This window comes from Ruditapes philippinarum, unplaced genomic scaffold, assembly GCF_026571515.1.
Source record: "Ruditapes philippinarum isolate M1 unplaced genomic scaffold, ASM2657151v2 ctg3002_1_1_1_1, whole genome shotgun sequence".
Lineage (NCBI taxonomy): Eukaryota > Metazoa > Mollusca > Bivalvia > Venerida > Veneridae > Ruditapes > Ruditapes philippinarum.
In genome coordinates, this window is record NW_026854098.1 from 438,194 (window position 1) to 490,587 (window position 52,394).

General features: G+C 32.8%; 4 protein-coding genes across 4 annotated transcripts; 3 read left to right on the forward strand and 1 right to left on the reverse strand.

Moving 5' to 3' along the window:
• The first annotated feature begins 285 nt into the window (after positions 1 to 285).
• On the forward strand, positions 286 to 18,503 carry LOC132738942 (HAUS augmin-like complex subunit 7). The gene is made up of 11 exons (XM_060726567.1): positions 286 to 418; positions 2,738 to 2,844; positions 3,261 to 3,337; positions 4,293 to 4,354; positions 5,136 to 5,254; positions 6,134 to 6,304; positions 9,238 to 9,337; positions 10,135 to 10,344; positions 13,821 to 13,929; positions 17,120 to 17,318; positions 17,705 to 18,503. Exons 1-11 carry the CDS (start codon positions 365 to 367, stop codon positions 17,712 to 17,714), a joined length of 1,218 nt encoding a protein of 405 aa, XP_060582550.1. The 5' UTR covers positions 286 to 364; the 3' UTR covers positions 17,715 to 18,503.
• On the reverse strand, positions 17,054 to 21,631 carry LOC132738948 (protein HEXIM1-like). The gene is made up of 3 exons (XM_060726574.1): positions 20,893 to 21,631; positions 19,464 to 19,618; positions 17,054 to 17,310 (listed from the first exon to the last, which is right to left on the reverse strand). Exons 1-2 carry the CDS (start codon positions 21,629 to 21,631, stop codon positions 19,575 to 19,577), a joined length of 783 nt encoding a protein of 260 aa, XP_060582557.1. The 3' UTR covers positions 17,054 to 17,310; positions 19,464 to 19,574.
• A 2,888-nt stretch (positions 21,632 to 24,519) lies between these two features.
• On the forward strand, positions 24,520 to 37,133 carry LOC132738943 (interferon-related developmental regulator 2-like). The gene is made up of 12 exons (XM_060726569.1): positions 24,520 to 24,712; positions 26,516 to 26,632; positions 26,908 to 26,998; positions 27,440 to 27,520; positions 28,300 to 28,495; positions 28,925 to 28,975; positions 30,001 to 30,179; positions 30,860 to 30,968; positions 31,366 to 31,500; positions 32,484 to 32,612; positions 33,739 to 33,828; positions 34,812 to 37,133. The coding sequence occupies exons 1-12, from the start codon at positions 24,691 to 24,693 to the stop codon at positions 34,902 to 34,904; spliced, it is 1,293 nt and encodes a 430-aa protein (XP_060582552.1). The 5' UTR covers positions 24,520 to 24,690; the 3' UTR covers positions 34,905 to 37,133.
• A 6,265-nt stretch (positions 37,134 to 43,398) lies between these two features.
• Positions 43,399 to 49,630, forward strand: LOC132738944 (mitochondrial carnitine/acylcarnitine carrier protein-like; the record flags this gene model as incomplete). The annotated part of the gene is given in 4 exon segments (XM_060726570.1): positions 43,399 to 43,562; positions 45,172 to 45,264; positions 45,686 to 45,813; positions 49,540 to 49,630. Coding segments are annotated over 4 exon segments (408 nt in total), but the record flags the coding sequence as incomplete, so codon positions are not given.
• Positions 49,631 to 52,394: the final 2,764 nt, after the last annotated feature.

The following is a 52,394-nucleotide window of genomic DNA, read 5'->3' on the forward strand; positions in this document are numbered from 1 at the left end:
GTGGGATAACGCGATGACGACAGTACGATAATGCGACAATGCGAAAGTGCGATGGCGACAATACGATAGTACTATCGCGTTGTCGCCATCGCGGTTTCGTACAGTGGCCATCGCGTTTTCGCATTGTAGTCATCGCGTTATCGCAAAGTCGCATTGTCGTCCTAGCACTGTTGTATTGTCGTCATCGCAATATCGCACTGTCGCATTGTCGCCTTCTGGATTATTAAGTATAACCACGATAGAACTAACGGTATTCCCTACGATGGCCCTAAAGATTTTCCGTATTTTTCGGACTGTACTGTATGTTCCGTCAAGGACAGACTTTATTGATGTCAAACGTCTCGTCGATCCTGATGAAAAGAAAATGGCGGCTGCTTTAAATAGTGCAAAATCAAAGAAATTTAAGAAAAAACTCGACGTGAGTAACTAAAATCCAATGCATGACATGCAGTCTCAGTGAAATTAAAGCATTTTACTCTTGTAAATTTGGACAGTGTTAAAAATTATACATATTTTATAGACAGTCTTCATACAAATTTCTAGCAAGTTTCAACTTGCAAAAAAAAAAGATTTTAAGAATCTGTCATATTTTAAAATCCTTACCATAAAGGGTATCCCATAAACCTCTTATCCTTATCCAAAAGAAACCTCTTATCCTTATCCAAAAGTATTTAACATATACATGTAGTGTGGTATTATGTATAGAGGGGATAAATGCAGGTATTTTGTTCCTCAAACAGAAAAGAATAAATTGGTGGTGTTCAACCTATCACAGGAGTGCTTCGACTATTTCAGAAAATCTCGTCCACCATTTTTGTGTCCCCTTGAAAAAGGCGACATATAGGGGTTAGGTTACTTTTGTCGGCGGTGTCGTTGTCGGCTTGCCCGGAGCATATTAGTCAGTCATTATAAGTCGGATTGACTTCAAACTTGGTATGCATGCTTCTTATAATGACCTGAAGTCAGGGCTCACACTGGCTCAAATAAAATAATAGCCAATAATTTCAGCTTAAAAAAATAATAGCCAAAAGTTCAGCGTACTATTCACGAATAAGCGATTAACAACATAAGCAGTTGATTAAATAAACATTACATATAAAACTTTCAGTTTTATAAGGATTCTCAAATAAAATGATACATTTGTGTATATTGATAACTACCTTTTTTTAAATAGAACCACAACTTAAATTGTTATTATAGTCTAGAACAGAATAAAAACGTTACTGTATAATTAGTATAATTACTGTATAACAATAATATTAAAGGTTGACATTATAACTTTACATAATGCTGTTATCAGACAACTTTTTTTGTTTGTTCTAATCAAATTTTGTCAGCTATAACCACTGTCAATTTCCACATTTCATACAGAACTGGAGTAGATCAGGTCATATTAGCCTATAGTAATAACACAAGTTTGCAAACTCATTCACAGAATGCAGCCTTTTTTCTGAATAATTTACTGAAAATTTCATCATCACCAATGTTATACAAATTTTCTGCCATAGTAGTAAAGATTTTTAAACAGAACATAGCTTATTTCACCTTTAAATAAATATCAAAATTATCGGTGTCGCGAAAATATGTGACAATCGGATTTTTCCTGTTTTCTGAAGAAATATTCACAATTTTAGTTGTTGTGCAAATAGTTGTTTGGAAGTTAATACTTTTTAAATATTTTACCATTGTTTTCCACTGGCGATTTAGTCAAGTAGCTTAAAACAAAAAAAAAATCAAAATTTGCAATTACTGCAATTCACGGTAAATTTTGGTTAAGTCAATATCCAGTTTATCAATTTTAAAACGATTTTTGTGGCTAATTGACGGATATTTGATGGCTATTATAAATGCTGGACAATATCTTTAAAGTACTTATACAATTATACATCTCGCATGTATTTTATCACCTCGGGCAATATAGTTATCAGCACATGACCGGTAAAAAGTTGACACTCAATTTAATGCACCCCACTGGTGTTAATTGGGTCTACTGCATTCATTATCGATTTTTACACCTTATATAAACACTGTTGGAAGTAAAAAATAATCACCAGATTTTGTAGCCAAAATGCAAAAATAATCGCCAATCTTATAAAATAACCGCAAATGGCGACTATGGCGACCGACAGCGTGAGCCCTGTGAAGTGCAGTGCACAAGAACCGGTACTCTGCACTTCTTAATTTTTTAGTTATACTTTATTTTTGTCCAGGCCATTTCTCATAAATTATAAAAGCTATGGTATTGAAACTTCATAGGATGATAGATCTTATTGATAAGAAGTGCAGTGCACAGAAACTGCTGCTCTGCACTTCTTATTTTTTGAGTTATTTCCCTTTGTTAATTTTCATATTTTATTTTTGTCCTGGCCATTTCTCTTAAACTATATTGTTCACAAGGCCACACATCCCACTCACAGAGTTCTAGTTGTGGTATACTAATCGGCGATTTCCAGTTTCCACCAGTCCTTGATCTGCAAAAAACCGTGGATTTGAGGAGACCATTGATCAGTAGGTTATTACACTAAGCAATGATCTCATGGTAAAACATAATTGATATGAATGAAAAAGACTATTGTTTTTTAGTGTCAATATCTTGAATGATGAAAGGGACATTATTGAATAGCAAGGACAAATGTTTATTACTTAAAGTTGAAACATTTCCATTTAACAAAGTTATTATAGTCTGTATCCATAGTTTATTTTCTAGTTCTGTATTATATATATATATATTTTTCAGGATCTAGGATGCCCCTACACAGAAGGAGTGGAGGACTCATGGATTGCAGAGCTACTGTTCAAACCAGGAGAGTCAAGAATCAGACTTTTACAATGGCTTTTCTCCAAGTAAGTTTGCCATTCTTATAGTTTTTGTGTGTCAATTTTGAGGTAAACTGAAAATCTTAAGCATCAATTTTTCATACCTAGTAATTGTCATTGAGAAATCTTCTGTAACTTAACATAAGCGATGGACTTATTTCATATAGAATTTTATTACAATACATAGTTTATTTTATGAAATTGTGAATAAAAATGATATCAAAAGCATACAACACACTGAATCACTGTTGATCATGATCAGATGTATATTTTTGTACACAAAAGTTAAACTTCATTTACTCCAACTTCGATCACTCACACACAGGTATCCCTTACTGGCCTTAGCTCTAACTCATGGGTCTGCCTGGCACAATCAATCAAATGAGCACTTTCAGTTTTATGATAAAAAAGAAAAGCAACTTGTTACAATTTTTTTTTTCCAGGTTTGATTCAAAACTGAATGAGATACTGGATCCACAATATGCTTCTGTAGAATCAAAAATGGATTCTCGTATTCAAAGTGAGTCTGTCAGAAATATCAGCGTTATTTGGAAACTATGTTTTTATTCTTTAACTTTAGTTGTTACATACAATGTACTATCTAGCATATACATGTATAATATACAGTGCAGACTGACCTGGCTCTAGCCTATACTGGGAGCTATTGTATGCAATGTGATATTGAAATTCTATAAGACTAACAGGAATGTCACATCATGTAGCTTCTTATATGCCATGTAGGCCACAGGCACGAGTATCGGACCTGGGAAGAAAAAATATGACCAGATTGATAAAAAAAAACCTGTGTTCATTTTAAAAGTGTAAAAAAAAAAATGTAAATAATGACCCCCCTTTATAAATATACTATAAGTTAACTTATAGTATATTTATAAAGGGGGTCATTATTTACATTTTTTGTGTGTTTTTTGACACTTTTAAGATGAACACAGGTTTTTTTATCAATCGGGTCATATTTTTTCTTCCCAGGTCCGATACTTGTGCCTGTGATGTAGGCCATGCCTTACACTTAAAGACTTTTTCCAGTTAAATGACAATATCCCTTGAATGTAGGGCTGTCATTGAGTACAACACGTATTCACGACATATGAATGTCAGATGACAAATTTCAACTTTGTAACAATGCTACAACAAGTGTAATATATCTAAATTAATTGAATTTAATTCGCTCCTATACATCGTTTCACGATTTCAGTAAAATACATGTTCTGTGTGCAAAAAAAAATATTGTTTGTATTGTTTATACTTTATAGATATCCTCTTCATGCTTTTTTGGGGGTTTTTTCTGACCATATTTTATCATTGCAATGAAGTATACATGTACTTATGAATTAAGAAATGAAGTTGTCTATTCAGTAATAACAATCCAACAAAGAATGCAACATTTCTGAACTTTCTTTTAGTATTATATATATTGTGCTGGTCTGTTAAATTTGGGAATTTTGTTTTGTTCACAGGACTGTTGTTTGTTGCTTCAAATCTTGGCTTGTGTAGATATGATGATGTGGATTTAATCAGGGTAAGAAATTCTATATGAGCCTTGCCATGACAAAACCAACATAATGTGTTTGCGACCAGCATGGATCCAGACCAGCCTGCGCATCCGCACAGTCTGATCAGGATCCATGCTGTTCGCTATCAGTTTCTCTACATGTTATAGGGTTTGAAAGCAAACAGCATCGATCCTGATCAGACTGCGCGGATGCGCAGGCTGGTCTTGATCCATGCTGGTTGCAAACCCATTATGTTGGTTTTGTCATGACGTGGCTCAATTATTACTTTTTTTTTAAACTTTCTTTTTATTTTTTTGTTTATTAGATTTTAAACTTAATTAGAAAAATACGTGTAACATAAATGCTTAAAAGAAAATAGATCATTTCTTTTATAGTTTTGTCTTCCTTACCGCGTCCAGTATTTAGTTAGTCGAGCTTCGCTGTCTCCTGTGACAGCTCTTGTTGTCCATCTCCTTATTCTATTCTTACACTACATATAGATATGTGATATTGAATTTGTTTGTGTAGGCAGTTCTGTTAATGAGACCTAGAAGCTTGTAAAATGATTTGTAACTGTAGAGTTTATTGTATGTTACTTTTGTGATATTGTAACAAATGAAAATGCTTTTATTTCACCAAAGGTATCGGTAATTGTATGTCATAAATGATGCAAACAAAGTTATGCACAGAAGAGCATGTGCATTATTTTTAGTCATCTGGATACTTCCTATTTGAGATTTATAAAAAGAGTTTATATCACTTAAAACCAAATTTTATAAATGCATTAAATAAACAAATAACTTTCAGGGAGTGGTTCCAGCCAGCAAACAGTCTGCCTTCATGGAACACTTGATTGATGTCGTAGACATAGCAGACAAAGCAGAAGATCCCAAAAATAAACTTTTCAGGGAGGCCGGAGTTGTAAGGTGAGCAGATTTGGAATTCATTTGCTGATAATTTTGTATGATATTTGTTTGCTTGCAACATTTAATTTTCTTTTATCCTGCGACTGTCTATATTATCAGCTGGATAAAACCTTGCCGGACAAACTTATCTATCTCCAGTCATTACATCATATGATGACATCACATGATTAGCAACAAAACAAAACTACATATAGACGCAGTTTCATTGTGAAAACGTAAAAATGAAACCATTTAAATAATCTAAAATCATGATCAAAGAAGACAAAAGCAGGATAAATCAAATACATGGATGATGTCAGGATTGGAGAAGGTTTATCTGGTTTGCTTGGAAAGTGAATCCTGGCTCTCTTAAGCTTGTCAAGATACACTTTCTCGCTCACCTGATAAATCTTCTCCATCCTGTCATTAACCATGTATTCTCTATATAACTACTGATTGTATTAATTTAAAATTTGATTCATGCTTTTTGAATTTCAATTCAAGGGTAACTGTCACACTTATAACTCTGGCTTTGGTATGCTGATAAATTGCCGATCTTCAAAGAACAATCACTATTAATATCAGATATATTTATGGAAACTAAATAAATTATGGTTGGTATTGAGTTATTTTATAGGAACCAGAAATAGGTCAGTTTGTAGAAACCACACATGAATTGTCTTTAATAATTCATTTTATGGGAGCCAATCATATATAAATGTATGGTTTGTAATGGGTCTATTAACGGGAACCAGTCAGGAATGGTTGGTGAACCAGCCATATATTGTTGGTGATTGATCTATACATGTATATCTATGTATGGTTGGTGATATTTCTGATTATGTCATTATGAAACAACCGTATATGGTAAAAATATCTGAAATGATTGTTTCATTTCAGTGAAGCCATGTCTCTAGAGGAGCAACTATCTCATGATTGTGCCTACTTGAATGCCTTGTGTAGTCATGGCAACATAGACTCTATATTTAGCACAAAGGTGACCTTGTTGCCACCAGATCTTCAGAAGAAAGTAGAATCAAGATGGAGTCAAGGCGGGAAAAGTACTGATAAGTAAGAAATTACTTCATAAGAAATAAACTTAAAGACTAAGGAAGATTGAGTGTTGAAAAGATAACATTCTGCTTTGTTTTGTTTCATTTAGTTCAATCTTAACAGTATTTCAGTTATACATGTATATTAGTCAATATTTACCCAAAAGACATCAGCAATCTGTACCAAAACTTTTTTATGTCCCAACAATAAAATGTCTGGGGCATATAGTGTTACCCCGTTCCATCATTCCCTCTTGAACGTTGGAAAAAAATTGAAATTTTCACTTTCTGCACTCTTACTTTTGTGGAAATGTATGTATGAGCATGAAATCGCATGTGCAGGTATTTTACCAGAAAATACAAATCAAGTTCGAATTTGGTTTTGGTCTGATTTTTTTAGGGATGGCAACAAATACCTAAATCAATACTCGAGTACTTGGTCATTTTTCCGATCGAGTACTCGGTCTCAGATGATTTCCAGTGATCTTCAAAGTTTATCACACAATATCAACACTGTCCTCAAGCTACTTTCGTTTCTTTTTAAATTCATAGCATTCACAACTATAAATAGGACTGCACGGGAGGCAAATTAATTAAAATTAAATCAACAACATTATATTTTACAATGTTTTAATTAATGCAGTATCAAGTTTAAAACATGTATAACAGGTCATATATCTTATTTCTTCTTGAAGTAATATAGACTGATCGGAGGAAACAAAAGTTTAACCGTGTCTAAATGCTAGTTATCTTTATTCTTACATTCATAATAGCAATCGGCCATTTGTTGTTTTCAAAGCTGTTACTTCAGCTACAAACTGTTACACAATTAAAGGTAATTAAATATCATATGAGGCTGGATGACGTAAGCGACACAGGTGCGCGTGTCAAACTGTTGATCGCCTTGTTAAATTTATGATATCATTTTCGCACCTCTGCAAGAATGTTAATGATTGCATTTAACAGGTATTTATGAAGATACATGCACATCTCCAAATTTCTGAACTAATTGGATACACCAATCTTTCTAAATTGCAAATTTTTTTTTAGAAATTATGTATTTTTCCGAGTACTCAAATATCAATTTTGTTAACCGGTATTTGGACATTCAAATCGAGAACTCGGTTAACCAGTTACTCATTGCCATCCCTAGATTTTTTTGACAGTTATCTCTCTTGATCATGGAAAACATTTAACAAAAATATCTAATCATTATATCGGCTAAAAATATGCAATATGCAAAGGTTAATCTTGAACTTTGTATAAAAATGGTTTGTGTTAACATTTAATAGTATAAGGGGCTTGAAAAATGGTTTATGCAAACAAATTTTGAGCTAAATATTATTATAACATTTGACATTTTGGCTACATGCGGGGCATCTGTGGCATGACAACACATTTCTAGTTTTTCACAAGAAGTGGCTGTCTTTTCAGATAACAAGCAAATTCATTGAATTTATATCCCCCGCCGAGTACTGGTTATTATTAACACAACAACTGAAGACATAAGGCTTTATTTATATTTTAATCATGGCATAAACAGTAATATTCTTTGAACTTGATAAATATTCAGGGCAATAACAGAGCCATAACTTTGTGTTAAATAGTAATATCTGGAAATGCCAATGAGATGTATGCATACTACATAACTAAGCAAGGGCCATAAATCTGAGTTATAAGTATCTGACCGGAACAAGGCGACTTTATGCACATCTCCTCTTAGTATCCAATAAAGTTTCGTTGAATTCCAGCCAGTAGTTGCAGAGAAGTAGCGAGGAAACGAATATTTTTCTATATGGATACTGCATAACTAATCAAGGGCCATAACTCTGAGTTTAAGTGTCAGACCCCAACAAGGCAATGATATGCGCATCTTCTCTTGGTATTGAAGGTTCCCATAAAGTTTCATTGAATTCCAGCCAGTAGTTGCAGAGAAGTAGCACGGTAACGATTTTTGCTCTATATGCATACTGCATAACTAAGCAAGGGCCATAACTCTGAGTTTAAGTGTCTGACCTGAACAAGCCGACGATATGGGCATCTCCACTTGGTATTGAAGGTTCCCATAAAGTTTCGTTGAATTCAAGCCAGTAGTTGCAGAGAAGTAGCGAGGAAACGATTTTTACTCCATATGCATACTGCATAACTAATCAAGGGCCATAACTCTGAGTTAAAGTGTCTGACCAGAACAAGCCGACGATATGCACATCTCCTCTTGGTATTGAAGGTTCCCATAAAGTTTCGTTGAATTCCAGCCAGTAGTTGCAGAGCAGTAGCGCGGAAACGATTTTTACTCTATATGCATACTACATAACTAAGCAAGGGCCATAACTCTGAGTTTAAGTGTCTGACCTGAACAAGCCGACGATATGGGCATCTCCACTTGGTATTGAAGGTTCCCATAAAGTTTCGTTGAATTCAAGCCAGTAGTTGCAGAGAAGTAGCGAGGAAACGATTTTTACTCCATATGCATACTGCATAACTAATCAAGGGCCATAACTCTGAGTTAAAGGGTCTGACCGGAACAAGCTGACGATATGCGCATCTCCTCTTGATATTGATGATTCCCATAAAGTGTCGTTGAATTCCAGCCAGTAGTTGCATAGAACCAATCCGGAAACGAAATTCGGACGGACGGATGGACAACGGCAAAACTATATCCCCCTCCGGATTCCATCGGCGGGGGATAATTAAACACTAGTGAAAGCCAATAAACAAAAGAAATTTTATCTTAAGCCAATATGGAACTATCTGGCCTCCAGGACTCCAAACTCTTGATTAGAACTACCATTCTACTGATGAAGTACTCTTATTCATTCATTATTGTGCCTCCAGTACTCTGAACACATACAGGCGTAATAAGGCTGTTTGGCGATTGAAAAGAAGCTGTTCTTGCTTTGAGCAATGCACTTCTTACTTTGAGCAGTGCACTTTTTTTCTTTTCTTGTTCAGAGCACCAAAGCCAGATTTACAGAGCATTGAGGCAGAGGCGATACAGCTTGGTGATGATATGGCTAGACAAGTTGAACTTCTGCAAGATTTAAAGAAACACGTAAGAATTTAAAAGTTCCCTCTACAAACTCTTGTCTCGCATAATTATCCTCATGAATTACGTTAACTTCTCTCTTACGAAGAAGTTGTTCAGCTAAGTAAAGGATATGCACTTGTGTCTATCTACTTTAAGGTAGTCTTACTGTAATGCTTTCCCACCAATAAAATTCTAACATCAGCAAATGTCTTAATAAAATGGTCTTTTCCGGAACGTTATTTTTCACAATTTTTGTTATTCAATAAATCTTAACCATTTATAACCTGAATTTAGTACATATCGATGAGGAATGAGTGATTGTAAATAATCTAATACCAAAGATTTTGAAAAAAATAATGATCCTGAAATAGCCGATTTGCTATGATATTGAGCAATGTATTTAGCGGGAAAGCATTACAGTATGACTACCTTAATAAAGCGAGTCAAACCTGTTGTCTTCATCCTACTCCATCAGTAAGAAATCTTAAGATGAAATACGACCATAACAATCTATGTGCCTCTACATCTTTTAATTTCAATCCCTGTCAGTGACAAAATTTTTCATTGAAGGGAGCTAGCTGGTTACCTTATTGAACGTTGATGATTCTAGCCTTTGTGATGGGCACCATTGGTCTTTCTGCACCAGTAAAGCTTGCAGGTCACCATATGACCGTCACAATTTTGGTATGACTTAAGAACAAACTTAAGAAAAAATATAAATATTTTATGTTAAAGTTCATAGTTTTCACTAATTCAACTTTAATTACAATCAAACTGATTTATATCTTATTTGTCATAACTTTTTATCACATATTTCCTAGTACGATTACCAGCCAACAGATGATTCTAAGCTGGAAACCATCTGCAAAACAATTAGTCTGGTAGTATCTGAATTATCACAGCTGGTTACCGGCTTCACATACTGTTACGAGAATGAAATGAAACACTGGTGTAACAAATCTCCGCCAAATCTTACACAGCTGGGTCCGGCCTTTAAACGAGTTCATAGATTACTACAACAGTTTGTTCAGGTATGTAAATTAATTAGAACTGTCATCAATAGAAACAATATTGATGTATCGTTGATATTTTTCTGTCGATCAATAATCAATACACATTTCAAAAAATTGATAATTTTGACTTATTCAGTAAATGTCTAGATATTAGGAAAATTCACCCAAAACATATACAGAAGCAAATGCCCATGTCTTAACATTATCTGTTGTTACACAGTGAAAATATTTCACAGCATTGATGAGAAAAATGGTCTGGATAAAAATTATGCAATGGGTTTTTATAAAAAAAGACACTGAACAGAACATGTTTTCAACTGAAATCATTAAACAGGTATAAAAGTGAATGAAAGACAAATAATTTTATTTATTGATATTTGTCATCTGATATCAATAATTCTTTGATATGCCTTGCCTTGAATCAATAACAGCTCTAAAATTAATAGACTCAATAACAATTCACAGGGTACTGTGTACAAAAAGAAAACAAGACCTAGGTTTTAAGTTTAACCTTGAGTCTGCAGGTAACAACTGAAAATACCCAGTACAGGCACTGATTGCTATTCAGCCAGTACATTTATTTAAATTTCCCTAAAAATGATGAATGGTTTTGTCCAAAATGAAAGACAGACAATTGAATTCCATTTAAGATATTTAGTATGCTATGGTTAATTATAAACTAAGTCTTGTGAAGATCACATACTTAGTATCTGGAAAATATATATAATTGATATGAGCAGATAATAAAGTGCCCTTGGGTATACAGATGACCTGCCAGGAGTAATTTTGCTGATAAAATCGAACTGACACCAAGCCAACTGCTGACACATGCTTAGTGTTATTGTGCATTGATGAGTTATGGCTCTTTATTTATACCCCCGCACAACAAAGTTGTAAGGGGGGTATACTGGAATCAGGATGTCCGTCCGTCCGGCCGGCCGTCCGTCGGTTTTTTCTTGTCCGCCCAATAACTTAAGATTCCTTTGACCCTTAGTCTTCATATTTGGCATGGAGGTTAGTCATGATTAGTAGGAGACCCCTATTGATTTTGAGGTCACCAGGTCAAAGGTCAAGGTCACAGGGGCCTTGACTTCAAAAAGCTTGTCCGCCCAATAACTTAAGATTCCTTTGACCTACAGTCTTCATATTTGGCATGGAGGTTAGTCATGATTAGTAGATGACCCCTATTGATTTTGAGGTCACCAGGTCAAAGGTCAAGGTCACAGGGGCCGTGACTTCAAAAAGCTTGTCCGCTCAATAACTAAAGATTCCTTTGACCCACAGTCTTCATATTTGGCATGGAGGTTAGTCATGATTAGAAGATGACCCCTATTGACTTTGAGGTCACCAGGTCAAAGTCACAGGGGCCGTGACTTCAAAAAGCTTGTCCGCTCAATAACTTAAGATTCCTTTGACCCACAGTCTTCATATTTGGCATGGAGGTTAGTCATGATTAGTAGATGACCCCTATTGATTTTGAGGTCACCAGGTCAAAGTCACAGGAGCTTTGACTAAAAAAAGCTTGTCCGCCCATTAACTTAAGATTGCTTTGACCCACAGTCTTCATATTTGGCAGTGAGGTTAGTCATGATTAGTAGATGACCCCTATTGACTTTGAGGTCACCAGGTCAAAGGTCAAGGTCACAGGGGCCTTTACCATAAAAAGCTTGTCTGTCCAATAACTTTAGATTCCTTTGACCCACAGTCTTCATATTTTGAATGGAGGTTAGTCATGATTAGTAGATGACCCCTTTTGATTTTGAGGTCACTGGATCAAAGGTCAAGGTCACAGGGACTGACTTCAAAAAGTTTGTCCACCCATTAACTTAAGATTTCTTTGACCCACAGTCTTCATATTTGGCATGGATGTTGATCATGACCATAAGATGACCCCTATTGATTTTGAGGTCACTGGGTCAAAGGTCAAGGTCACAGGGACCTTGACAAAAAAAAGCTTTTCTTCTCAATTGCTAAAGAATGCCTGTCCGCAGTGTATTGATTTTGACATTTTCACATTTGAAGCATGTAGAATACATAACTTAGCAATGCACTGGCTTAGTAACCTCAGATTTGGCAAGGAGGTTGTCCTTGAGCTCTAAATGGCCACTGTTGATTCTGAGAAAGTGGTATGCGGGGGTACAGACTTCCCGAAAGTTGAAAAAAACTTTCAGACATTCGGTCTGACAAACCACGAAAATCTGTCGGACCGAAACAAAATCTGTCGGACCAAATAAAATTGATCAAAATCAAAGAAAAACTTGTGTTTGTATTTCTAAGACACTTTTTGTTTTTTTTATTTTTTCGCCGTAAAAATTGGCACAATCCGTACAGCGCATTTTCCTCATCTCCCTGTCATACACCAATGATTCATGATTCTGCTTCTATTTTTCATTAAATTTTGTCTCAGGTCTATTCTTTTCATCCTTTTATTGCTGTTCTGCGCACTCTTCTGACGTAGATTTTCGGTTTTTCCCAGGTTTGGCACCTTTAGCGACGCCATTTTGTATACATGCGGCTTGGATAAAAGCCGGACAGTCGGACCGATCCGGAATAAAAAATTGTCGGACCTGATCAAAATTTATCGGACATGTCCGTCGGACCGACGTATTTCGGGAAGTCTGGGGGTATTCACGCCATGATAGTGGCAGTTCTAGTTTATTTAGTATTTGCTTTTATTCTTTTAATAAAAAAAAACACCCTTCAGACCCAACTTTAAATGTCCATAACATTTTAATAAATCTCTCAAATATATATACTTAAATATTCATATTGATTAATTTTGAAATGATGCACATTTAAAGTTTGAGTTATCAGTAATTAAAGATGGCATTTTTCTTATTTAAAAGATTGCCAAAGCAGTACTTTCTATATAAATATTAGCATAAGGTGCAAGTCAAATTATAAAGTATACTCCTCTGGTAAAAGTGTAATTAATTATTTGTCATAACATTTGAAATGTGAACACGTACCCTCAATTAAACGGAGGCTGCAACAATCAATTTTGTTGTTTTGGATGTTCTTTAGGGATTTTTTTTTCTTTCTTTTTTCTTTGTCAGTAACAAAGTATAGATTTATGCAATTTTTGCCACTTGCATTTTTGTTTCGACCTGTATGATGAATGATTGTTCGCAATACAGACACATTCATGCTGAGCTATGTTTGTCAACATAAATTGGTACCATCAAAACCTTACAAAAAAAGTTAAAGGAACTGGTGAACAGACTATCTGAGGCCTTACAATTTATGTTGTGATTTACATGACAAAAAATTTACATAAACAAGCAGGGTTTTTATATTAAGGAAGCAGCATATTTTATTCATAGAAAAAAAAGAAGTGAGCAAATTATCTGATGTTTTGCAGGTGAGTTATTTGTCCATACCTACATCAAATGGAACATAAATCTTGAAATAAATGTTCCAGTCCTGTCATGTTAAACAAAAAAAACCACTGGAGTCCCTAATTTAATGACCAATTTTTATGTGGAATATTTCAGTTATTACAGAATTTGCGAGCAATAAGAGCATCATATACTGCATTAAACAGAGACACAGCTGAAATAGGTCAGCAGATGCCTGGACAACACGATACTTCCCTCACATTAGGTAAATCTTATCTACAATATAATAAAACAAGAACCGGTTGAACCGGGTGATGCTCCCCGAGAAGGTTCTGGACACAGGAAAGTATAAAAAAAATAAACAAAGAGCAAAAACTCCAAAATTAGGCAAGGCGGATTTATGTTTTTTTGCACTGCACTTCTATTAAATGAGATCTTTCTATCTATCTATAAAGTTTCCTGATGATATCTCTTATAGTTTTAGAGTTATGTCCTGGGTAAAATTCAAAGTGTAAAAATGAACAAAGGGCAATAACTCCAAAATTAGACCAGGCTTTGTTTAGGTTCTTTAAGCATTGCATGTCTATGTTGTTTCATACTGTTTTGGTGACACTTTTGCTTGTGTCCCTTGTTGTTTTCTCCTCTATGGTAAGTATCTTCCCAATTACCTCTAGTTTTTATTTCTTTGATTAACCCCCCTCCCCCTTCCCCCGGTCTCCTGTCCCCTTCCCCTTTGTGGGCCTATTATTTAATCATTTATTTGTTTTCTTTGAATTCCTAAGTTTAAGCATTGCAGTTCTATTCAATGATATCTAGCTACCGACAAAGTTTCATGTTGATATCTCTAATAGTTTTAAAGTTATGTCCCGGACAAAAGTCAAAAAGTAAAAATGAACAAAGGGCAATAGCTTCAAAATAAGGCAAGGCAGAGTAATGATTCTTAAGCACTGCACTTCTACCCAATAAGACCTATCTATCTACAAAGTTTCATGTTGATATCTCTTATAATTTTAGAGTAATGTCCCGGTCAAAGTTCAAAGTGTAAAATAAAAAAAGGGGAATAACTACAAAAGTTGGCAAGACAGTGTTACAGTTCTTGTGCACTGCAAACCTACTTAATGAGATCTATCTACCTACAAAGTTTCATGTTGATACCTCTTATAGTTTTAAAGTTATGTCCTGGACAAAGTTCAAAGTGTGAAAATAAACAAAGGGGAATAATTACAAAAATAGGCAAGGCAGAGTTACGGTTCTTGTGCACTGCACACCTACTCAATGAGATCTATCTACCTACAAAGTTTCATGTTGATATCTCTTATAGTTTAAGAGTTATGTCCTGAACAAAGTTCAAAGTGTAAAAATAAACAAAGGGGAATAATTCAAAAATTAGGCAAGGCAAAGTTATGGTTCTTGTGCAATGCACACCTACTCAATGAGATCTATCTACCTACAAAGTTTCATGTTGTTACCTCTTATACATTTAGAGTTATGTCCCGGACAAAGTTCAAAGATTAAAAATAAACATAGGGGGATAATTCAAAAATTAGGCAAGGCAGAGTTACGGTTCTTGTACACTGCACACCTACCAAATGAGATCTATCTACCTACAAGTTGCATGTTGATACCTCTTATACTTTTAGAGTTATGTCCCGGACAAAGTTCAAAGTGTAAAATAAACAAAGGGGGATAATTCAAAAATACGGCAAGGCAGAGTTACGGTTCTTGTACACTGCACACCTACTCAATGAGATCTATCTCCCTACAAAGTTTGATGTTGATACCTCTTATACTTTTAGAGTTATGTCCCGGACAAAGTTCAAAGTGTAAAATAAACAAAGGGGGATAATTCAAAAATTAGGCAAGGCAGAGTTACGGTTCTTGTGCACTGCACACCTACTCAATGAGATCTATCTACCTACAAAGTTTCATGTTGATACCTCTTATACTTTTAGAGTTATGTCCCGGACAAAGTTCAAAATGTAAAATAAACAAAGGGGGGTAATTCAAAAATAAGGCAAGGCAAAGTTATGGTTCTTGTGCACTGCACACCTACTCAAAGAGATCTATCTATCTACAAAGTTACATGTTGATATCTCTTATAGTTTTAGAGTTATTTCCCTGACAAACTTCAAAGAGTAAAAATAAACACAGGGCAATAATGAAAAAATAGGTAAGGTAGAGTTACGATTCTTAAGCTCTGCATATTTACTCAATGAGATCTATCTACCTACAAAGTTGCATGTTGATACCTCTTATACTTTTAGAGTTATGTCCCGGACAAAGTTTAAAGTGTAAAATAAACAAAGGGGGATAATTCAAAAATACGGCAAGGCAGAGTTACGGTTCTTGTGCACTGCACACCTACTCAATGAGATCTATCTACCTACAAAGTTTGATGTTGATACCTCTTATACTTTTAGAGTTATGTCCCGGACAAAATTCAAAGTGTAAAATAAACAAAGGGGGATAATTCAAAAATACGGCAAGGCAGAGTTATGGTTCTTGTGCACTGCACACCTACTCAATGAGATCTATCTACCTACAAAGTTTCATGTTGATACCTCTTGTTGTCTCAAAGTTATGTCCCGGACAAGAAAAGCGGACGGACGGACAAGACGGCGACTATACGCTCCCCCGAAAATTTTTGGGGAGCATAAAAATACACCTCAGGTGTGTTCAAAAAGAACCCTGGAAGTCCTGATTACAAATACACTTAGATTTGTTACACAATTCAAAGATTTTTTTATCAGAGCTTTAATTACTCCTTGAGGGGCGTTCGTGGCTGAGGGGTTAAGGTCATTGACTTCAAACCACTTGCCTGTCACTGCTATAGGTTTGAGCTATGCCAGTGTCTTGGTATTCTTTATGTGAGAAAGCTATTCAGCTAGCTTAAGGAAGGTCGGTGGTTCTACTTGGGTGCCTGTTTGTGTCTGAAATAATATACAGAGGGGAACCAGACTTCTTCCTCCACCAATAAAGCTGGAAAGGCATCATATGGTCTGTACTGTGTTGGTGCGGCTTTTTATCGTTACCCAACCAAAAATTAAAGTTATAACTCTTATAAAATTTAATGAACAATTTTTCTATTACCTTATCAACAAGAAGACAAAAAGTTGACCAAAGGATAAATTTATATCAGATACATATAATAACAGCGTGTAGGGTTTATTCATTGTTACATAGTATATTTCTTATTTCATAGACACAAAGCAATTAATAATACAACATTTCATTTAAAAGTTAAAACACTTCCTTCAGACTTTTTTTTCCTGGTTGAAAAAGTTTTCATTTCCGTTTAAGTTTTCAAGTCATATATTTTGACAGGAAAATGTTGGTTTTTTTCAACACATATAACAGAATCCTAAGAGCATATTTTTATCACATTTATGTAACAGTTTTATGTAAGTAAATGTTTATAGAATGTATCTTAAGTGATTTTCTGTTGTTTGATGTAGTTGGAGTTGGAGAGGAAGCCTTGAACAGTTTACAGGATGTTGTAGACGTTTTGGAAGAGTCTATCCAAAATTCTGAGGTAGTCTCAAGTGCACAAACTACCCCGAGAAGTGTTCGGTCAAGAACGTCACAAATACCCAGTGTTCAGGTGTCGCCGAGGAGTATTCGATCCGAGTCCTCTAGAGCTTCCACACTGAAATTGTAAGCTTAAACAATAACTTTTGATCATCGTCAGCTATAGTAATGAAATCACTTTGTCACAATTTGTTAATAGGTACTTTATCCAAAATATTCTTAATTCCTGAATAAGTCTTTTGACCTAATCTTTCACACATTAGTTTTTAACTATCATTAATATGAATGAATTCGGGCATTATGGTAATAGTTACACTTGTATATTTTGTTTTTGCACATTTTCTCCTACTGATCATTTTATTACAAAATATTTGTCTGAGGTCACAGTCTGAATTGATTAACATGATTAAAACATATTCTAATCTGAAAAAGATTTAAAATTACATCAGGAAATAACTTTGTGTACTTTTTTCCATATTTTTTTTACATTTGTATGAATTTTCATTTTTCAGGGAAAGTTGATATCGCTATTTTGAAGATACTTTAAACTAACTGGAACTATTCTGTGATAATATTTTAAGGGAGTTATGTACCTGACCAGATGAACTTTTGATGGATTAATTCTACATGTTCCACTTAAATAGATGGTAATTACACTATTTCGAAAAAAAAGTATTGAGCAGACAGAATTAGATGCAAATTCAAAGGGAGACAAATCTGCATAAATTGTATTAACTAAGAAGTTACCTACCTGTTCAACTTTAAAATTAATACAAGGACATGTAATTGTGTGTCTTCAAGGATGTTAAATGCATTTATGTGACACACAGGAAATAGGAGGAAGTGAAACTAAAAACCACAGAACATTCCTAAGGAAGTGGTTTTCAAATGTAGTTCTGTTTGCACCAATAGGAACTAGTCGACTTAACTACGTGTCAAGGATTTTGAAAACGCTTATGACATGTCAGATGGAAATTTTACGATTAAAATTTTTAGTTTTTAGAAAAATTACTGAATATGCATTGACATTACCCTATTATGAATATTTCAGATACATGTACAGTACATTGCAACATTTCTAAAAATTCATAAATAAAAAAAAACATTAAAAAGAAAAAGGAAAAAAAAGTTGAATTTTGCAGCAGTTTTAATTTGATCATCTAAAATGGAGTTTACACAGTTCTACAGTGTTTGGTGCTTTTGTAAATAAAAAATAAATATGTGAAATTGACACAATTGTAATTTTTAAAACAAAATATAATTTGATATTATTGTGTTTAAGACTATTGAAATAAAATATTTCAAAAGAAACATTTTTTTTTGTTGCAATTAACAGAAAATTTGGAGGGATGAATATTGATTTAGAATTGCTGATCAAAGATAATTTCTTTAATATTTGACTGTAGGCATAATGTTTTTTGCACCATGATTATTTGACCCTAAAATATTAAAAGTTAAATTTATAATATTAAGATATGTGGCCCAGTCAGACATATAATAATAAGTATTGCAAAGTTATCAAAGATATTTTACTATGAGGAAATGGCAGAAACTGAGAATTTCAAACAAGATAGAAAATCTATGTCCAATGATAGAAAATATTTTGTTTTAGCATCGGTCAATATTTCAATCATAGAAAACATTTTTGTTTTAGCATCAGTCAATATGTCTGTGTTCAAATACAGCTTAAAGATTAGTTATTAATTTCCTGTTGTGTTCCCAATTTATTTATACTGTTTTAATATAGTGTTGACCACATTGGCTCAAACTGAGCAGTTTTTAGGAAATTAATACCCTTGAATAGCACCTACTTGTAAGTTGTAACTTTGTTTATCATACTTCCTTGTCTTCAAAATTATATTGTCATGATAATAAACAAGTGATTATGAAGTTAGAAAATATGAAGTTAGAAAATATACATATTTTTTTTATAATTTGACATCTTATTATGCTTGAATGATAAACATCTCTAAAATTGATAACACAATTTAATTCAGACATAAGAGACATGTAAATATTCAAAATCTGTCCGACTTATTGCCGTATTTCTAACCATTTACAGAAGGTTTAAGTTTTTTTGTGTGCATAATTTCATACATTATAGGTACCGTAAGTTATGTGCATTGTTAATCATCAATGGTTAAGTTAATGCCTTGATATTTTTACCATTTTAAAAAAAGTTTTCAAATTTAACATTAAATTAGCATGTAGTAAGGTAAAGATAGTAGATGATATGGTAGTGTATAAATATACTTGGGAAAATTTTTTTACCTCATCTTTCGGGACAATCCTTTTGGATGCTCCATTTAGATGGCTGACAATTGCTGTCATTCATCTGGCTCAACTGCTGGAAGTTAGACCTCCATTACTGGGATGAGAAGCTCAACTCCCGTTGGAGGGTGGGAAGACTTGAGCCAAGATTAAGACTGAAATGTAAAGCCACTTGTATAGAGACTTTTCAAACAATAAAAGCATTACCATGGACAAGTGTATTATACAACAGCTTGACATAAATAGACTTAAATTGTTAAGAATCAAAGAAACAGATTCAAACATAAAAAGCATTATTTGTAAATCATAATCTGTGGGATTATTATAAGACCACAAATATGGCTATTTTATACAAAAGAACACATTTTAAGACTACAGTCTTACTGTCTATAATCCTTTATACAATAAATATAATTTACTTCAAAGTGAATTTGATGCAGACATACCCAAATTGCAGAATTCTTGAGTAAAATCAAAATTTCTGTTATTTACATCAAGCTGTTGGTTTAATTAAATCAGTGATGCAATGATTTCATTTTCTTACACCAGAATTCCAAAAGGAAGCAATATTTGGTTTAACACATTCGAAGAGTTAACATGTAAAAACATAGAAATAAAGCTGAGATAAGAATATAGCCCCAGAGTTCACTTGAAATCACTGCATAACCTGAAGTTAAAGTTATATATAGCAGATAGCGTGTGACAGTTAAGTGCAAGAATAAAAAACATAATTTTCAGCAATTAACCAAAAATTTTGTTAAACATTTAGGTGATAAATCTTTACTATACCAAGTAATGAAAAGCTTGACAAAAAGAAGCGGTGATACATTTTCAAATTTGACATTTTCGGTCATCTGTAGACAATTTATTCTTGCACTTCATCACCCAAAGTGAGATGTACATACAAAATAAATGAACAATAACATTTAATTAAATAGCTTTAAAATAATGGTTTATTTAAAGTATATATACAACACATTTCACATTTTCCGACTTCTTCCCTGCTCGAAACAAATTCAATTCTAGATAACTTTGTTAAAAAAATGTATTTCTTCAGATGAAAAGAAATAATTCGATGAAAATATTTTGCTGTCTGTTTTACATTTTTTAAAATCGGTTATTTATGTAAAAGAAATATTTTACAATTTTTCAGCCTTTATATATTTACATAACAAATGACATCTAATGGTACATTTCTTTATATGTTATTGTTATATGCTGTTCAAATGTTGTATATGGGCCAGAGGCCTTAGTACAAAATAAACTTTGAAACCTTTCTTCTCTTCTTTTTTTTTTTTCAAACTTTTGTCTTTGACTTTACAATAAAAGAAATGATGTATTATATATATGTCAAACAATGTTGTGAATCTTTCTACATGTTATAATACTGATAATTATGATAAATAGGTTCTTAAAAGCTTATTTTCACTTTTTAATGCTGAGTTCTCCTCCTGTAATTGATGTATTCTCATCTTCAAGCTATCAGGGCTGTTTTCTTCTGCATCTTTCTCAAGTCTTTTTAACTTTTCTTCCAGTTCAAACATTTTTTTAATAATTGTGTATTTTGGTAACTTTGCAAGTCCTCTCTTTACTTCATTATAAGAGTTTGTAGAGAAATTGTTAGTATCAACATAGTTTATGGAGTTATAATGTGAATTAAAATCTTTTTCAAATTCTTGGCCTATAAAATCAGCAGTATCTTCAAAGTCAATAGGCATGTACTCTATCTCTCCATCACGGTTCTTTAGTTTCCGGTCGTTTTCTGAGTCATAAAATGATAAGCTATCAAAGTCCTCAATTTTTGGTGACAGTCCTTGGAAAGCTGGCGAGTTGGAACTACAATCTAAATGTCCATTGCCTCTATCTTCTATTAAGAATTGGGTCGAGTTCATCGGCGCTTTCGGGCTCGTTGGTCGTATAAATTTTCTATTGCGATGTCCCCGCTTAACATTAAAATTATGAGTTTCTAGATCTAACGTACTAAAAACGTTTGAGGATTTACCTGGTGACTTCCGCATACGATTTTTCTTTCCCCGGCGTGTTTTCTTCTTCTTTAATATTTCTGCCATGTTCATATCCATTATTTCTATATTTCTTAATCCTGTAACTATTTTGACAGTATCCAAAACAAACATTTCACTTTCAATAAAACTGCCTTCCTCTAACATTGAGTACGTGTCTAGTTATGTCGCAACAACCACGTTTTTTTTTGTTTATATACAACCGCGTCACGTGACTGAAACGTCATACATACGTTTGGCAAACGAAACTAAACGAAATAGACTGGTTCTGTGTGTGTGTAAATGTACGTTCTACGTACGACATACGTTGTGAACTCGTACGTACAGCTTGTTTGTTCAATAGAAAAGGTCTACCTATTATGATTAATGCGACATCGTACAAAAGTATCACATTTCTCAATAACTGGGTAGATCTATTAAAACGTATCAACACGAAAGTTGAAACGCTGTTTATTATGACGGGCTCAGCTGAAAGGGCTGATGGCAGAAATTCAACGTTACAATCTTTTTAATAACTTCCAACAAATATTTGAAGTTGTCTATCGGACAGTATTTCCGTTATCAACCCCGATTTTTAGGGTAATCGCTCAACATGCAAAGGATAATTATATAAGAAAAGTAGAAAAAAAGATATATTGATACTTTATTTTCTTTCAATGCACAAGAAGACCTTGTTAAAGTTTTGGTTTACATAGTTTTCATTTTCAAAGTATTTTGTAATAGTATCAGTGATCGAGCTTTATATTACATAATATCATTATTAAACATCTATAATAAAAGTCTCTGGTAATATTCAAGACTTTATATATGTACGAATTTACGTGCAAAATTACGTGCCTGTTAGAATGACCTGGAGCATGCCGAAGCACGTGCGCTATTTAAATTGCAACAGTAATGTTGTGCCGTTGGTAATATCCATCGACCAATTCTTGTTTTTTTCGTTTTCGGACAAGACTGGTTTTCTTTATGGACAAACTTTAAATCAAACAGCACATATGATTGCAATATTGTAATATTCACTGTATTATTTTGTATAATATCTCTTGTTTTTAAGCTAATTTATTGCGTTAAGAAATTATTGTACATGTTGTATTTTTGTATGTTCTGCTCTTCATAATTGGAGGAAATAAAATAATCTACTCTAAACTGTTATAAAAGTTGTTTTTTTCTTTCAATGTGGTTAAAGCTATACAATAATTATCTATAATCCAAATCGATATTTTTTTCTAACATCCCGTTGCTCGTGCAGAAGGTTATATTCATACTTATCCGATCCAGAATCGGTCTGTCAACTGTCTTAGATGATGATTTCATTTAATTCATGTACAGAAAGTCACTAAGCCAGAACAGGTAACATGTGATTAAGATGTTATTTTTATTTGATAAACGATATGTCTTTCATTGTATATCAGAAATGTGACGACTTTAAAACAAACAAAAAATCATCTGACTTCATGTGATAATAAAATGAATAATGTAGTACAGATTTAAAAAAAAAAGTTTAATTTGCACAGGTTCGTTTATTCAGATACATGTATGAGGTAAAAGTGGTACCTTCAAATATACTGGACAAACCTTCTCCAACAGTAATTTTACAGCGCATTGAATTAAAATAATATACAGCAAAATTAATTTACATCTGATTTTGAAGTGTTCATTTTTTCAAACTGAAAGTATTATACACCAGACGATTCTAGGACATTTGCCCTAATCGCATCTTCTCTGCCCTTTCCGTATAGAATATTGATAATAGCCGAACATTCCGATTGACAATTGCCCCCGACCCCACCAGTTTAGATATTGACGTTGAAGTTTCCTTGTGTTTACAGTATCAATCTATTCGCAAGTAGACAACTTTTGATTTTTACTATGCGTTTTTATCAAATTCAATTAAAATATTTTGGATACTTAATCAAATGTGTATTTTTTGTTGTTGTTTAAAATACACATGGGTTTAAATTGTGATAATAGAATGTTGGCATTCTTATTATTTTCAGTGTTTTTTTGCTTGAAATTCATTTTAAATTGATACGGCAAATTCTAGCAACATTACATTAAGCCGTAAACAGTAGATGTAGAGATTTCACTGTTATAATGTGGAAAGTAATAATTATGATAATTATCAATGGATAAACTTGTTTGGAAAAGAGTCAACTCGGCCCTATACCAACTCGGCACGGGTCAACTCGGCCCACTTTACAAAAATATATATATAACGTTTTAAATTTGCTTTGCATGTTGTTAATTTAAATGAATAATAAGAAATATCTTATTATTATATAATTATACATTGTACTTCTTCTGAAATAAAGTATATTTAGAAAAAATAATATTTATCTGTCTTGCAGATTCAATAAAATTAATATAGATCTATATTCTAATAAAATGTGTTTCCTTAGATGCATTTTGTTTGTAAAGTAATATTTAAAAAAAATGAAACAAAATTGTGTTTACTTAATATCATAAGCTTCTAATTTAATCTTCCGTATTTATAAGCGCATTGATTGCTGCCGAAATTCATTTGCACGTGTCATACGTTTTTTTCTTCTATCAAATAGAAATTATCTAGTTAAAGTAATAAAGAACAGAACAGAAGTTAAATATGTAGAAATACAGTGAGATACGCAATCAGTTATCTTTACTCGTAATTCTACTGATAAGAAAAGCTTGTCTGCTGCTAGTTCGAAACTGCCAATCCTGTATCATAAATAATTACAATAATTACAATAAATAGTGTTAACAAAAACCTAAATATTAATAATTGAAAAGTGGGCCGAGTTGACCCGTGCCGAGTTGGAATAGGGCCGAGCTGACTCGGGGGCCGAGTACGTTTTAGGGCCGAGCTTACCCGGATTCAACTTGTTTTGCCTGTTCTAACAAAATTTTCAAATAATCGAAAAAGCGATAGACTAACACTTGTATTTCCTGTAAACCTGTTGCTTTCCCAGTACGCTAATCGCTGCTAGAATGTAAATATTTAGACTCAACCGAAAATATTTCTGTAAGTAAAGCAGTCTGAAATTGCAACACAGTTCTATTTTTATTCAGTTCAACCTTGAACTTCACGAAGATCTGAGAATGTCCATGTGGCTTACACAGTTTTTACCTATTTTCTCATATGTTTACTCATCAGATTTTCATATACGAAGGTTTATGTGTATAGGAAATTATAGACATTATAAAAGTTTAAATAATTTTAAAAGATAATGCCGAAAGGACGGAAAAAAGGTATGGGATATTGATAGGTACACAAATGGTAACAAGTTGTTGTCAGTGTATGGTGATTAGTCACGTGTGAGTTATATGTAACAATAACAGATGTTATTACGCACATATGTTGTATGGTTTCGATCACATATTATTTAAGTACTGATTTGTCTGTGAATAATTTTTAAATTGTGTTGTAAATAAAGAATCCTATGAAATCTATTTCCCGCCCGTACTGTCATAAAATTAGGCCAAGTTCAAAAACATGACTCGATCAGTCATGAAATTTGAAGTTTTAAACAATATTTTGTAGAAGATGCAATGAAACTTAATAAAAATGCCTGTATCATAAATTGTTTAAATAATATAAAATGTTTGAAATTTGTCTATCTATTCAAAAGCAGTCGTTGTTCTACATAACCTTAGCAATGTAAATTTTAGTGTTATCTACCTTATTTGACCCATTCACCTTTCTAATTATTTTGATGAAAATCACTATATTTATTGTCAGATTGTAAAATTTATGGACCATCAACAGGTGTAGATCCAGAATTTTTTTACCAGAGGGGTATACTAAAATCTTAAGCTGTTTTAAGTAACTTTGTTAGGAAACTGCATTCATTTATGATTTAAATGCTGTCCGTTTAGCTCAAAAGGTAGATCGTTGTGAACATGTGAACTTTTTTCAATGATCAAGTGGGAGATTTTTCTTCAAAAAGAGGGAGATTTTAGAATTTGCAATAAACAAGAAAGTTCTGATATCAAAAAGAGGGAGATTTCTTGAATTTGTGAAAATACTCCTTATTTTAAGAAAAATCTTTGAAAATATGGCTGCAGAAAGTGGGAGTCTCCCGCTAAAAGTGGGAGAGTGCACATGTATGGCGTTGGACTGTGAATCGAGTAGCCCGGCGGGTTTGATTCCCAGACGGTGCAGGTCAATTTCGTAGTGATTGATCATGAAATCTTTTCTACCGTCATTCACACTAGTACCTTTACCTTTTACCTTTGCTCTGGTATATTGGGGCGTATATAGAGAAGTTTCAGTTCCTTGCGAAAGTGAAGGCAACTAGTACTGGTAAACTGATTCACAGTCAGCTACCGTCATTCACACTAGTACCTTTACCTTAAATTACCTTTGCTCTGGTATATTAGGGCGTATATAGAGAAGTTTCAGTTCCTTGCGAAAGTGAAGGCAACTAGTACTGGTAAACTGCTTGACAGTCGTCCCAGGAATGATGCGGTGGCTGAAATGTGCTGTGGTAAATTCAATGTGGCTTACTGCCGTGATCTGGAAACTACCACCACTGCATTAATTTTGTTACAGATGTAATATAAAAAAAACATCCAGGGAGGGCAATCTTTAGAGAATATACAGACTTAAAAATAGACAATTAAATTTTATTATAAACTTAATTATAAAGTTCTTTACTCCTTAAGTGGCTAAAGGTTGTGAACTCAGAATGTAGATCTCGGTCAGGTTTAGATTCATGTACCTCAGATGTCTCAAGCTTTTATGTTTAATAGGCAAGATAGAAATTTTTGTTTTATAAGGATTTAGTTGATAACAATATATGTTATTTTACGTTTGTATATATCTAAAATTTTAATTTCTTTAATCCGGCCCTCCTCTCTGTTTTAACTGAAATATACATAGATGTTATTAAATGTTGACCAGTTCCAGTTGTATTGATAAAGAAGATATTTAATAGTGTATTGATACTCAAGAGACAACTGAAATACTGTTTAAGAGACTGAGGTGCAGAAAATGGCTACCTAAACGGCTTAACCATGAAAGTCTTAAGTTTCTTTGTTATTAATCTTTAGGTGGGCGAAAGTCTGCAGAGTCACGAGCGCCCAGTGATGAAGAATACGATACAGCAGACAATTGGAGTACAGCTAGTGTCCTTTCTGATGACCTATCTGGCAGTATTCCAGAGGATGGTAAGCGCGTAGTTTATTGCATTCAATATCTTCTATAGATGCAAATTAAGACCAATTTTTACTTTACAAAACATATATATGGCTAGAAAGTGTCAGATCTGTATTTTGTTCATTTTTTCCGTAATTGTTTTCATCTACTGGATTTTGGACCTTGGTTATGTCTTATTCTGTGACATTGGTCATTTTCAGTCAAAAATTATTTGTGAAATAAGGAACCTATATTCTAAATAACCTTGATATATACAGTTTAGCTCTGAAATGTTCATTTTTTATAGATCGTGAGAACGATGATGTTGATGAATCAAATGCACAGGAAAACTTTGAAGATAAATTAAAAGATGCAATAGATGGCCTCACACAAAAGAGGTAAGCTTATGAGAAGTCTTGCTTAATGCCAGGAATGACCCTTCTTCAAGATTGTGATATTTATATATACAATGTAGTCAGATTTTAGGGGTAAAAAGCAAAAGTATTGACATTCTATTTATTGTATATTTTCAAAGATATTTTTAGCCCCAAAAAAATCATTTGTAAACAATATTTAAGTTTAGATATGTGATGAGTTAAATATAATGAATACAAGGTGTGGCATTTGTTACCTTGTCATTTGGCAAGCTTAATAACATTTTTTCCAGAATGAGTATCAAAAAAGTATATTCATCAAATGAAAACGAATGTCAGATTCTTTTGAACACATGACCAAATTTATTGTAAATTTAAATAGAAAAAAATCTTAATGGTTATATGAAACAAAGAAAAGAAGAGAAATCAGTAATAGATTGTGAATCCTCAACATTTTATTTTCAGTGCTCAGGGACGAAAAAATTGCCTGGATGCAATTAATAAGGCATTTTCCAAGAAATATCTCTTTGACTTTTTACAAGATAGGTATGTAATTTTGTTATAACTTTTTAAACTTCACAATAAATATAACAGCTGACCTGGCTATCCAACTGCTACATGTTTACAAAAAACAAATTCATGGTTTTATTTGTGATACTGTTTGTGAGCAGCTGACCTGGCATTGAATAGAAAAGACAGGGCTAAATTTTTCACAGCTAAAAACAGAAAATGTTCATTACCCGTTATATAGGATAAGGGTTGACTAACATCCTTACCATGCTTAGTTTTAAAAAAATGATCCATCTTCAGAGCTTTAGTTTATTCTCTTTTTTGTACAGGGTAGAGTTCAGCTTCTGTAACTGATAATTTGACTGTCTTGCATGTATCTAAGCAGTTTTAAATCTCACAAGGGAGGTAAATTTCTTTTATGTTGCAAGATACACACCTGCATGCCACTCCCATGGAAAAGTTTACAAGATTATTTATCTAAGTTAAAATTAGGAAAACTGGAGCACTTGTTCATGTTATCAAATCCTTTGCAGATGGTATTATTGAAATTTGACCTTCAACTGATAATGATGTACTTAAAAAAACTACATATATTATCTATGGGAGTAGTAAAAGAGAAATGACAGAATGTCACCTTAGTGCAGTAACTGGTTAACTAACTCCTTATATAATTTAATAGTTTTTCTGAAAATTTTGCTTATGAAAAAAAAATGTTTTAGATTATTAATTATCAGAAAACTTTTTTTCTTATTTATATGTTATGCTTAATATTAAAGAAGCAATGATATGTATAAAAAGATGTTTTCCGTTTACAGGAAAATAACTGTCTCTGATGCTGTGATACGTTGTTTAAAGAAGGGGAAAGGTGATGAGCAGGCACTAGCCGCTAAATGTATAACAATGTTGTGTATACAACTAGGACAGGACGCTGATGAGATCATGACAGATGTCCGGCCCGTCCTAGTAGCACTACTGTCTGATAACTCTGCCAATGTGAAGGCAAGAGGACAGGTCAGTTACAGTAATGTTTATTAAACTGTTTAGCTGTTGTTGAGATTAAATGCTGCCAATTTAAACAGTATGGGGAATAATTATTCTTAATACCCTGGTAGTTTTCCAGAGGTAATTTAAAAAAAAAGAAAATTGATTAATAAAAGATTGTGTTGAATCACTGAAATTACACTTGCACACTCACTTAATTTACCAGAGGGAGATGCACTTTGTATGTCTGATTTTCAAAAAAAAAACCCACTTAGTTTATTAGTTTCAAGCATTTTTTGGTTTATATATATTAAAATTGCCAATTTTTAGATGATCTTAAACAGGTGAGCAATTTACACTTGTTAATTTGATGACATAAGTGTATGAAGTTTAATGCAATCTTTTTCAAATTTTCATTGAATTTTTTTTATTTACAATACATTTTATATGTATTTTCAGTGTGCTATTGCAGTTGCTATGTGCACATTCATTACTTGTGTGGAGATAGAGGTAAGTTCAGTGCTATGTTTTTATTGTAGTTGAACAAGAATTGCAGTTTAGTTTAAACATATTTAAGCTCAATTGCGCAACAAGCTCTTTCAATTTATATTAATCACTTTCGAGGCTGCTTCCTGGAATCAACCAGTGAATATGTCATATATAGAAACATGTTAGTGACCCGAGTAGGGCTCAAACCCATGATCCCTGGGTAACGATGCAGACACCTTAACCACTAGACCACTGCTCCCCTAAATAGACACAGATTAAAAAAGATCGGCGTATCCCGTAAGGACTGGATTTTACCCTGCTATGAATCTTCTGGGATAAAATTGTTAATTATGTGCCCAGATGTTTCAGTTTGCCATCATAATTGAAATGTCCTTAAAGGCTCATTATGCCTCAGAAATAAAAAAAACATTTTAATTCTTAAGAAAGGGCAAAAATGAGTTTTATAACTTTTAAAAAATGGTTTTAAGAGCATGTTAAATGGTTTACACATGAAGAAAGTAGAGCTGAATGTGAAATTATTTCTCATGAAATTAGCAAAATGTAAACAAAGTTGTATTTTTACTTCCATACAATATACTAAATCACTTTATCATTACTAATTGCCAAAAGACAACAGAAGCAAAAGGTGGTTCAGGAAATTGGCGGATGAATGGCATTGTTGGCACTAATAAATGCATTTCTTGGCCATAATGGGCCTTTAATATCAACAAGAATCCATATGTGAATTCTAAGATGATAACATTGATTGAAGAGACTTTATCATATGAAAATTAAAGTTGATTCTTTGTAGAAAATTTTTCTTTACTTGTGTCATTCCTTTGCTTTTTATGAAAGATCACAATATAGACACAAACAAATTATAGAGAGCTCGACATGTCCTTTTACAGAAGACATTTCTCAGCAAAGTCTGATTTCATTTGGTGAACACTTTAACATTTGAGAACAAAATTTATGTTCATAAATGTTATGTAAAAATGAGATTTTAAAAAGCGAACAGTAAATAATTATTCATTTCTTTTACACAGGATGTTATAAGTGTGATGGAATCATTAGAGAATATATTCAAACAGTCTTTCAAGAAAGGAGATAAATCTATACCAAATCACAATCCTGATACATGCCATCTACATGCTAGCGCCCTTACAGCCTGGGGTCTTCTATTGTCTATAGCACCACAGTGGATCATAGATAAACTAGTTCTCAAGTAAGTTGGTTGTAAAGCATAGTACTATTACTAAAGTAAATATAAAACTACTTCGATTCTTGGTTTAATACTAAACTTAGTTTAATACTAAACTTGGTTAACTATTATTGTGTTTTCTTTTAGCTAGAAACATACAGAACCTGTTTAAACAGGTAAATTTGAAAACCCCTTTGTCTATATCATTGAGTCATAAATTTTTTTTACTGATTATATGGTCCACTATGAATACATAAGAGGATATTTGTTTGCTCTTGTGTAAGATGAATTTATGAATTTAATTTTATTTCATCAAGTGAGCTTTAAAAACAGTATTGTCACAAGTGGTGTAGTCATGAGTGAGAATACTGTTTTTAAACATCACGAGATGAAATAAAATAACATCTTGCACAAACCAACAAAAAAAAAAAATTATTTTATGCTTGAATACCATTTTAAATGAAATTTCCTAGATATTAACTGGAATATCAAAATATGTTTTCCAGACTTGTAGCCCTCAATTTCAGACGAATTTCTCATTAATGCACTGGATAGAGATTTTTGATAACATGTAACAATGATAAAATAAACAAGATATTAATAGTCAGGGAGATAATTTGTCCAGCTTTAAATTTGAAACACAGTAATATTCATGGTAGCTTGTTGCCTACATATCTTTGTTATATTTTTTTCCTTTATTTCAGATATTTGACAAAACTGCCAGATATATTAGAAAGTCAGGATGTTGAACTTCGTATAGTTTCCGGGGAAACCATTGCCCTCTTCTATGAACTGGGTCGTGAAGAAGATGAGGTGAGACTTACTGCGGTATATTGTTAGAAACATGATTTTCCAATCATACTTCAGTAATGTGTTGTTTCTGTTCTATCAGATCTTAAGGTTGTCTCGGGTAAATCTGTCCATCATATAATCTACCTCTGCACAATCTTTGTACAGATATGTATGTATGTATATATAGACCCGTGTTTTAGTCCCAACTGTGGTGTGCCAATTTTCGTGAGATTTTTCTATGTATAATTTCCCTCTCATGACTTTCTTTCACATATTTTATGAGAAACTGTCCAACTGAAAAAAATGGCACCCAGTTGGTTTAACTATAGCTAAGAATTTATTGCGACTTTACTAGTTATTGTGACAAGGTACTACATTATTGAGATTGGTAAAATTTAGAGACATCTATATATTACAGGAGTTTGAAAGTGATGCAATGGTAAACCTATGTGAAACTTTACGGAGACTTTCCACAGAGTCTCATAAATACTGGGCAAAACGGGACAGAAGACAACAGAAATCTAGCTTTAGAGATATCCTCAGAGCTGTTCAGGTATACAAACATTTTCAGTACTTATATAGTACAATATATATAGACTACTGCTTCATTTAGATGCATTGAAATATGACACACTATATTACGTCTACATTCAAGAAATACACTGGGATGTAAGCTTACAGGTAGCTTACAGACTGTCAGTGGCTCTATGTAAGTGCCCATTGATGCCTGAAATAATGTACAGAAGAGCCCGTGAGCTCTCCCGGCACCAGTAAAGCTGGAAAGTCGCCATATGACCTATTTTGTGTTGGTATGATGAAAAACTCTACAAAAAAAATAGTGGCAGTGAGACTTAAAATAAAACTTGTCTTGTTTTACTGAAGCATGCTATGTACAATAAGAACACTTGGTTTCCTCCGATGATGACTTCACAGACCTGTACTGAATGTAAATAGAAGAAACATTAACCTTACCTCTGAGGATGGAAACTGAGTGCTTTGTTACTGAATAAATATAGATCAAAATAATTCCTATAGATATTTCTAGCTATGTGCTGTATTGTAAATATCCAATGATTTCATTGAATGCATATGGATTGGGGGGGGGGAACTTGTGTCAGGCAGAACTTATCTTACAACTTATACTGATAGATTATTTTTTGGTGGTTTTGTTAAATTTGGCAGAAAACTTCTATTCAATTGCTAACTTGATGCCTAAAACTGATAAGGGCAGATTTATATTAAAAGCATGTCCATATATTAAACAGTTATCCATTGGATTGCATATTAAATTTATTTAAGCTTTCATAGGTAGGTATTAATGCATGTACAGGTGAATAACATAAATTGTTTGCAAGGCAGCCAGGATCTAAATTTAACAGTAAATAAACACTTCATGTATTATTCTTTACTTCTGATATATTTGAGTACTAGGTGTATTGGTGCAAGTATCCTTGTCTAAGGGTGGAAAAAATATATTTTAGGTCAGTAAATGTTATATAAACTATGGTTCATGCTTTTCTGTTTGTTTTTTTTAAGGAGGGTGAAGCTCCGGAGATGAATGTAAAATTTGCCTCAGAATCTCTAGAAATATTTTCATGGGTGAAAAAAATGCAATATTCTGCTTTCTGCCATGCTCTTACCTCGGGTATGAATCAACATCTTCAGGTAATCACGTTTTACATATCTTATTTCAGAACTTCCATTAGTGAAATTTTTGTTGTCATTTACTCCTGATTTTGGCTTGTGAGTTCCAAAATATAATGCTTTTTCTTCTTTACCTATATAATGTACTTCCAATATCAGACATTTTGCAGTCTCTGACCTCCAAATTTTGGACTGTATTTCTTCATTCATTACAATATTATACTTGTACTGAAAAATATATTCTTTTAGTGAATAAGCTGATAGGAATGACCTAGTAGTTTAATGTCAGTGTTCTTTGTAAGTTGGTAAGTCATTCAGTTTGGTTAGTAGTTGTAAGTCATTCAGTTTGGTTAGTAGTTGTAAGTCATTCAGTTTGGTTAGTAGTTGTAAGTCATTCAGTTTGGTTAGTAGTTGAAAGTCATTCAGTTTGGTAAGTAGTTGTAAGTCATTCAGTTTGGTTAGTAGTTGTAAGTCATTCAGTTTGGATATTGAATGAGTGTAAGTTGAATACTGAATTATTGAATAAAATTATTTTATACCAGCCTCTGGCGAGCAAAATATCATTTTATACAAGTTCAATAAATAAGAAACAAACCAAATTAAATTATTTAAGAAGTAAAGTCATGAAAATCTTTAAAATACAATTCTTTCACACCTTTCTCACTGTGTTTTGTTAAGAATGTTGAACATCAATGCAGGAAATTGCAAATACACATGTTTATACAGTGTACTTACCGGTTGTTTTTATAAGAAATTCTAGTGTTCAATGAGGAGTGTTAACAGATAAAATTCAATTAACCAATAAGTAGCCTGTCTGAATAAAGGTTAGTTTTCATTGGTCGATATAATCACAGTTTCCTCTCATGATGACCTTACAGACCTGTACTGAATGTAAAAGGAAAGAACAAAAATAAAATTCTGATGGATGGAAACTGATGATCTTGTATTGAACATGGCAGTCAAGTTAGACTTGTTGTTTAAGCAAAAAACAGATTAGACTTTTAAAGAGTGGAATGAGGATGATTTACCTCTGTCTCAACTTTTTATCATTATCAAATTGATAATTTTGCTGATATTGCTTTATTGTATAGAAAAAAATTGATGAATTCAATGTGATCACCTTTCAATCTTGTGTATTATGTTACAGTGGAACCCTCTAGTGAGAGAAGTGTTTGGTCTCGGAAGTCCATTGTTACCAACCAGTGTTGCCAGTAATAAACCAACCAAATGGGAAAGGGTAGGTTATTTTAGCAGCATGGCAACCAACATAGTGGTTTTGCGACCAGCATGGATCCAGACCAGCCTGCACAGTCCGATCAGGATTCATGCTGTTTGCTTACCAACTCTATTACAAGTGGAGAAACTGACAGCGAACAGCATGGATCCTGATCAGACTGTGCGGATGCACAGGCTGGTCTGGATCCATACTGGTTGCAGATGCACTATGCTGGTTTTGTTGTGACGTGGCTCATTTTAATTTGCCTCATTTTATTCTTTTGTAATAAAAAAAATTGGATAGAATAAGGGGACATAGTATCTGACAGTCATTCAGTGAATTTGAATTTAATTTGGAACATTGAATTAATGTCAGTCATGTGAGGTATGTTGTTTACTTTGTTAATTTCTGGTTCTTCCCCAGTGTGTGCTGAAGACTGATGTCATTCATGATTGGTTATCTTTGAGTCTTTCATCACTATTTTAACCTTTAAGTGGGCAATCTATGACCTTGACATTGAATAATTCATAAGCAAACTCAGAATATGAATTTTGATGTGGATCTCAATTTGCATGAATATCAGTTAAGTCTTGTTATTATTGATACAAAATGTATTGAAGTACAGTCTTGTTAATCAGATTATTTGGACTTCAGGGTTCTAGCCAGATTGATTTCTAAACTGTCATAGTAAATTTTGTGTAATATGTTTGCCAAGCTTTAAATTGGTCACTGCCCATTGTTATCTTAAGGCCGTTAAATATTTAATGGCTAGATTTAGCAGGCAGCAGTATAGAGTCTTGTGACATGAGCAACCAAAAGGTTGAATATATACTGTAATCACCTATGTTTTGAAAATCTGTAAATTGAGTTTAATTGTGTATGGTACTTTTAAAGGAGAGCAAATTTTATTTCATATTTCTCATCGTAACAGTGCAAGAAAGAACCACTTGATACATTCACTGTGTTCTGTGTAATATGAATTGGTATATATTATTTGATTTCAGGCACAGTTCAATGCTGCTGCATTTAAGGCACGGACAAAAGCTCGTGCAAAATATCGTGACAAGCGTTCAGTGACGATGAATGGATCAGAGTGAAATTAGTCACCTTTTTTTCCGTCTGCTGTTAAAAAAAGTTGTTGTGTGAACTTAACTAACAGTTATATTTATTATTTATTTTTTATTGGAGTGTGGATGGATTTGATACATTTGCATGCTGACTGAAGATTGTGTGCCCTAAAACTGATATTGTATCAAATACAAGAGTGAAATAGACACAGTAGTAATTGTTACATATGTTAATGTTTTGCCTCATTGCCTGTGCTGTAGAGTCTACTGATCACTGAAGACAATATGTTAGTTCAATCCCTATATCCTATTAAGAGTAAAGCTAGAGCTACATTAATTTTAAGCATGTATTGCCTGATTTAATCAAATGGACTTGGCCAGTTTTGAATTTGGAAGAGTCCATGAATAGTTGAAGGATTTCAATATCAAAATTCTAAAATGGTTTTGCCAACAGACCTTACTGCCAATATACAGTCTACTTTGACTATGTGCTCCAAGTTTTTATGACCTTTCAATATATCAACTACCTGCTATATATGTTCTAGAGATATCTGAACATTGCCAGTATTGACACCCATTGATTCTTCCTTGTAGTAAATCAACCTATGTTTCATTTTCATGTACTTTGATAAAGATTTTCTTTACAACATTTAAATATTTTTTCACTCGTGTCAACTTAAATTTATCAACTGACAGATTGTCTTGAGCGGTCGGTTAATTAATGTATAGTTGATAACCATGACGGTTTCTCATTGTTTAAAGAGGTGGAAGCCATTTTTGATGTTTTACCAATATTATAGTCATTTGTTTACTTGTTCTTATTCAGGTATGGAAATTTATATACACCAAGCATTTTTACATGATGATTTTTCATATATTTTTCCTTCAGAATTTTGTGAAATCATTTATTTTCCCCCAAGTCTCAAAATCCAGATGTCAGTTTTGACTATACTGGTATGCATTACACATAGTAATTGAATAATTCTTTAGTGTTAATAATTTTCATGTTTAGATATTTCGTCGGCGTATAAAACACATGGTCATACAATAGTATAATGTTAATAAAAACAACTTTTGTTAATGGTGTATATGTGAAAGTAAGAGTTGAAAATGTGTACTCTACAAAGACGTCATCATATTTATTTTTAATTTGATTATATGTTATGTACTTTAATATCTAGATTGAAAAATAATGATAATTTATTGCCACAAATCAAAAGGTTTAGGAATAAAAGATTGAAAAACTTAATAAATTTTGCCCCAATTAAAGAAATAAATACTGAAGTGTGTACATGTATAAATATGTAAGGTGTCTTTGATGTATTTTAATGACCAGCTGATGCAATTTTAATACCTTTATGCATTAATTATATATTTCAATGGGTTTTAGATTTTAAGCCAAAAACATATATTTTTTGTTTATATGTATAGGTGTGAATTAAGTGATTTGAACAAAATATTTACAGTGTTATTACATACATGTCTTAATTATAAAATGTATATCAATAAAATGTCTTAAAATTTGGATAATCGATTTAAAAAAACTGCAAAATTTGGATTATTCCCAAAAACATAGAGTAAAATGTGGATAATGACTAAAAAAATGTGTGAAAGTTGGATAAATAATGAAAAATGCCTCAAATTTGGATATTTGATAAAAGTGTAAAATTTAGGTTCTTGTTTTAAAAGTCTTAGATTTGAATAATTGATAAAATTTGAATGCTTAGTATATAAATCTTATTTGTTGTATCAATTTGTTTTGCATGTTAACTTGAAGCGCCTGAATATCTTTTTAAATGGAAACTAGGGTATTATACTTTTCCTATCACCACAAAGCCTTTATGACTCATTTCATATTTCAAAAGGTTCAGTGCAAAAAGGTCATATCAGATACAGTTTAGTACCAAAACCTGAATTTTCCACGTTATATTTATTTGAGCCGCGTCACGACAAAACCAACATAGTGCGTTTGCGACCAGCATAGATCCAGACCAGCCTGCGCATCCGCGCAGTCTGATCAGGATCCATGCTGATGCGGCTCATTTGTTGTATAAGAGATGGTAGTTTGTTTGAATGGCTAAGTAAATAGTATGGAAATTGCCAGACAGCAAGATCTCAGTTCTGTGATGATTTTTGTGAAAGAATTATCCTTATTTGACTGATAAAATATCTCTGTGATGAAAGTTCATTCCTGTCTAATACCATATTTGATTATATGAAGCTATTTATTAAAGCAGCATGTCTCCAAATTCATGCTAATTTTCGTTAAAATTTTGAAAATATATTTATGTAGAGTAATGTGATTTGAACAAATAAAAAAGTAATAAAGACATTGCAAACAGCACTTACAGTCCATGTAAATTAACAGAAGAGTTAAAAAACATGCATATATACCCTTTACAGTGTCATTCATGTTGTAAAATTATGTTGATGAAAACCACAAAATCAATTGTTAATCGTACATAACATGTAAATTGATACTTAAATCTTGGATCTTTTTACTTTTCTTAAAATCATGGTAGATTTTTCTCAAGTAATATTTTTTGATATATTTTGGCTCATCTGGAGGTATGCAGCTTTAAAAGAGTTCTAAACCTTAAAATGAAATTGTTCCTCATATTTTTCCTGTTTTATAATGATAAAAAGCTCTTTATTCCATACCTTTCAGTTACTTGCTGAAATAAAACTCTAGATAGAATTTGCCTGGCTAATGTTTTTTGTTAATTGTTATGTTTATATATATTCTTTAATTGAAAATTATTTCAAGAATTAGATTTGAAACTTTTAAAATAAATAAATTTTAAATCAAAAGTAATTTTGACAAATTGATTTGAGAATGACATTATTATCAAATTTTGTTTCTGCAAGATTTACAAATGGTGGTTCAAGTTAAGAACAGTAATTCCACTGAATGTAATTCTTTTTATATCTTTTTTTTTTAGCTCACCTGTCACAAAGTGACAGGGTGAGCTTTTGTGATCGCTTTTCGTCCGGCGTCCGTCCGTCCGGCGTCCGTCCGTCGTCCGTCCGTAAACTTTTGCTTTAAATGACATCTCCTCATAAACCACTGAGCCAATTTCATCCAAACTTCACAGGAATGTTCCTTTGGTGGTCACCTTTAAAAATTGTTCAAAGAATTTAATTCCATGCAGAACTCTGGTTGCCATGGCAACCAAAAGAAAAATCTTTAAATATCTTCTTTTAAACAACCCTAAGAGCTAGAGCTTAGATATTTGGCATGAAACATCTTCTAATGAGTGTCTACCAAGTTTGTTCAAATAAAAGCCCTGGGGTCAAAATTGGCCCCGCCCCGGGGGGGTCATTGATTTTCCCTATATGCATATAGTAAAAACTTAAAAAATCTTCTTTTAAAGAACTGTAAGAGCTAGAGCTAAGATATTTGGCATGGAACATCTTCTAGTGAGTGTCTACCAAGTTTGTTCAAATAAAAGCCCTGGGGTCAAAATTGGCCCCGCCCCGGGGGGTCATTGATTTTCCCTATATGCATATAGTAAACACTTAAAAAATCTTCTTTTAAAGAACTGTAAGAGCTAGAGCTTAGATATTTGGCATGAAACATCTTCTAGTGAATGTCTACCAAGTTTGTTCAAATAAAAGCCCTTTGGTCAAAATTGGCCCCGCCCCAGGGGGTCATTGATTTTCCCTATATGCATAAAGTAAAAACTTAAATAATCTTCTTTTAAAGAACCCAAAGAGCTAGAGCTTAGATATTTGGCATGAAACATCTTCTAGTGAATGTCTACCAAGGTTGTTCAAATAAAAGCCCTGGGGTCAAAATTGGCCATGCCCTGGGGGGTAATTGATTTTCCCTATATGCATATAGTAAAAACTTAAAAAATCTTCTTTTAAAGAACCCAAAGAGCTAGAGCTTAGATATTTGGCATAAAACATCTTCTAGTAAATGTCTACTTAGTTTGTTCAAATAAAAGCCCTGGGGTCAAAATTGGCCCCGCCCCAGGGGGTCATTGATTTTCCCTATATGCATATAGTAAAAACTTATAAAATCTTCTTTTAAAGAACCCAAAGAGCTAGAGCTAAGATATTTAGCATGAGACATGTTCTAATGGGTGTCTACCAAGTATGTTCAAATAAAAGCCCTGAGGTCAAAACTGGCCCCGCCCCGGGGGTCATTGATTTTCCTTATATACATAGCAAAAACTTAAAAATCTTCTTTGAAAAAACCCAAATAACTAGAGTTTAGATATTAAGCATGAAACATCTTTAAGTAAATATCTACAAAGTTTGTTCAAATAAAAGCCCAGGGGTCAAAACTGGCCCTGCCTGAGGGGGTGTCATTGTTTTTTAACTATATGTGTATAGTAAAAACTTAAAAAAATCTTCTTTTAAAAAACCAATGAGCTAGAACTTAGATGTTTTTGCATGAAACATCTTCTTATGGGTGTCTACCAAGTCTGTTCAAATAAACAAATAAAAGCCCTTGGGTAAAAATTGGGCCGGGGGGGGGGGGGGGGGCTATAATAACAGGTGAGCGACCTCAGGGCCATCATGGCCCTCTTGTTTATTTTACTTTTCTTGCTGTTGTTTAAGCCTGAAACAACCAACCATGTTTTTGTTTTGTTATAAAAATTGTATTTTGAAAAACCTACTATCTGTTTTGATAAATGAGTGTACTTACACTATTTTACATGTGATATGTTGGAATGAAATGTGAATTTACCAGACTATTTTTGAAGATTTGTTCTATAGTCCTAGATGGCAAAATATGTGATTCTGTACAAGATTTAGTATTAATATCACAACATGGCTTATTTTCAATGTGATGTAATCAATACATACTTCCTTATCTTACACATGTTTAACCTTTACCACACTAAACATCTGAAATGGACTTGTCCATCTGTCATTCTGGACGAAACCATTCATCATTTTTAGGGAAATATTCAAAATAATAAGTACTGAGTGAATAGTGAACAGTGCAGACCATGATCAGATAGTATGGATTAGACAATTGATGTAAGATCCTATTTATGTGATGCATTCAATGCAGCATTTTGTTTATGATGAAAAACATGCATACATAGCTGCCAACTTTAAGAAGCATTTTGAATATTATCTGTATAATAATATGGTGCTTTTAACAAACCTTTCTTTCGTTCATTAACATAGAATAAGAAGTTTTCAGACTTTTTAATATACATTTTGTAGTTTGAATAATGTAAATAAATATTTTTAAATTCCAGAAATGCTTTGTCATAGATCAAACATTGTTTAAAAATTCAGTTTCATATATTTCTTTCTTTTATATTTGGTGAATATTACTCAGATTTCTTATGACAGCATGTTAATATAAGTTTACTGATGAAAAAATACCTGAATTAATGGAAATGAAAAAGGTAATGTTGACTGAAAATTTAAATCCTATCTTTGTAGGTTATGGTAAATAAAGATTCTGTAATTATGACATTCAAATCACAAAATGTTAAACCCATCTGTAGGGAGAAAATGAATCATTACATTTATTAAACATATTTATGTTTTAATATTTACCATTAATAATATTTAAAGAAATATTTGTGTTGATTTACATGATAAACTATTTTCATCAATTTTACAGGTTTACAAAAGAATGTTAATTTGATTTAAATGCCAACACTTGTCAGTCATGTAACTTAGTCACATATTTTGACTTCTTGACCATTTAAACGATATTCCATATTGCTCATGTAAGAAAAAGAAATAAATTTTTTAGCCAATGACAACTCAGTTTATTTTTATCTTCTTTTGTCCTACATTTGATTGTGCAGGTTTATTGATAACACTAAATCACTAAATTTCTATATTTTATTTGTCCTGCTTTGAAATAGGAACCATTTATGTGACTCGCTTTATAAATTTTATATTGGTGCAATAATTTTACAGGGTTGTTTAGACCGCCTCCGTGGTCAAGGGGTTAGAGTCGATGACTTCTAATCCAGTTACCTCTGGTATGGGTTCGATCCCCGGGAGATGCGTTGGTAGTTAAGTGTGGAAGAAGGTAGTTAGTATTGGTGAATAACTCCAGGAACGATGGTTAGGAAACTACCCGCCTATATGACTGAAATACTGTTGGAAAAAGGCATAAAATGAAACAAACAAACAAACAGGGTTCTAGATATTTGTGCTAATTGAATCATTATTACTTGCAAAGTGGAAAAATATGTTTAATTTTGTTAAGTGTTTAATTTAACCTTGATTGCTGTTGCACAAGTCCTGAATCCTTTAACTGCATTAATACTATTCTATGTTTGATCTTGAGGTAGTCTTACTGTAATGCTTTCCCGCCAAAAAATGTTAACATCGGCCAATAGCCTAATAAATCGGGGGTCATTTCCATAACGTTCTTTTCACAATCTTCAGTATTTAATAATTTTTCACAGTTTATAACCGGAATTTTGTACATAGCAATAAAGGATGAGTGATTGTAATGCCCAAGTTTTTGAAAAAATAACATTTAGGTATCTTATCGGCCAATGTTAGATTTTTTTACAGGAAAGCATTACAGTAAGGCTACCTTAAAGTCAATGGTAGAGTTGATGTGTAGTATCTTTAAAATTGCACCAAAGGTTCATCATTAGCAGTTAGAACTAACAGTCATGTGTCTGTTGTCCCACTTTTCACTAAAACATCTCTTAACTATACAGACCTGAATTTTGACCATGATGTCCATTCCATGAAGCTCTACAAAGTTGTTCTCAGACTAGGCTAGAGTCTTTAATCATTGTCATTTTCGGAGCAAAAAAGTTATTCTGTCGGTGGCTGTAGTTCAAACATAGAACTACAAATAGATCATCATCAGCAATGACCTTCCACAATGTGTACATAAATGCAAATCATAAGACGAGAAACACTACAAAATATTGTTTTAGGGATATAATATATGTACGTCACTTTTGGTTTGAGGACTTGCAACTGTATAACAGATAGCAACTCTCACATCTGTGTGATACTGGACTTAGTAAGCTTTATACTGCAGCAATTAACGATAATTTTTATGCGATATTATGAAAAATAAACTTAAGTTTGTTCTACATGATCAAATCGTGAATATAAAGGCCACTGACCCTTAAGCAAATGAACCGGCATGTAATAATTGCAAAAGCATCTTTGCTATATAGTTAAAGCACTGTAGTGAGTGTGAGACTGAGTATACTTATTATCCAATTTTGACCAAAAAACCCATAAAATTTCAGTGCTTAAGTTCCATTTTCGTGAGAATGTAATGCTGCGTCTTAAGATTGGTTCAAGGGTAGAGCATTGAAATTTTGAGCTTGTTGGTTAAACCCAACGGAAAAGAGTCAACTCGGCCCTATACCAACTCGGCACGGGTCAACTCGGCCCACTTTACAAAAATATATATAACGTATTAACTTTGCTTTGCATGTTGTTAAGGTAAATGAATAATGAGAAATATCTTATTATTATATAATTACACTTCTGCCGAAATAAGTACATTTAGAATCTTTTTTTAATTTGTCTTGCAGATTCGATAAAATTAATATAGATCTAATAAAAATGTGTTTCCTTAGATGCATTTTGTTTGTAAAGTAATATTAAAAAAAATGAAACAAAAACGTGTTTACTTCTTATCTAGTCGAAATATCAACGCGATCAGAGCTACGCCCTTTGGGATTTTGACCATGTCAAAAATTATCTAAAAATCCCGTAGGTTAAAATATTTTGACTACTTCTTATCATAAGCTTCTAATTAATTGCAGGTGGTCACTAATCAAATGAATGAATGAGTCAATCATAATTATCACCTAATTAATCGGTATCCTTAACATACACACTGATTGATAAATTAATAATAGCCCGTAACAATAAATATTTCAACACATTGTTTGACACTGAAGGTATTTAAATTTACGGTTAAACCTACCACGAGTCAGAAATACAGTGAGATACGCAATCGGTTATCTTTACTCGCAATTCAACGGATAAAAACTGCTAGTTCGGAAACTGTCAATAGGTGTATTATAAATAATTACAATAAATAGTGATAACACAAACTTAAATATTAATAATTGAAAAGTGTGCCGAGTTGACCCGTGCCGAGTTGGAATAGGGCCGAGCTGACTCGGGGGCCGAGTACGTTTTACGGCCGAGCTGACCCGGATTCAAACCCAACATAGTAAGATGCTCTTTCAACTTTCATAATCTGCACTAGTGTGATTACAGGTTATGACACCCAAGAAGCAGTCAAATAATGCGACAAAACACGCATGTCTATGTTTGACATAAATTGAAAAAACAAATTAAATGAAATGAATAACATTGTCAGGTGAGCAATCCAGTGCCAATTTGACTCTTGGGTTGTTTGTTTTTGATGATGTTGTTGTTATTTTTTCGTTTTGTTTTTTTTCAACGTTATTTCTTAAATTTGTTAATGTTAAATGAATTGAAATGACTATAGAATATCATGAAATTTGACATTAAAAAACAAGACTGGAAAAAAAGTACCACATGCACTTTGATATAGTGATAATCTTCACAACAAACATATTTCACGGCACCGTTTCGTTCTTCTTCCTGACCTTTCTTGTGGAACGACGACAACTTCAGCCGGTAAAAATGGGTAAAAAAGTGAATCCAGTAAAAGACTTTGTGGCTGGAGGATTTGGTGGAATGTGTCTTGTGGTTGCTGGTCATCCACTTGACACAATCAAGGTATGCCATACATTAATATTTTCAATAAAGTTCGTATTGTAGTTTCGGTATCGCTATGGTCTGCTGATTTCCCCAAAGGGACTTGAACAAATTTGTTACTAATCCCTTTCATCATTACTATGTCGTTATTGTTCCTTATAGTCAAATGAATAAAATTATTGAAAATTATACTGTACATTTTATTGTCAGTATTGCTGTGCTATTGCTATAATTTAAGAGAATTTTAGCCAAAACCAAAACAAAATCCATCTTCTTAAAAGAAGATGGATTTGGTTTTGGCTAAATTATCATCAGGTCTAGTATATCTTCAGATTAGTACATGATGCTCCAATATATCATTAATGATTTTATAGTATGATCAAACATGTTTTTATTTAAGTTGATTTCAATGTTTGTGTTAGACTCCTAACCCTGGGGTAAAATTAGGGATTTTGACTTTGAGACCAGCAAAGAATAACAAAGTTTATGGGGAAATTACATTAACCACACAGGTTAAATAGTGCTAGGGATGATGTTTACAAGTAAATACAATGTACTTTTATTAGAACTTTGACAAGTACCATGGTATCATGTTTTTTTTTTTATCTTACATCTACCTGGATACTGAATCATTACCTTCTAGTACGAGGGGTTACCAGTATCCAAAATTTTGTGGACTTTTTAAATATCTCTTGAACATCAATGTGTGTTGTAATGAAATTTTATCAGCACACATTGTAGAATATTATCAACACAGTTTGAAAGGAACAGTTAACTGCATCAATAAATAATGATTTTATATTGCTTTTAAATATGCACATGCACGGCACCCGGCGCACTATAGAAAACCGCAGTTAGTCATTGTATATTTTTTGCTAAAAACTAATAATCAAGGTAGAAAACCCACTAAACACTGCATGTTTATTCTATGACATCATTTAAGTAATTCTTTAAAATTATGGACGTCATTTCCGTTTATATTTTGTTGATATTGCTAGAAACGCCAGACGCCAATATTGTTTACAACGGGAAAATGACGGACACGCGGAAATAAGAAAATTGCGCCATCATAAAATTTTGTTGTAATTTGGGAATGACACCTGTAAAAACATTTGAAAAAAATCAGCAGGCGAACAGAGAAAATAAAATGTCACGATAATTAGTGTTTAAGTGGCATAAGAGATTTAGTGTTGAACGGGAAAACGGAAATTACTTTGAAACGCAGTCACGGTCATTGACTGCGTAACATTGAAGCAAAAGGTCTACGTTATTATGACGTTGACATCATTAAACTTTTTGGATAGCGCCGCTGTCGCCGTTAGTGTTTATGTAAAATTAAATATTGTTGTAATATAAGAAGCTACATTTGTACTAACATGAATTTTTCTGTGTTTATTTGTTATTTATTCTTCTAAGAAGTGTAAGAATTTGAAATCAATATGTCAAATATGTTTTACGCAATATAGAAAGTCCACAATTTTTTGGATAACCCCTTGTTTGTTAAGCTAAAGTCTATATATGGTAGTTTGAGCTTTATTAGAAATAAAACTTATGAACTTACCAGAAAATATGCCTTCAATGAACATTATTCATAGGAGTTAAGGCATTTATGTTATTTTGAATTGTTCAGGTTAGAATTCAGACTATGCCCAAGCCTGGTCCTGGACAGAGCCCACTTTACAAAGGAACACTTGATTGTGCTATGCAGACAATAAGGAAAGAGGTGATATGTATCTTTATTACTGTGTCTTAAAGTTTCAACATATGTACTGTAAGTTTATGCAGAATTGATTCTAGTTTGATGGTTTACAGGAATCTATTAGCTTACAGATATTACTTTTGAATCTGTTCCTGGAAACGACAAGTATTAAGAAATGAGTGTAAAGTTTCTTCTGTAGGAAACAAATGAGTTTACACCCATGCAGGCAGCAATACTTAGATTACCGGTTAGTGTGACATCTCTATTTTCAAGAGGTTATTTGTGTAGTTAAAGCATACATATTTTATTTAATTTTGATGGTAAAAGTTCTTAAAATTGTCATAAATCATTTTCACATTTGATTCCTCAAACAAATTATTATAAGATATTTGGAAAAAATGTGAAAAAGAAGATTTTGTAATAATATATTTATGGAATGTTTCAGGGATTTTTTGGGTTGTACAAAGGTATGGCTGCTCCATTGACAGGGGTATCACCGATGTTTGCTATATGTTTCCTCGGTTTTGGTGTAGGTAAAAAACTACAGCAGAAACATCCACATGATGATCTTACGTAAGTTTCTCTTAATCATAAGAATTGATTTATACATAATATTTACAACAAAAGTGTGCTATACTGATGGGTTAGATTGCTTGAGTTGATTGTGGAGTGGGAATATAGCTTTAATGCACTCAATGTGAGAATGCACTCAATGTGAGTGATTCAATAGATCTATTAGAATAGCACACTATGTCACAAAATGCTTTTTTGGGGGAAACCATTTAACTAGAGAGGCAAGTTGAACTTGAGCTGGACTTGCCTTTCAACAAGGTCATTTGAAAACACTGAAAAACAGTTGTTTCTGATGTGCGAATCAGGGCCATCATGGCCCTCTTGTTTATTATGTATCTTCTGTAAAATGTCCAAAAAATATCCAAACGAAATCCAAGAAATTAAACTTCCTTATAAATAGTTAAAGTTATAGCACAAGGTTATAGTTGTTATATAACAGAATACAATTTAACCTCTGCATAGCAACACCCTTTGGGTGACAAATATTTTGGTTGTTGCAGAGAGGTTTCTCTACAGAGATGAAATATAATGGGAAAGTTGTTGTTTAGAGGTTATTGCTTTACTGAGGGCCACTCAGCAGAGGTTTTACTGTATGACTATACCCGGAGGATTATATAGTATGATATACATAGAAAATATATCGGGATGTATGTTTATTAAAAATAGCCAAATTTTAGTCAGAAAACATATAATTCATAAAAATAATATATTGTATATGTAACAATGCATGAAAAAATAAAGAAAAAAGACTGTAGTCGTCTCAAGAAATGAAATTGAAAAGATTTTCTAATCTTTTTGTTAATATCCAGGTCAGTTTTAGTATTCTATAGCCCCACAGGTTATTTATCAAGTTACATTTATCAATAGTTACTTAATGCACATTTCACACATACCACCATTATAATTATATAATTTTTATTTTCAGAATATAATATATCATTTATATAGAGATCTTTTATAAATCTCAATTTGAGAAGGTAAGAGAGATAATGAGATAAAATTGACAAAATTAGGCCAATTATAAATATGTTAATTTTTAGCTCGACTATTCGATAAGAATAAGTAGAGCTATTGCAGTCACCCGAGCGTCGGCGTCGGCGTAACCACTTATGTTAAAGTTTTTGTAATAGTTCAAATATTTTCAAAGTCCATTGACATATGGCTTTGAAACTTTGCACACTTGTTCACCATCATGAACCCAACCTGTAGACAGGAGGAGGTAACTCTATCAAGCATTTTGACAGAATTATGCCCCTTTTTCGACTTAGAATTTACGTTAAAGTTTTTTTAATAGTTCAAATATTTTCAAAGTCCATTGACATATGGCTTTGAAACTTTGCACACTTGTTCACCATCATGACCTCAACCTGTAGACAGGAGGAGGTAACTCGATCAAGTATTTTGACAGAATTATGCCCCTTTTTCGACTTAGAATTTACGTTAAAGTTTTTGTAATAGTTCAAATATTTTCAAAGTCCATTGACATATGGCTTTGAAACTTTGCACACTTGTTCACCATCATGACCCCAACCTGTAGACAGGAGGAGGTAACTCTATCAAGCATTTTGACAGAATTATGCCCCTTTTTCGACTTAGAATTTACATTAAAGTTTTTGTAATAGTTCAAATATTTTCAAAGTCCATAGACATATGGCTTTGAAACTTTGCACACTTGTTCAACATCATGACCCCAACCTGTAGACAGCAGGAGGTAACTCTATTAAGCATTTTGACAGAATTATGCCCCTTTTTCGACTTAGAATTTACGTTGAAGTTTTTGTAATAGTTCAAATATTTTCAAAGTGCATTGACATATGGCTTTGAAACTTTGCACACTTGTTCAACATCATGACCCCAACCTGTAAACAGGAGGAGGTAACTCTATCAAGCATTTTGACAGAATTATGCCCCTTTTTCGGCTTAGAATTTACGTTAAAGTTTTTGTAATAGTTCAAATATTTTCAAAGTCCATTGACATATGGCTTTGAAACTTTGCACACTTGTTCACCATCATGACCCCAACCTGTAAACAGGAGGAGGTAACTGTATCAGGCATTTTTTTTACTATCAAGCACTAAGAATAGTCGAGCATGCTGTCCTACCGACAGCTCTTGTTTAATGTACTAAAGGCTATTCATGCTTAAAATCATTACCTTTAACTAAAGCAACCATAAGTTCGATCAAAAATAACTAATTGGTGTAATTTCTCCCCCCCCCCCCCCCCCCCCAAAAATAAAAAAATAATGACTGAATTTTGTCCATTTAGCATTTTACAGTTTTATACTTCATTACTAGATTATTATACAATAGAATCATGTTATAGATATCAATTAATTTTGTTTATTTTTGCACTTTAACATTAAAGTTATAATTACCGGTATTTATATTTACCTATAATAACAATTAAATATTGAAGTACCAAGTCAGTAAAATTGATGACTTAAAAAAATTATTGGTCTAATATTTTACACCATATATTACAAAATCCAATATTCAAAACTTAAAATTTATTATGTAAAACTATTATACAGATATTTATTTTTTTGTACAAGTTAAATTGCTATTTATCGCATGGTTTGGAACTTTTCCTTTGTTCTTATAACCCATTATACTCAGTACACTTCAATGAGCATTTCAAAACTGTATTGATATAATAACAGTACAGTTTTTTCATTGATTCATATAGGAAAAAAACTCGACTGTTATAATTATATTGGTCGAGTTTTTTTCGCACCTTGTATATATCAATACAGTTTTTTCATAGAGGCTCCAATGGGGCAGTGGTAACGACCATTCCCAGTAGCAAAAAAAAAATATAAAAAAAATGAATCAATAAAATTAAATGAATAAATATATAAATACAATGGAAAATATAAACAAAGATAATTAATGAAATGAAATTGACTCTCATTTAATCAAAAGGTACATCCGCTGAATGAATTAATTCCACTGAAAAAAGCCCTTTAATCTTGAACCAATCTTGGTAACAGTATACAATCCGCCTCTAATATTGGATGTCTTTTGTATATTTTTTTGCGGCAGCGAAAACAACTTGAAAAACTGCCTTATTATAAATAACTGTAATGTAGCTAACGATTTATTTATTTATTTCTTTCTATTACAAAAAAGAAAACATTATGTCATTGCGATAAAACAGTTATAGTATATGAAACTCGTTAGTTACGGGGGTATAACACTGGTTGGGGCGACATCTCGGGATGTTTATGCAAAAAAAATTTGTCTCGGCCCAACGGCCTCGCCATTTTTTAGCAGAAACACCCCTTGATGTCGCCCCAGCCAGTGTTATACCCTCGTAACTAACTCGTTTCATGTACTATAACTATTACTTATTGAAATAAAAGGTAACTCCTTAATACATGTAATAGGTCTAGCACACTTCAAAGTGCATTTCAAAGTGCACATCTAGTGCACACCAAGTGCAATTTGTGTAACCTTTTGTTTTAACTCAACTGTAGTTATCCATATAACTTCATATATACAATGTATGTCAAAATCTTTGGTATATTGATGAGATATATTGAGTTATACTGATATCAGCTATTAAGACCACTAATAATTTGTCAAATTTTCCAGTGTTCATGTACTTATATAAAATTCTATTAGAGACTTGCTTACTCGTACAAATGTACTTGTATAAAATGTAATATGAAATGTCAAAAAGATCTTTATTTGTGTCATTGATTAATATATTTTGTATTTTTTTAGTTACTTTCAGTTTTTCAATGCTGGTATGTTGGCAGGTGTATTCACAACAGCAATAATGACTCCCGGAGAGAGAATAAAGTGTTTATTACAGGTGACTTTAATGTTCTTCAGTCATGTTTAATGTGTTTCAGTTTAGCCTGTTGCATACTGGATTTGTATGATAGACTTAACCTGCTTTGTACTTTGAACAATCAAGATACATATAATTGAGTCTGGATAGACTAGTTAGATATTTTGACCCATTTAAGTTCATTTTTAGCTGGACAATACAAACTATATGGAGAGCTGTCCTGCTCGCCCCGGCATCTGCGTTCAGATTAAAGTTTTGGTGCAGTAAAATATTTTTCACTATAACTTTGTCATTTCTTAAGGTATCAACTTCAAATATATGTTCCTTATCATCAACCACATCTTATGTGACAAGGTTCATAACTCTAGCACCAATATTTTCAGATTTATCTCCCCTTGAACTTAGAATTTTCCTTAATTTTTTTTTTTTTTACTGTTACTTCTTATTTCTAAAGGGATCAATTTCATACTTCAAATATATCTACCTTCTCATCATCCACATCTTATGTGACATGGTTCATAACTCTAGCACCAATATTGCAAGAATAACCTCCCCATAAACTTAGATTTTTTTTACTACAAAAATGTAATTTTTTACTATAACTTTTTCAGTTTTAAAGGTATCAACCTCCAACTTCAAATACTTATTCCTTATCATCAATTGCATTTTATGTGACAATGTTCATAACTCTTGAAGCAATATTTACAGATTTATCTCTCTTTGAACTTAGTATTTTTGTTAAGAAATGTTATAACTTCTTTACTTTTAAAGGTATCTACTTCAAACTTCAAATATATATTTCGTATCATTACACACATGTTGTCTGACACGGTTCATAACTCTAGCATGACTATTTCTAGAATTATTCCCCTTGATCTTGGAATTTATGTTAATAATGTTATTTTTTTTACTTTAACTTAAAACATAGTTTTGTCTTTCTTACTGCGTCTAGTATTTTATTAGTCGAGCTTCACTGTCTCCTGTGACAGCTCTTGTTTACCATCTAAAGGCCCAATAAGTCTCAAAAATGCTGTTATTTTTATTTTTCAAAAGTATAATATTTTAATTGTCTTGTTTACAATTCCCATCAACCTAGGTTGCTTATTGACCATATAGATTTTTGTGTTTTGGCAATAAGTACAGTTAAAATGATCAGTATTTTGGTAATTTGTATAAAAATTAAGTTAGAACTTGGTACATTGTATACATTTTACTACTTTAAACACAAATTATTTCATATTAAGTGCTATATACTGCAGGTGGTATGCATATTGCATGTTCTAAATCCAGAGGGGCGTCCATGGCCAGGTGGTTTCAAACCATTTGCCCCTAATCACCGTGGGTTTGAATCCCTACAGGGACTTTGGATTCTTCATGTGAAAAAGCTATCCAGCTATCTTACAGAACGTTGGTGGTTATACTCGGGTGCTTGTTTGTGCCTGAAATAATGCACGGAAGGGCACCTCAGGTCTTCCTCCACCAGTAAAGCTGGAACGACGCCATATGACCTATAACCAATCAAACAAACAAACAAATGTTCTAAATCCATTGTTACAACATTATAAAACACAATCATCATGTTTTTGAGGTTTGATGTGCCTTAAAAGGGAGAGAAAGTTGTATTTTAACTTATTATATATCATTTATTGTTGTGATTTGTAATATAATCTGTAGGAATTAATTCAGTTTTGATACAGTAAAGATGTAGAGGTGCATTCCCATAAACTGAATTGTTGCATCAAATAGCACATTTCCAGTGGGATGAATGTTTTTGATTTTTTTTTTACATTTCTAACATACCACATGTGTAAGGCTTATTTTAGTAGCTGCAGTTTAATGTAAATGTATTTGACATTTACAAGATCAATTTCAAATTTAATACATTATAGTGGCTTTTCAGTAGCAATAAAAAAACTTGTGAAACAAGTATGTAATATGACCTTCTTGCTTATAAATATAGGATATGTGCTGATTTTGTTAATATTTTATTGCAGTGCAGAAATTAATTCTTCAAATTTTGAAGCATATTGCTATAAGTATTTCAAATTACCAAGCAACCTTGTTTTAGATTAATCCAGAAAAGAGACTTGTTTGCAATATCTTAAACTTGTTTTTACTCGACAATGTTACTTATTATATGAATTCTAAGTGCACATTTTGTATTTGTCAACTCATACTTTTGCCTATTGTAACATTGATTTCAATTGGATAAGCATAATGTTTATATGAGCCGCGTCACAACAAAACCAACATAGTGCATTTGTGACCAGCATGGATCCAGACCAGCCTGCACATCCGCGCAGTCTGATCAGGATCCATGCTGTTCGCTATCAGTTTCTCTACTTGTAATAGAGTTGGTAAGCGAACAGCATGGATCCTGATTAGAGTGCGCTGATGCGCAGGCTGGTCTGGATCCATGCTGGTCGCAAACGCACTATGTTGGTTTTGTCGTGACCCGGCTCATATAATCTATATACACAGCTGCTGTAAATTTATGATTTAATTTCTCCCTGAGTAAAAGAAATGTGCTGTCCTACAAATGTGTTGAAAAGATTTTTGAAAAAGTTGTAACCCCTAAATAAATGGATATTTGTTATATAACCCATTCTATAAGGTTAAGGGTTATATATGGTTAGAACTGTTTATATTTGGACATATAACCAGTCATAAAATCTTTAAAGCTATTAATATAAGACAGATATATAATAAACTTGTTAATTAGACTGACTACATTAATTTCTTGACTTCCCGTACAAAACATACCAAATGCTTGATTAGTTTATAT

What these genes read in the sequence shown, in the direction of transcription:
- LOC132738942 (XM_060726567.1), top strand. Translation starts at nt 365, where the DNA reads ATGGCGGCTGCTTTAAATAGTGCAAAATCAAAGAAATTTAAGAAAAAA. An exon ending in TTACAATGGCTTTTCTCCAA is followed by an intron (nt 2,845 to 3,260) that starts GTAAGTTTGCCA and finishes TTTTTTTTCCAG; the next exon opens with GTTTGATTCAAAACTGAATG. An exon ending in CGATACTTCCCTCACATTAG is followed by an intron (nt 13,930 to 17,119) that starts GTAAATCTTATC and finishes TGTTTGATGTAG; the next exon opens with TTGGAGTTGGAGAGGAAGCC.
- LOC132738948 (XM_060726574.1), bottom strand. Translation starts at nt 21,631, where the DNA reads ATGTTAGAGGAAGGCAGTTTTATTGAAAGTGAAATGTTTGTTTTGGAT. An exon ending in GGAGAACTCAGCATTAAAAA is followed by an intron (nt 19,619 to 20,892) that starts GTGAAAATAAGC and finishes TTTACATTTCAG; the next exon opens with TCTTAATCTTGGCTCAAGTC.
- LOC132738943 (XM_060726569.1), top strand. Translation starts at nt 24,691, where the DNA reads ATGCCGAAAGGACGGAAAAAAG. An exon ending in TGGGTCGTGAAGAAGATGAG is followed by an intron (nt 30,969 to 31,365) that starts GTGAGACTTACT and finishes TATATATTACAG; the next exon opens with GAGTTTGAAAGTGATGCAAT. An exon ending in GTATGAATCAACATCTTCAG is followed by an intron (nt 32,613 to 33,738) that starts GTAATCACGTTT and finishes ATTATGTTACAG; the next exon opens with TGGAACCCTCTAGTGAGAGA.